The sequence below is a fragment of the Phaseolus vulgaris genome, chromosome 2 (genome assembly GCF_000499845.2).
Source record: "Phaseolus vulgaris cultivar G19833 chromosome 2, P. vulgaris v2.0, whole genome shotgun sequence".
Taxonomy (NCBI): Eukaryota; Viridiplantae; Streptophyta; class Magnoliopsida; order Fabales; family Fabaceae; genus Phaseolus; species Phaseolus vulgaris.
In genome coordinates, this window is record NC_023758.2 from 39,132,673 (window position 1) to 39,204,761 (window position 72,089).

General features: G+C 29.6%; 3 protein-coding genes across 3 annotated transcripts; 1 reads left to right on the plus strand and 2 right to left on the minus strand.

The window, feature by feature from the left end:
* The first annotated feature begins 7,515 nt into the window (after nucleotides 1-7,515).
* On the plus strand, nucleotides 7,516-12,313 carry LOC137811965 (vesicle-associated protein 4-2-like). Its single transcript, XM_068613828.1, has 7 exons — nucleotides 7,516-8,113; nucleotides 9,656-9,726; nucleotides 10,004-10,085; nucleotides 10,187-10,299; nucleotides 11,468-11,545; nucleotides 11,765-11,884; nucleotides 11,980-12,313. The coding sequence occupies exons 1-7, from the start codon at nucleotides 7,843-7,845 to the stop codon at nucleotides 12,040-12,042; spliced, it is 798 nt and encodes a 265-aa protein (XP_068469929.1). The 5' UTR covers nucleotides 7,516-7,842; the 3' UTR covers nucleotides 12,043-12,313.
* An 18,035-nt stretch (nucleotides 12,314-30,348) lies between these two features.
* LOC137811966 (sugar carrier protein C-like) lies at nucleotides 30,349-33,614 on the minus strand. The gene is made up of 4 exons (XM_068613829.1): nucleotides 33,351-33,614; nucleotides 32,912-33,234; nucleotides 31,093-31,722; nucleotides 30,349-30,952 (listed from the first exon to the last, which is right to left on the minus strand). The coding sequence occupies exons 1-4, from the start codon at nucleotides 33,601-33,603 to the stop codon at nucleotides 30,485-30,487; spliced, it is 1,674 nt and encodes a 557-aa protein (XP_068469930.1). The 5' UTR covers nucleotides 33,604-33,614; the 3' UTR covers nucleotides 30,349-30,484.
* A 25,107-nt stretch (nucleotides 33,615-58,721) lies between these two features.
* On the minus strand, nucleotides 58,722-61,416 carry LOC137811967 (vacuolar protein 8-like). The gene is made up of 2 exons (XM_068613830.1): nucleotides 59,277-61,416; nucleotides 58,722-59,140 (listed from the first exon to the last, which is right to left on the minus strand). The coding sequence occupies exon 1, from the start codon at nucleotides 60,980-60,982 to the stop codon at nucleotides 59,279-59,281; it is 1,704 nt and encodes a 567-aa protein (XP_068469931.1). The 5' UTR covers nucleotides 60,983-61,416; the 3' UTR covers nucleotides 58,722-59,140; nucleotides 59,277-59,278.
* Between the last annotated feature and the right edge of the window lie 10,673 nt (nucleotides 61,417-72,089).

Consider the following 72,089-nt stretch of genomic DNA (forward strand, 5'->3'; position numbering starts at 1 on the left):
TATTAAATTGGGTTCCATAGTCAGTTGTAAAATATGAGTTTTTCTCTCTTTTACACATTATTTATTAAATATTACAATTATACAAAAAAAGTAAAAGAAAATTATGTTGTATAAAATAAAGTGGGTTAAAACATGTTTTTCTTGTCCAATTTGGTCATTGAATAGTAGTGATGATATTAATGATTTTTTGAAGAGAATAATGTGTGGTGTCGATCACCGCCATTGATAAGAGATGTGAGTGTGTTTGAGGCGTAGTCAAAGTTGGGTTGTGTTTGTGTTTGACTGTGAAAGTTAAATAACACGTTTTAATTTATTTTTCTCAATTTCAGTCTGAACTGGAACAGAAGGATGTCCGGTCAGAAAAGGAAGTGCATCCAACAAGCCTGGCCTTTTTAAATTTTTCAACCATAAAGCAATCATTTAAGAACTCATCATTTTGTTTCCTTATGCCATTCTTAATATTTTATAACAAAAAATTATTTTCATAAACTCTGTACAAAATGTAAAAATATATTTTAAAAATCAATCACGCGCGTAACTCATTGCACATCTTCCTACCCTGTTTATTTTCATATCTGAATATATTTGAACCAACATTCAAAGCACGTTTTATTCTTTTTAGGGTACACCTGGCCAGTGGTAGGCTATTGTATGGCATGAATCTCAATAGAATCAATCAAGTTTAATCCTGAATTTGTTTTTATTTATATTTTGGTTGAAATAATTTTAAATAATTTTTATGTCTAAAATTTGAATATAAGTTTTTAAACTTTAAATAAACATATTTATTATATTTATCAATAATTGAATTTTTGTCTGATATTTAATTAAATTTTATTTCTTCATACACTAAAAAAATTATTAAATATAAATTATTTTTAAGATAAAAATAATTAATTATTATATTAATTAAATTAGATTATATGTTAAAAGACTAAAAAAAGTGTTATGTAGTGACTATTTTTTATATAATATTATTTATAAACATTGTTATTTACGTGTATGATGATTTTATATACTATCACAAATTTGATCACCATAAAATATAATATAGTAATAATTTAAGTATTATTTTTACTTTATTATTTAACTCTTTTAAATATATGTTTATATCGGTTAGTATTTAAAATTGTTTATATATTTTATATCTATAATTTAATTAATATAAAATATATTTTATCTTCTGTAAAATATATTAGTGATCAAGATGATAGAAAACCTATATAAATTATATTTTTTTAGTATTGAGGGTTTTATTTTCTCTCAAAGCATACTATCCATTTCAATCATTAATACAATAATAAAAAAGGGAAATGCCTAACATCAGATTAAACTTTTGACCAATTCTCAAAGATGTGAAAAAATGTGAACATAAAAAATTACTCTACATTCATATTTGTCTTCCCTATATACTTAACTCTAACCCTAGTCTTTGGTCTGCTTTCCTTTTTTATGTTGTGTCAATTCATGTCCAAAATACAATACAATGTAAACTTATAGTTTAAACAACTTTATTTACTTAAAATAATTGTGACACTTTGAAAAAAAATATATCTTTTAACCTACTGTTAACCTATAACATAAAACTTTTTCTTCCAATTTCAATGTGAACTTCACAGATATTCTTCCACACTAGGAATTATATATTATAGAATTACCTAAACCTTTTTAAAATATAATATACGTAACTTTGTAAGAGATGAATATTTTTAGTATTGTTAATGGATATGAATTAGCAATGTTCGAATTTAGGGGGACACCTAATTTTGTTTGCGTGGTGCAGTGAAATAGCTGAAAACTGAGACGTGTTGTCAAACAATAAGGGGCGCTCACTTCTCCAGTCCCAACAGTGAGACAAGACAACGTCACACATTATCGTCTGATTTTGGAAACTGCCACGTGACCAAATCTAACTTCTTAATGCATACGGAACAGGGAAAATCAAATTCAAAAGTGTTGTGTGTTCTCAGAGTCTCGTGATGCTTATCAAAATCTTAATAATTCTACTAAATACTAAATTATTGTTTTATAATTAATTGGTCACGTCTATTTTTGTGATTTGTCTTGTGACTATTGCGCTGAAGCTGGCGTCTATGACCTCAATTTATTTGAAAAACCAATCACTTTAAAGAAGAAATGTCTGTTTCGTTATGTTTTTAAAATTAAAACATCACTGTAATGGTCAAGTGCCTTCCTTTTAGATATTGATGTTCTTATTTCTATCATACTTTTATTTCATACTGGAATTCCAAAAGATGACTATAATGTAATTGTTTTTTATATAAAAAAAAATATAGATCACTCAAAGTGATCTAATTCTTATATAAAAAATAAAAAGTAAATAAGATAGTGTTTTACATTCGAGGCTATTTCAAGCTATTCTAACAAAACCTATCAACACTTTATATTTGTTTAGATTAGAAAGTGAAATTGAGAGAGTGAATTATTACGAAGTGGACTTTAAGCCTAACTCAACCTCATAAAACCGGCTCATGAAATTGAGGTTTGCACCCACTTATATACAATGAAAAGTTCTAATCTCTAGTCGATGTGGGATCTCCAACATGAATTTCAGATGATTTGAAGGGAAAATGTAAAAAAAAAGTTATGGTGTTTAAATTAAGGTAAATACATTGGAAAGTGTATGAAAAATTTATGAAAGTTTGTGAGTGATGTGGTGGTGTAATTGAAATTGTATTTTTTTAATTGATAAAAATGTAACTTTACACATTTTCCTTATATTTAAAAATTGTTAAAAAAAATAATTTGATTATTATTTGTGAATTATATCTGTTTTAAATTAAAATATTATTTTCGGTAATTGACACATTATTTCCAATATGTTGGAGTTAACTTAGGAAAAATATAAATTATGTAAAATAAATTGAACTATATTTATGATTTTCATAAACTTTATTTAGAACAAAGTTGTAGTTGTGGATTATTTATATTTGAATTATAGTTGTATGCAATTAAAAGATTACTTTTAGTACTGTGTTGGAGCAGATTATTTCTGATATTGTGTTGGAGTTATAATTTGATAAAGGAAAAAATATTTATGAAATAAATATTAATGCAGTAAATTTTAATTTATTAAAGCAAAATTCATGGATAAAGTCTATGCATAACAAATATTAAACATACAGTATAATTGTATATATAGAGGAAACATGAAATAAATAATAATAATAATAATAATGTTATGGAAAATCATATGAATGATACATTGAAATATGTATCATTCAAAAGAGTCATGAAAATCCTTAATTTGTTTTTCCATCTCCTTAATACGGTCACGAACCCTATCGAAACGTGTATCGATGTTGTTGAAACGTCTGCTAATGTTGAGGTTCATAGTCTAAATGGGATTCCTGCAACGCTTGGAATCCACTCAAATATTGCAATGACATTGTAGGGTTATCCTGCATTGGGACCTGAGGCACAGTGCCATCAACATGTTCCTCTGGAATGGCTAGGTCTACATCATCTCTGTCATCCTCCTGGTCATCCCTTCCATGTTGCCACACACCATGTACCAGATGGACATTTTACTTTTTCGTTGATTTTTTTCCAAAAAAGTAGCACCATCCTAGATTCATTCATGATTTCCAGGGATAAATTGATTTCACGTGTTGTCATAAACCGTGAGATCAACGTAGCATATGGAAGAGACATGTTGTTGTTCCGACATTTGACCATGTGTTGCAACATGTAATATGGTCAGTTAATAAAAATATTATTTTTTTATTGCTCGTAGCATGAAAATATTTGTGTTGCAACTGAGAATAGTTATTGTGTCGAGGACACAAAAATGTGAACAAACATCTAGTGAAGTAGTTGGTCATTCACTGACAAAACACCAACATTCCTGAGATTATGAGCCTTCATCCCTAGCCTTAACATGCCTATTAATGTCATAGTTTAGGTGTTCATGAGGGGTTGCACTATTCAATTGAAGTCCCTTATAATTCAATTTAACCAACGAAAACCAATATGGAGGTTGTGTAATAATCCTCTTGTGGTTGACCTCTAAATAGAGGATATCATCAAATATAATCCTAAGATTTGCATAAAGAACTTTGATCATAACGTCAATGCATGAATATCTCAGCATTAAAAATTGTTTCAGTCCTGGACGTTCCCTAGCCTTAACATGCCTATTAATGTCATAGTTTAGGTGTTCATGAGGGGTTGCACTATTCAATTGAAGTCCCTTATAATTCAATTTAACCAACGAAAACCAATATGGAGGTTGTGTAATAATCCTCTTGTGGTTGACCTCTAAATAGAGGATATCATCAAATATAATCCTGAGATTTGCATAAAGAACTTTGATCATAACATCAATGCATGAATACCTCAGCATTAAAAATTGTTTCAGTCCTGAACGTTCCAAATGATTTTGGAACTCAAACCTTACTTCTTCAAAGAACCCAAAATGCATGACCTTAGGGGGGGCACAATTAATCTGTGAGCAAAGCCCGTCCCAAACTCCAGCATTTGGTCTTGGTTAGAAAAATGCCAAGAATGATTAAGAACATCCTCTATACTGGGATTAGGTGCATTGGGAACTAAATCATTAGTAGGGGTTTTTTCCTTACCCTATTAACTATTCCGTTGTCTCTTTGTAGATGAAGACGACATATCCACAAAACTTAGATAATATTCATAATTACACTCAGTGAACATTTGCATAAAATTTTATTATAACAACCAAAACAAGCATATCACATAAAATAGATAAAACATATTTAAATAAAAATGTGCATAGAATTCGTGTCATAAATAAGATTACATGATCCAAAAAGAACAATACACATGCATAATTTTATATTTTGACAACCCAAAGCTGAAAATAATAGCTCTTCAACTAGTCCAGCCCTAAAACTTATGTATATTCTTGTTTAGTTATTGAAGCCAACTAAAAATGTATCATATAATGTTGTTGCTAATTCCATACTTAAGATGATACTTGGACAACTATATTGAATGAATTTTTTATTTCACATAATTCTTGCTAAATTATTATCATCCTGAAAATTTATTTATTTTATTTTTTATTTAAAAGAAAAATAAAGATTTAGGAAACATAATTGTTCTATAAGTTGATGGAAACTGTTTGGACTTACAAGTTTGGGAAGAATTTTGTATAAAAGAAAAAATTAAGGTAAAGTGAATAATATATTTAGAACTCTCCAAATTTATTTTTGATAAGAACAAATTACCTTATAAAGTATATTTGACGTTGTAATATTTTGTTGAGAAAAACTTACTTAAAACGTTTTTTTAAACTTTTTTTTAACATACAGTAATCACTCGTGTTAACTGAATCGATTATGTGAAGTTGTAAACTGAATTGATTGTGTAAACTTTTCATTCATTACTTTGTATTAAATAAAACGCAAAAGGGCAAATTCGAAAATTCAGGTTTTAGTTGGGTGTAGGTTCAAATTTTTGGGTGCGAAGTAAAAGCATTTCTTTAAAAGGAATAAGTCAAGGTCCAATAATCAATTGGAAAATAAAGTCAGATTTCAATTAGGTTGGACCCAATCTAATAATGGAAACAGCAGAACGTTTGCTATTTATATATCCCCGTATTACTAAGTACAGTTCCTTTCCTTTTTATTTTTTACTATAAAAAATACCCTTTGCTATAAAAATATACAATATCCTATTTTTGCACCCATCTTTTTAATTTTCTAAAAACTGTTTTTGCATTTCTCTTCTCATCCTTGAACCATATTTTTGAACTCTCATCTCTATTATTCTTTAAACTCCTTGTAGTTATATCTCTATTTTTTTTTCTAATCAAAATGATAAAGTTTCATCATAATCAAACAAACATTAATGTGAATTTAAACTCGTGTTCTTTTATGGAACATTTGAAACCAGTAATTTTTTTTTCAATTCTTCAAACATTTTTCTTAAACCTTTTAAAACAGTGTAGGAGATTACTATGTACGTTAATGTATATTTCTTAAGTCTTCCAAGTTTCGTATTAAGTAAGAGAGACAAATCTCAATTTATATATTAATACCCAGCCTTAGTTTTGAAGATAGCTACAATGCAGTGAATTTGTACATGTAAAGGTTTGGGCTAATTCTTTAAATTAGTTTGTTTGCTTGGAATTTTTTTATCCATAAAAAAATGTATTTTAAAATTTAAAATCACTTTATTTATAAATGCTTATATTTTGCAGAGTTCACAAAATTTTTAGAATTTTGATATTTGATTATCCAACTTTATTTTTAATGATCTTATATTATGTTATTTTTAATTTATCCAAAAAAATTAGTCATTTTATAATATAAATAACTTGTAAATTAAGCAACTCTCGTACATATACACCCTCAATTATTTTGTATCTTATTATTTTCTTAAGTACTTTTTTTGCTTACAAAAAGGATTGCCACTTTTTTCTTTTTTCACTTTTTGTGTACTCTTTTAATTTCCTTTCCCACTAAGTGAACGCTTATTCCTTTTTGTTTTATCAACTGAATTGGATAAAACTCTGTTATAAGCAACATGATTAAGTTTCATGTTGCAACAAGAAAATAATAAACCTTTGCACATATTTTTTTATTACGTATTTTACTTTCTTATTTTTCAAAGAATCTAATTAAATTGGTTAAGCAATATATGAGTAATTGTCCTAGCATCCCTGCTTATTTTTTTTATAAATAAAATAAAATTTACTTAAATTTTTTGCTATCAATCTAATTCTTCCTGAGACTTTTTTTCCCTTCATGTTGTAGTATTGGATTAAAAAGGGCATTTGTATATATTTGGCATTTAAATTTTCAACATTTAGTAATTTTGTTCAATATAATATATTATCTAATTGCCAAAAAGCTGCTAACGTTTTTCTATGATAATATTAAAGCTTACAACTAAATATTATTAATATTTTACATAAATAAATAAGTAGTATTATTATTAATGTTGGATTATATAAATTATAAAACATATTAATAGCATTTTTTAATTTTAGAAGGTTGAATGATTGAATATGTAACTAAATTTTTATAAAGATGCAAATGTCACGTTTAGAAAACTTTAGAAGCTAAAGTAAAATTAAGCCCAATTATTACTTAAAATATAATATAACTCTAAGTCGTGTAATTAAGTAATAATAATAATAATAATATATGTAATGTTTATGAAGAGTAATAGCAAAATGAATAAAGTTTTAACTCTTATTCGATAAATCAGACCAATAATGTTAATATATAAGATAAATAAATCTGATATAGTATAAATCTTGTAAATTTCTTTTTTAGGAACGGATTTGTCAAGGAGACTTTTAAAAATTGAATTTGAATTCTAAGTATGGTAAGACTTTTAAATACACAGAAAAATAAAATAATATTAATATTAATATATATAATAAATTTGAATTAATGAATAATATTTTTAATAAGGTGGAAAATGGTAGAGAAGTCAACCCATAACGTGTAATAGACACTACTAGTTGCGTTGCTTCAAAATGGAGCCCACCATGTTTTCTGCGCTCTTGGGTTCACGTTTTTTCACTCTTCCACTCATTACACTACCCAAACCAACCAAACAAAACAAACAAACAAACGGTTAAAGGAAAAAGAAAACCCAAAACGCGTGGACGTCAAACGCTTTTCGTGACCATAATTCATAATTCTCCTCACATCCGCGTCTGCAACACTTTTCACATTTTCAAAACCAGACCCAGAAAATAAGAGAAGACGGAGTAAACGACGGCGTTTAGAACCTTTACCTCTGTCATCTCTCAACTCAAAGTCAATCCTCTTGCTTCTCCAGTTCATCTCTTGCGCGATTACCGTTTCTGGAACCGGAGAGGACGAGAGCATGGCCGTAGCTGATCCCAAGCCTCACTCCGAACCTAAGGTCTGGAATTTCTTCAAGCTTCCCTTTCGCCATTCCACCTCTGCCACAACTACGACGTCGTCTTCTGCTAACCTTCACCTCCACCACCACCATCACCACCACAATCATAACAATCTTCCACTCGAGGGCTCCACTTCCAACACCTCCAGTTCCGTTTCCTCCGTTGCCAGATCGCTTCTCCCAACACGACGCCGTCTCAAGCTCGATCCATCCAATAAGCTTTACTTCCCTTGTATAAATTCGTCTTCCCCTTCAATTTTTTTATATCGTCATTCTTCGTTATGTGTCTCTGCTTGCATGCAATAATTGCTTTCATCGTGATCTAATTTGGATATTTTGTTTTAATTTCTATTTACCGTTTCTAATTGCGGTTTCTTAAAGGTGTTTTAAGGCTTTAATTGGACTCTGCCATAAATGGAAGTCTTTGGTTCGGGTGAAAATCGTTGCCCGTACTTCCAACTTCGCGTGAAAGATTACGTTTATTTATTCGTTGCTTGTAGTTTTTAATGATGTGCTTTCCTTTCTTGGCATTTATTTGTGGCTTGTGAGGTAACAGTGCTAGTAATCACAGTCCATTTCTTTCCGAAATTGAAAGCGAGCTGGAGATGTAATTTGGGTAGGCCTTGTTTGGATAAATTTTTATGTGGACACGTAAGAAGACGATGAAATTAAAAATGTAAATGAATCGAGTTTCTTTCTTGAGAAATCAAATTGTGTACTTCGATTTTGGGATTTGAAAGTAGTTAACTGATATAGCTTTTTATAAAAGTTTATGTACATAAATTGGTTTTAGCTCAGAGGCAAAGTTGGAAGTTCAATTCGTTTTACTTATTTTTTTGCCCTCTTATAAGCACTGATTTTTCAAACATGACTATAGTAACAAAGGTAATTATTCAACATTGATAGTTGTTGCTGTTGATGGTTTTTGAGTATGCTTACCATCTCTGTTTAAGTGCATAGTGGTAGTCTAGGGATGGAAACTGTAAATGTATAGTTTATTGCTTAGGAGGAAAGTCCAAGAAAAGATTGACATTAGTTCCAGGGCTAGTTTTGTTGATTTCAGTGTTGAAGATACTTATGATAGAAACGAAAGTACTGTTTTTTCCTAATTTCGATTTTTGTTCCTTTATAGTTGTTAAGTCATTTTCTTTCAAATTGCTTTGACCACGATAGGATAGACAGATAAGTGTTCATCTTGAATTCATAAGTCTTTCAAACTAAATGGTTTTGGAATGAATGCTAGAGATGGATTATTTTCTGAAGATTAATTACTTCTTAGTTTTGTGCTGCTATGCTTTTTGTATTTTCTCTGTATTAAGTATTTCATTTTGAATGGTAGCAACAATATCTTAATTTTGCATGCTGTGAGTTACGAAGTGTTTTTACCATGCTACCAAACAGTTTCCTCTCTTGAAAAGTTTCTTTTGCATGTAGATATCAAATATAACAACGTTAAATTTGCTAGGCTTTGATACCAATCAGAAATTACATGTAGTGGAGAGTGTCACTGGTGTGACAATCATAAAGTTTGAATGTAATTGGTCAAATTATGGAGATACAGGAGAAAATAAGATGTAAATTCTCTTTGCCTCTCTTGGCTTCTCACGTGACTGCGCTTTTGGGTGCAGAAATACACACACAGACTTGTCTTTGCTTTCGTGGCTTTTAATTTTATTTTTTATAACCTTTTTATTGTAATATTCAATATGATTGGTCGATTTACTTATTCTTATGTTACATAACTTGTTTCTTATTTCCTTACTATCTTGTGCAGATGAACCGGGCAAACAGGTTAGGAGTGCCATCAGGATTAAAAACACCAGTAAATCTCATGTAGCTTTTAAGGTATGGGGAAGCATGTTCAGCTTTTTTTTTTAATTTTTTTATTTCTGTTTTTATAATTTTTATTTTCTTCGTTTGCAATTTCTGACTTTTAGTTATTTGAGGTAGTTCCATAATGTCTTGAACTTAAACTATCTATTATTGCTGTTACTACGTTACAGTTTTGCCGGAGAATAAGTCTTTAACTTATTGATTTCACCTATTAATCTATTAGTAATAGAACTAGACTATCTATTCTAACAAAAGTTCTTTGTTTTCCATTTAAAATATGCATGTTTAGTTTCAAACAACTGCTCCCAAAAGCTGTTTCATGCGTCCTCCCGGAGCTATTCTTGCACCTGGTGAGAGTATCATAGCAACAGGTAAATAATATTTTATTTCTGTCTATGTCCCTTCTTATAACAAAAGATCATTGTAAATACAAGGTCTGGTTATCCCACTAATTTGTGTTTTTGTTATTTAGTGTTCAAGTTTGTAGAGCAACCAGAAAATAATGAAAAGCCTGAAAAAACAGGACTGAAATTTAAAATCATGAGCTTGAAGGTGAAAGGATCAATTGATTACGTCCCTGAACTGGTTAGTTAATTTTGTTTTGACTGAAAACTTACTATTGCCATGAATAAGATAAAATGTTGTTGCTATTGATTTTAGTTTCATTACTTTACTACTGTTGTCTTTCCTGCCTACTTGTTTCAGTTGGTCACTCTTCCACCAATCTTGCAACTGTATTTTAGATTACCTATCACACTGATTATATGCATAGTATTTATTTTACGGCAATAAATTGTTTGTTCCTTAGGTTTAGTTATATATAAGTGGAAAAGGACAAGGTTGTCAAACTCTCAAGTTTACTCTTCAACTCTTACAAGCATACGATCCTAGGTAGATGAAATGAGTTAGCTCACTATGAAACTATTTTTTGAGTAAACTCAGGTAAATTCTTTAAACTCACATAATCTTTGGAGTCAAGAAGGAATTAACTTTCAAATCAATGTAATTTTCCCCCTTTAATGACCCTATCGGCATAACATTTTATTTGGACTCAAAGTATTTGAAGAAATTTGAAATGTTTTCACTTTAAGAACTTCTTTTTTATGAATTTATATGTGATTACGCCATTTAGGTAAGTTTAATTTTATTTAAGACTAATATACTATCATACTTTATTATTGTGGTTTGCTACTGTTCTTTATTATGAAGTTGAAATGTTGGTTGCTGTTGTGCTAAGGTATTATGTTATGCATATATGCCATTAATAGATTTTTAATATTGTTTTTTATATTAGGTAAACTTTTACGAGTTTACCCATCAAATCTACAAGTCTGAGTATAAGGGATTTGGGAACCTTGAAAAAGGATGTATTTTCTTGGTTTTGTTAATTATTCTATGCATATAAATTTTGTCCTTTTAACCATTAAAACTTTATAGCCTTTAGTATATTCATGTGCATGGTATCATAAGCTCTGGCGGTTTTTGTATTATGATTAATAATAAGAAGGCTCACTTCCCATTCATCCCTCTTTCTCTCTCTCTCTCTCTCTCTCTCTCTCTCTCTCTCTCATACACACACGTCATAAAATTCTGCACAATCAAAATTTTAGTTCTTCTGTTGTATGTATGTGCTCATTTCATTTCAGTCACTCTAGCGTCTCCAAATCTCTGCTTGATCTGAAGATATCTTCTACACTGCGAACACACTTACCTGTTTCTAAAATAATATTATTTTTTCTCTCCCTGGAATCAGTTTGATGAGCAGAAGGACCAAGTAGCAGTGGAGCAGATTTTGCGAGTTGTTTTTCTAGATCCAGAGCGTCCTTCTCCTGTGAGTACTGAATTTATTTTCTTCACTTTTCATTTTTTGTATAATTGAGCCAATGTTAGTAATCATCTCCCTTTTTTTTCTTCACTTTTTTTTATATATCCATTGTTTTACTGTGGATGAGACATTGAGTATCAACTATTGATGCTGTATTTATCAGATGTCTCATGTAATATATTAACTAATTGCATGCTAACAAGGGTCTATCTTTCTCTCGTTAAGGCTTTGGAAAAACTGAACCGACAACTAGCGGATGCTGATGCTGCCCTTGAGGCACGTAAAAAGCCTGTGGAAGATGCAGGTCCAAAAATTATCGGGGAAGGGCTCGTCATAGACGAATGGGTATGTTTACTTAGCTTTTGATTAGAAGTTTTCCTTTGGTTTTGTTACTTTTGACAAATGCTTCATCTGTTAATAACATATGATTATGTTTTCAGAAAGAGAGGAGAGAAAGATACCTCGCAAAGCAGCAGGGTGAAGTGGTTGTAGATTCTGTATAGGGCGTTGGTCTGGAATACCTATAGGAAATGATATTGCCGCCAAGGGAAATGTTATATTAAGAGAAACAATTACTAAAATTACAGCTTCGCTTTCTTAGAAAATTTTCAGATGAATGGCAAGTGTACTTTGGTGAAACCTATGCGTGCGTGTGTGATCTGATCATTATGTAGATAAATGTCATTTTGTTTTTAGGCTCTTTTTTTTCGTGGGAATAATTTTGATGGATTGATGTGAAATAGTTTTGTTCAATTTAAAATGTGATCAATGGTATGCTCTTCGTCTGTGTGGCTGAGATTCTCGAAACGAAGATAGTAAGATATCGATTCGGTTAAAAAAATTTCTTTCATGATACATATTTGTAGGGGAATCGTGGAATCGTGACATGTATCGAATTCAAATTGTGATTTGCTTATTTAGTAGTTCTGTTACACATGATTTATGGTGACACGTACATTTCACAGTGTCATCATGCATGGGAATGAAAAATGTCTAAAAACAAATAATAAAAAAACAGTCACACGTCTTTAATAGAATTATTTGCCTAGGGCAAGAAAGATGAAAATAATGAAGAGGTGGAGAAGAAGCACAATAGGTTGAGTAAAAGAAATGTAGTGAAAGCACAAGCACAGTGGAGAAGAGAAAAGAAGCTCCTAGTAGAAGAAAATAAAATTAGTAAAGAAAAAGAACAAAAGAAACTTACCGAAGTTGGAGAAGATAGGTTTGCAGAAAGTTATACTATTAGGTTTTCAAATGAATACTAGCTTTCACACTTTTTAGATATTTTTTATTGTATTTTCTTACTTTTAATAGATGTAGTACGATATGCTTAAATATTATTTTAATATTTATCTCAATTTTTTTATATATATAGTACCGTATGTTTTAATATTTAAATATTTATATTACTTTATAAATACTTCTAAGTTTTATTTTCTTACTTTTGAAATAAGTATATGTTTTAATACTTACTATTTTAATATTTATCTCACTAAGTAGATACTTCCAATTTTTTAATTTTTTTTTAAATTAGTAGATGTAGTACCACTCTATATGCATTACTATTATTTTAATATTTATTAACTTTATAGATACTTTTAGCTTGTGTTTTTTTTCACTTTGAAATAAGTAGATGGAGTATCATGTATGTTTAGAAATAAGTACGACTACATTAATATTACTTTTGGTGACAATAATTTTTTCTAACTTCTCATGTTTTTATATTTTTTTGTTATATTTCATTTTTCTATGTAACATTAATTATTGTTAGTGATTCTTTTGTTTGTTTTTTTTAAAAAAAAATGCATTTTAAATTATATTCTTATGTTTTTTAATACTTTTTTATATAAAATTATTTAAGTTTCTATTTATTTTATTTTTTATATAGAAAGTACTTGTTTTATTTTATTTTATATAAGATTGTTTAAGTATATGTTTATATAAAAAATTTAACTTTTTATAGATAATTGTTCTTGTATTTGATATTATATTTTTGTTTTTTTGTAAAAAAGATCAGTTGTTGTCTAGAATTGTTGGTAAAACAATGACTTAGAAAGAGGAAAAAAAAACTAGATATTACACTAAATCATTTTGAGAGTGTTTCTCTTCATATACTTTTAGTTAAGTGTAAGTATTGTTCACATGTTGGGGTGATATTATAAGAATGCAACTTCATTTTGTTAGAATAAAAAAAATTGTCATCACATATATATTTGTTACAAACAATATCAAATACATGTTTTTGAAATTACTAGAAGACAAAGAAAAAAATCTATGAAGCAAATCGTCAAGATTTTTTTTTTGAAGAAGTTGATATCTAATAGTAATAAAAAAGAGACATTGAAGTCATTTTCTAAGGAGGGAAAATAAAGAGTTATAAAGCAAAAAAAAAAAAACATGAATAAAATGTTTAAAGAAAGAGATTTGGTGATTCTAAACATTTGCAAATGCATATATGACAATGTTTTGCCATTTACTTTGGTAAGAAGTTTCTTATTTGTTCAAATGTTAAAATTTGTGTTGAATATGGCAAGAGTTTAAAACCTCCTACTTATCATGAAGTTAGGATGTCTTAATTGGATAGTTGACAATACACAAAGTAGTTTGGAGAAATATAATGTTAAATGAGAGAAATGAAGTTGTACTTTAATGTGTGATGGTTGGAAAGATGAAAAAGGAGGTCTCTTATCAAATTTTTTGTGAATAGTCTATTACAAAGTGAATTTTAAGCCTAACTAAACCCCATAAAACCAGCTCATAAGGTTGAGGTTTGCACCCACAATATACAATGAAATGTCCTAATCTCTAGTTGATGTGAGATCTCCAACACACCCCCTCACGCCAAGAGTGACAGCTCGTGCGTGGGATAACATATTATGGGTAGTCCGATAATGGCCCGATAGCGGGTGACACAATAAGCCCAACAAACACTCGCTAGATAGACTTTAAATGACTCTCATACCATATTACAAAGTGGACTTTAAGCCTAACTCAACCCCAAGAGCCGGTTTTATGGGGTTGAGTTAAGCTTAAAGTCCACTTTGTAATATAGTGTAAGTGGAACAATTTTCTTAAAATATATTGATACTAGTGATGTGATAAAGGATGTCAAACAAATGTTTGAACTAATAAATTTTGCACTAGTAGAAATTGGAGAGGACAATGTTGTACAAGTTATGATTGATGGTGCCTCTAAGTTTATGGTAGCGGAAGAAATGTTAGAGGAGAAGAACAAAATTATTTTCATCTCCTTGTGCAACTCATTGCCTTGATTTAATTTTTTGCAGACATTGGTTAGCTCCCGATATTTTATAATACCATTGCAAATGCCAAAAAAGTCACAACTTTCATTTATAGGCACATATGAGTCCTAAAGTTGTATAAAAAAGTATGCTAAAGGAAAATAATTAGCTTGACCATTCGTCACAAGATGTTTAACTGCTTTTCTTACTCTACAATGCATAACACAATAACAAAAATGTTATACCAGCTATGTTTGTTTCAGGATAATGGATAAGTAGTAATCATGCTAGTAAAAATAAAGGTAAACAAGTGGTGAACTTTTTTTTATGTATTGATAGATTTTGGAAATTCATCCAATATTGTTATGACATATATCTACGAAGTTATGGATAAAGTTAAAGAAAAAATAGTTACAAAATTCAAAAATCAAGACTTTCAATACAAAAAGGGCATGGACAATAAGAAGAAATCAAGACTCTCAATAGAAAAAGGAGAAATCACTTAGAAAAACCATTACAAGAAAATAATTAAATAAAAATGAATTTTAGAAAAAAAATAATTAATTACTATATTGATTAAATTAGATACTATTCTATAAAAGATTATTGATATCTAAAGTAGTTATTATTATTAAAAAAATTATAAATTAATTTTTAAATTGATATTTAATTAACTAAAAAAATTTAATTACCAACAAATTGATGGGTAAAACGTTGGTAGCTAAAAATATTAGATAAGACATGTGCTCATAGAAATATCTAAAATTTGTTTAGGCATGACGCCAAAATTATATTTTAATTTTAATTTTCACACAAAAAACATGGGTGATTATATATGTAAAAGAAGGGTAGCAAATAGTATAAGAAGCACTGGGCTCAACTGGCTCAAACTTTTTAAATAAAATAAGAACTGGTGGGTATGTAAATAGAAATGAGGGAGAAATAGTAAAAGTGTTGAGTCGGTCGAATGAGCCCAGACTTTTCAAAAAATATATGGTGTATATATAAAGCGGCAGGTAAATAGTGGAAACGCAGGGCATAAGGAATGGGCCCATATTTTTTTAAAAGACTGGGGCTGAGAATATAAAGAACGAGTGGCGAATAGCAAAACTGCTCAGCCAAACTGGGGCTGTTTCTTCCTGCATCCCATCACTTTTGAAGACTATTTTACCTCTTTTAAAAACCTTTCAAATTGTTCTTTTAGAAATATGTCCAGAACATATTTTCCGGAACACATTTTATTAATTATGGATTTACCAATCCAGAAATAAATAAAAAATGTATTCCAGAAAGGATATTTTGGAATGATTTTTTGTTTTATGGATTTCCTATTTCGGAAACACTCTTTGCTTGTGAAACCGTATTTCAGAAATACTTTTTGCTTATGGAACCCTTATTCCGGTATAACATAAAACTGTAAAAGGGTAATTTCGGTATTTTGAAGAATGTAGGGTTGCAAGAAGAAAAATGTAGTGGGTGCGGGAAGAAAAATGTGGGATTGCAGGAAGAAACACCCCAAAACTGGTGATGGGAATAACATAAGAAGAAAGGGCCTAGAAACCAGGGCCCAAAATTTGGAATCAACATCTCAAAAAAAATAGTGGGCCCCATTTTGCTCTCTCTTCCTCTTTAATTTACGTGGACCTACTTCCACTTTTCAAAATTGGCACCAAATGTTGCCCATTATATGTACGTGAATTGCAAAGCACTTTATAGACAAAGAAAAAAAACCGTGGACCCATTCAACAGAGAAAGTGACCTAACATAAACCGCAACATTGATAAATTTGCAAATCTTTTGGGCTTTGGGTTGGTCTCAGCAACCAAAATGGACAACAAAAGGAGGATTCGAAAGTGGACTGTTTCTTCCTGCACCTCCATATCTTCTTCTGGCACCTCCATACACAACATGAAAATACATTTTTATCCTTCTTGTGCCACCCCCATAGAATAACTTTCGGATTATCTAATCCGAAAATGCATTTGAAAAAAGACTTCCGAATTACATAATCCGGAAGTTAAAAAAGACTTCCGGATTATGTAATCCGGAAAGTAATCATGCATCTGAGAAAAGACTTCCGGATTATATAATCTGGAAGCTAATTACAAATTTGAAAAATGACTTCCAGATTATGTAATCCGGAATATTACAGAGGAGCATTTTTGGAAATATGAAAATCTATGGAGGTGAGAGAAGAAGCTATGGAGGTGCAGGAAGAAGCAGCCTCGAAAGTGAGCATGTGCCTGTATTCCCATTCTTCCAAAAGAACACGTCTGAAGCAAGAAATACATGTGCAGTAATTTGGGCCAGAAAGTATATATGTTTAGGCTGATTCTTACAGATAAATGCACTCACATAAAATGTTTGTTTTATACTTAATAATTTAAAAGATTTATTTTTTGGATATTTATATTAGTAAGTCAAATCATAAAGTTTTAGATATGTAAGTCCATAATTAATATGTCATTTTTAAAAGTTTATCTGAACGAGTCATTTTCAAATATAAGATTTATAAACAAATAAGTTCTAAATTTTGATCCTCAACACCATTTACAACACATCATTCTTGACATAGAAATCCAGAACTTCAGATATGAGCATCCAAAAACTTAAATGAAACACGAATTGATTTTCTGGATATCTAAATCCAAATTATATAACAACAACTTCTAAATTTTTGCATCTTTAAGCAAAACATATAAAGTCAGGAACAATGTAAGATTTTAAACTTTTTATTAGATGCACGTCTTAAATTATATATGATGCAGGAAGAAATTGGCATATGTTTATTTCAAACAACTCATAACTTCCATTAATCCAAAACATGTGTAGTGAAATAAATTGCACTCACGTACACTGGTGGCAGAGAGTGAAGGTGATTGCAGGTGGGCCTCAAAACATAAAAAGGAATGTACCTGATCTACAAAATGGCGTTCACCCAAAGCATTGCACACAGATTTGACTCCTGCACCTCTTGGAACAACAACCCTTCATTGCTACAAGCTCTCCCTCTCTCTTCTCTTTTTCCGTTTTTTCTTCTTTAGTGCCTCTCCATGCCTCACGGCATAATTTTTTGTTTAGTTTTGTTGTGTAGAATGAGTGAAACTTGAGAGAGGAAGTTCTTCGTTAATGTGTGCGATTTGCTTTGGTGAGAATGAGAGAAAAAGGAGTGTGTGCCCAAAAATGAGTTGGAGCCGATGAAGAGATTGCGTGGATCAGTGTGTTTTCATGAGAGTGAGAGTGAGGTCTTGGTGAGTGTAGAGTGGGAGGTTAAGAGAAAAATGGAGGGTACGATCAAATATTTTATTTTTTAAAAATAAAAATAAAATGAATAAAGAAATAAAAATGGGTTAGTCCCAAAATGTATTCTCTCTTTTTATTATTTTTGGTTTTTAAAACTTTATTAATTTTTATTTTAATTTTCAAACTTTATTTACTAAGACGAAATTGAGTATTGACAATTCGTGATGTTGAAACATAGTCATTTGTTGAAACACTTGTGTATCAAAATATGTCAACCGATGCAGAGACTCTGTTATATCATGGTTCAACTAGTTTCACCCGATTATCGACAATGTTAAGGTTAATGAATTTTATGACATGAATGTATGGACCAATAAAAATTTCTCAAAATTGCTTCACTTGTTAAAGAAAATGTTTTTAGAAGGAAATACACTACCTAATCAAAATTATGAGACAAAGAAGATACTTTGTCCGATGAGTATGGAATATGAAAAGATACATTCATGTTCTAATGATTGTATTTTATATAGAAAAGAGTTTGAAGAGTTAAGAAGATGTCTAAAGTGTGGATTGTCACATTATAAGGTTTAAAAATGGTCAGCAATAGAATAATAATGTGGTCACAAAGGATGTCACCCTGGAAAGGCAGTTTGGTATCTTTCAATAATTCAAAGGGTTAAGCGTTGTTTGTGAATCCAAATGACGCTAAAAACCTTAGATGACATGCAAATGAGAGGAAATGTGATGAACTACTTTGTCATCTAGTTGGTTTTTTACAATGTAAGAACATTGATAAAAATATCTTGAATTTGGAAAGGAAATAGGGAATTTAAGACTTGGATTAGCTATTGATAGAATGGATTTTTTTTGGAAATTTAAATAGCAATCATAGTTCATGGCCTATTTTATTGGTAATTTAGAACTTACCTTCAGGTCTGCGTATGAAGAGAAACTACATAATGTTATCTATGATGATTTCTAGTCCAAAACAACAAGGAAATGACATGCATGTTTATCTTAATTCATTGGCTGAAGATTTGAAATTATTGTGGGATCAATGGGTTGAAGTGTTTGATGGATTTGCCAATAAACCTTTTTAGATGCATGCAATGTTATTTTGTACTAATAATGATTTTCTTGTATATGGAAACTTGTCAGGATATAATGTGAAAGGTGATAAGACATGTCCAATTTATGGAGAAAACACATCATATGAGCAATTTAAACATAAAAGGAAGACCATGTATCTTCAACAATGTAGATTTCTAAATCAATGTCACCGATATTGCATATTGAAAAAAGCCTTGCATGGACACAAAAAACATGACATTTGTCTCATTCCATTAATTGGTGTTCAAATTTATGAAAAGGTAAAATGTTAACGTGGTTTTTGTAAAATGAAGAAAAGCAAACCATGACTAAAATATTGAATGAGGTCAAATTTTTTTTTATCTTATATATTTGTGTAAGTTAGATGTGAGACATTGTATAGATGTAATACATGTAGAAAAAAGATTTTGTGTGACAACTTAACTGGAGCACTTATCAAGTATAAGGGATACATTTAAGAGCAACATATTACTTTTGTTCCAAATACATGTCAAAAAAAAATTTATAGGAGAGAAAAATTGCAATACAACAAGAATGAACTCAAGTCCCATAACATATAGAACCTTTAACCACTACATCAGGAAAAACATTTTTTTTATCATATTACGATTATTATTATTCTTATAATAATTACTACTTTTATTATTATAATTATTAATAAAAAATATATTAATAATAATATTAATTATAATACTGATAACATTAATAATACTAATAAAAAAATTTATAATATTAATAACAATAAAAATAATGATAATATTAATAGTAATATCATTAATAATATTACTATTATTATTATTAATATTAGTAATATTATTAATCATATTAATAATAATAGTAATATTATTAATAATAATAGTAATATTAACAATATTAATAGTATTTAAAATAATATTAATATTAATATAAAAATGTTATTAATGATATTAATAATTAAGAATATTTATAATAATTAACAACATGAATAAAATAAACAATAATATTAATAATACTAATGTTGAATTTATAGGAAATTATTTATGGATTTATCCATTCATAATATTCGTATGTAAAAATTTGTAGCTAATATCCGTATGTAAAAATTCTTAGGTAATAGTTTATCGTTTCAATCTGTCAAATTTATGTATGAATCTTTCCCACCAAACTACTTATCTATAAATAATAATTTGTAGGTAAGTCTGAATTTATTTACGGATCCAAATCGATAAGTAATGATCTGTAAGTAATATCAAATTTACAACTACTTGGAGACCTTGAGACTTTCACACGAGCCACCTCCTACATTACAAGATGACCTACCTCCTCTTACCAAAGTTAGTAGTAAAGGAAATTGTGTAATTGCTTCAAATCCATCATGAGATGATGTTGACGCATCAAGATAATGTGAATTGTATATTGATCATGATTCTTCCTCCGATTGGTGACCCTTGAGAAGTGTTACAAAGGGACCGCCATGTAACATATCTCAAAAATTTATAAATAATATTTTCCTAATAAAATGTGTCAAATAATATTATTTTTTAATTATTTAAATATTTTCTTATTTTTAAAAATATTATAACACTTACTATTGAAAAGGTTAAAAAACATAATTAATTAATTAAAATATAAAAATAATAATATTTAATTAAATACATACATGCACACACATATGCATAAACCTTTATCTTATATTTTTCTTTTGTCATGATTTGGTACAAAATAATTACCTCTCAATATATATATATATATATATATATATATATATATATATATATATATATATGTCACGGTGATGTTGCTTTTGTGCCGACATCAAAGGTTTTTGTTGTAGTACAAATACAACAGATCTTCATTGTCTGGCCTAATCATCTCGTTAGACTTACATTAGAGCCTTCATTGTATCTCTACGATAATATCCTTACATGGGAAATATGTGATATACTAACTAATATAAATGTTTGTTTGTGTAACATGAACATAACACAAACCTACCTCTATAGCAAAAGAAATCATTGTCTACTAATAATCTTGTGGTAACATTGGTAGAGGTTGTTATGATCATAAGTACAAATCCTATAGAGGTGGCACTGGATGGAAATTTTTTGGCAAGGATAGTGATATACCATTGTATATACACATGTCCAATTTTTTGGAGTTTGCGTCGGAAATTAAGAGCTCAACATACACTGATAATTTGTATTACTAGTTATGGACTTATGTTAACTTAATTTCAAATCTTGCAGTTTTTCAATGACACACAACCGTTATACTTAGAAGCAATGGAACATGTAAAAACAACGTTGGCCAAATATTTTGGTAACATATAACACTTTCGGATAGATGACACACTAGTATAAACTTTTTGTACAATTTAATTTTTATAGAACATTTTTTATTGTTTTGAAGCTTTAGTTAAATTTAGGGTTTAGGGTTTGTAATTGTTAGATTAATATATTTGTTAACAACAATAAAATTTTAATTGATTGTGTCAATATATTTGTTTGAGATAGAATATACTATTTTTAGGTTCAAATTGAATGAAAAATAAGAAAAATACAAAGAAACTACTTTTAGTGATAGTTCATGCAGAATAGTTTTTGTTTAAGAATTTTTAACGACAATTTATCTTTGTCTGTGGAACTTTTAATGGCAGATCATATATAATATAACCATCTTTATTTTCTAAAAAAATTATTCTTTTAACAACAACGACTTTCAATTAAATCGTCATTGTTACGTTTAGATGATAATTTTATAAGAAAACCATATTTAAAATATTATTTTACAATGATGGTTTCGATCGTCATGGATATGATCTATCATTTTTAGAATTTCTTAAAATTAAATAAACTTAACCCCATATTTTAGGACAAAAGAAGTACAATATAACAATTACATCTAATGAAAAATTTAATTTACTCGATATTGATTTCAATATTTTTGAATTTTTAAAAATTCTATCCAATTCTATCTAAATTGGAGTGACGATTGATTAAGCATTTGATTATTTTGAACAGTATGCATAAAATGTTTAGACACGAGGTGGTTTTCAACAAAATGACGTAAAGAAGCATTTCTAAAGGCAAATATGTGGTGGGTAACATGTAGTCCCCATGCAACTAAAGTGGTGGGAGGGCCCTTAAAAAAGAGGGCATATGATACCCACATAACAAATGGGAAAAGAGAGATAATGTCTATTGAATAAGGAAGAAACGAATTCCATTGCATTACTAAATTCCATCTTATCCAAAAACATATCCTTACAAAAATGAAAAAGAAGAAGAAAAGGCCTAAAATAAATGGGAAAGTGTTTGAGTCCCATGCTTTTCTCCTTCCCTTATGAGCAAAACCGTGAGTGAATTGACTGATACCTCTTCTTTTTGTGTTCCAAGATTTTGTTCCTTCTCATGAGTTCCGAATAATGAGATCAGATATGTTGCATCATATTGCTTCATTTCTTGTCACGCTGTCCACCGAAAGCTCTTACAATCTCATCATTATTTTTATATAAAAGATTGAAAGAAGAAAGAAAAAATGGTGCTCAAAAAGCATGTGAAAACTTTATTCCTCTTGCTCCCACTCAAGTTGACGATTTCAGATCTTCATGATTAGGTTTTACTGTAGAATGTGCTATGAAAGAAATAAGAGAGTTGTTGGTTTGGTGTAAAACAAATAAAGAGATATAAGAAAGAGAAAAATCTTGGTTACACTATTAATAGTAAAAAAAAATATTTGACATTGTTTATAATAATATAATAACATTTTCAAAATAAAAATAAATAAAATATTAATTTATTAAGATGTAGAATGTATGTTATTACTATTGAAAGTATAAGAAAATATTTCTACTTTTATAGCAGAATGTGAAAAAAAGAGAAAATGTCTAAGGTTTTTAACCGTTTGTAGAAAGATATAATCTTGTAATGATGAAAATAGTTTGTTGTTTTATTTTAGTAGTAATAATAAATAATTAAAAATAATATTAATGATAAAAATATTATTAACAGTAATAAAAAGTCAACTTTATGCTCATATCATTAAACTAGGTAAAAGGAAGTGGAGACAGAATTTTCAACAGGGTAATCACTTAGAAACCAACCCTATTTTGTTTTGGTCTTAGATGGTGTTATTGGTGTAGAGAAAATTTGGGAAAAGGTGATGCTTTTCTTTTAATTTCTATGGCTACAAGGTACAACATTTTTTAAGTGGCATAGAAAGATTATTGATTATTGAATCAGCATTCAATAACTTTGATTGAATCCGTACATTAATTAATTGTGCTCAAACTTTAATCATATGCGAATAAATATCTAAATTAGTCTATGAAATTAAGTGTTTATTATTGATAATTTTTTATTAAATTTTTTATGCAAAATGAATCCTTAAAAATATTAATCTATTTACATATAATTATTATGTATCAAATATAAAAAAAAAAAAGTTTGTTACTTCAGAAATTTATCATCCAACAATCTCATAAAGACAGATTAAGTATTTATTAAAAAAACAATTTGTCATTTTGTCTTTCAAATTATATGGGTAGACTTTTCCCTTATTTGTGCAAAGAAAGTCTGGCTTTAAAAAAAGACAAAAAAAATTGAATACAATGTCAATCAAATCATAAGAATTTTGTGTCATTAAATTGTTGCTAAACCATATCCATCAAAACTAATTAATTAATTAGTGTGATTAAAATTAAAGCAGGTGTCGGAGATTTGTAAAAATATAAAAGGGAATTATTTTTGTAAAATAAACTTTGATATATTTTTTCATAAGTTGCCAAACAAAATTATGCTATAAAAATTATGGAGACTCAAGGTGAGACTTGGAGATATGTTTTTCTTAAATAGTGTTAACATTAAATTTTTCTTCACGAAATCTTAATATAAATTAAGTTAATATGTACGTCTCTTAAATATTATGAAGTTCTTAATTAATAGCTAAAAATACTTTACAAAAATCCTTATGATTTAAAAAATTATCAAAAATCACTACTCACTCATCTTGATATAGAATGATAAATGAGTTGTGTTGAAGTCCGGAATTGGTTGTTTAATTAACAAAATTTATTTATATTTTTTTATTTTATAAGATAAAGTTTTATTAAATGTCTAGATTTAAGATCTTTATTTTTTTTTTATAAAAGTTCTCATGTTAGGCATCACAATGCAACTTGTCATCTCAGCAAGGCTGACACCTCAAGTAACAACAATCATCTGCCATCACATGAAAAAAAAGTATTATTAAAAAAAAGAAAAAGAAAGAAAATACAAAAATATGGGGAGACTAGACCAAAACCCACATGTTAACAAAAACGATACATAGGTAGACTATACCTATTCATAAAGAATTCTAAAAACATACTAGATGGAAGTCTATTATACCAATGAAATGATTCTCTATGAATGAACCCTAAATTAGCCAACTTATCAGCACATGCATTCCCCTCCCGAAAAATATGAGTAACCCTAAACCTGATTGTCCCACAGTAATTAAGACAAGAATTCCATCGATTACGAAGTATCCATGGAACATTAGTCCTAGCAGTAAACGCAGCACAAACCAAGACCGAATCACATTCAAGCCAAACATTTGTAAGTCCCATCTTTTGAGCTTCCTCCATAGCATGTATAACTCCATAAAACTCAGCAACCAAAGCAGTCTGAACTTCAAGAAACCCTGAAAAAGCACCAATAAATTCTCCCATACTCCCACGAAAAATACCTCCACAAGAAGCAAGACCAGGATACCCCCTAGCAGCCCCATCCGTGTTAATTTTAACCTGGTGAAGGAAATTCCCATCTAACAGGAAGAGGACGAAGAACTTTCCCACTACGAGTCTTAATACCAAAAAACTTAATCACGTTGAAATCCAACATATCATTCTTCATTGAAGCTTTAGACGAATTTCCCACTAGACAAGTTAAATCTTTAATTACCGAAATAGCCTTAGAAACTTCAATCTTTTCCTGAAATCTAGCATAATTCCTCATACGCCATATCATCCATATAGAAAAGGTTGTCACAGCAAGCTTAATCAATTTAACCAAAGGACTACCATCACTCTTAATAAAAGAAAGAAGATCATCCTTATTAGAGAAATGAGAAGTAAGAAAAATCTGTCGAACCCAACTCCAAATATGTAATGCAGTAGAACATTCAAAAAATAGATGTTGAATAGATTCTTCATGCTTTTCACAAAGCGTACACATAGAACATATATGCAAACCCTTATTCTGAATATGCTTATCCGTAGGAAGTCGCCCATGAAAAGTTTTCCAGAGTACTAGAGTTTTGGAAGGCGGAATAGATGAAGACCAAATGAACTTACCCCAATCACAAGGAACTCCTGGTTCCAAGAAAAAAGTCCTAGCCGATTTAAGAGTGAAACGACCAGACTCATCTAGAGTCCAATTAGGAATATTTTGTTCCTCTCTAACCATGATATGATTAAAAAACTACGGCATATGCTGTAAAGATAAGGGAATATTCCAATCATAACCTGACCAAAATTGAGAGACTGTATCTGGAATGCTAGCCCTATCAGATAACCCTGCAATATTTGCTAAAGAAGTAGTAGAACACCATTTATCATTCCAGAAATTAATAAAAGAACCTGTACCAACAGTCCAAGAAGTATAATCAAGTATGATAGAATAAAATTGCTTAATTCCAAGCCAAAGAGAGGAGGATCTATAAACCATTCTAAACTCGTATTTTGATTTAAGAACTCTGGCTTTCAAGAGTAAAGACCAAAGTTTGTTGCTATAAGCAAAGTTCCAAGTAAGCTTAAGAAGATATGCATTATTTTCATGATGAAGATTAATAATATTCAAGCCTCCATCCGCAAGAGGTGAACAAATTTTCGCCCAATTAACGGTAGCGATACCTTTTTTCATAATATCACCAGTCCAAATAAAATTCCGACACCACTGCTCAACTTGCTTAATAAGTGAAACAGGCCATTTATACATATTAAAACTATAAGCTAGAAATCCAGTAATCACTGTATTGACCAGCTGGATCCGACCCATCATGCTAAGAGATTGACCTTTCCAAGATGCTAGCTTCAATTTGACTTTATCAGCCAAAGGTTGAAGAAACCGACACTTTGGAGCACCAACAAAGATAGGCACTCCTAAATAATTGAAAGGCAAACAACCATGACTACAAGAAAGAATATTTTGAATTTTGGTGACAAATCTTGGAGAATTATCCATGGTGAAGAAACTACTTTTAGAGTTATTAATATATTGACCAGAAAAATCACCATATGTTTTAAGAAAAGTACTCAAATTTCGAAGAGACTTAATATCCCCCCTACAAAAAATAAAAATGTCATCAGCATACAAAATATGAGAGGGAGTGAGATAACCTTTCGGACTAGCCATATTTAAAATCTTCTTATCATTCACAAGCTTAGAGATACCTCTACTAAGAACTTCCTCTGCAAGACAGAAAAGTAAAGGAGACAATGGATCACCTTGTCTTACACCTCGACTGCAGGGAAAAAAACCCACCAAACTACCACTTATTCTGATAGAAAGCATAGCTGAACGAAGAATTGTACTAATCCAACTGACAAACGAGGGGTGAAAACCAAAGCGTTTCAAAACTAATAATAAGAACTTCCAACTCAGAGTGTCAAAAGCCTTATGAATATCAACTTTGTAAGCCACATTACCTCCTCTAACCTTTTTAGAAAGCATGTTAATAGCTTCAGAAGCAATACCAATGCAATCCTGTATCTGTCTACCCTGCACAAACCCATATTGATTAGGAGAAATGATTCTAGCAGCCACAATAGCAAGCCTATCCGCCAGTATCTTGGAAATAATTTTAAATTTGAAATTAGCAACAGCAATTGGCCTGTAATCTTTAATGGAATCAGCACCCTGAATCTTAGGAATAAGAGATACCACATTACTGTTCATTCCAGGGAGAACCCAATTTTGTTTAAAGAACTGTTGAACAACATTACAAACATCTGTCCCAATAATTTCCCAGCAAGAATGATAGAAAACACCACCAAAACCATCAGGACCAGGAGCACTATTACCGTTAAGATTAAAAACAACATTCTTGATTTCAGAAAAATCAGGACATTTAATCAACATCATATTCTCCTCAGAGGAAACCATCGCAGGAATATAAGTACCAATAAAATCTTCCATATTATCAGTATCCAGAACATTAGAAATAGACTCAGCATAAAGATTTTTATAAAAGTCCAAAATATGATCCTTAATCTTTATTATTATTATTATTATTATTATTATATATTACTTTTTTAGTCTTCTTAACAAGTAAAATATAGATTTTGTTATTATTGTTAATTTATTATATAAATTCAACCATTTTTCTAATACTAACAAAAGCTTTTATATTCAAATCAAATTTATACGAAGTTGTTTTAGTACACTTTGGATAATTTAAATGAAATTTTCAATTTAGATTAGTTATATAAAATGAAAGTTTAACTTCTTTTAGTTACTATTTTTTCTATTTTTGGTGGATTAGTTTATTAGCTCACTGACCCTTAGAATAATGATTTTTTAGTTTACCATAACAAGCCAAACCTAAAATAAAGTAGACTAATCCCAATTTTGTCCTTATTATATAACTTCACTCTTTTAATAGGTACTAATTTGTCTTCTTATTTACAGTTAATATAGCATTACATTTGAAAATGAAGACATTAAATTATTAATGATCGATATAATTACTATTTATAAGGGTATGGGTATAATTATTGTTTATTTTTACATGTTAAAGTATATGTACAAACAAAATTGATGTGAGCTTTAGTCAATATATTAATTTACCCTTTAAACTTATTTGGGTTTCGAGTAACAAACCCTAATTGAAATTTAGAAAATAACTTTCTAGTGTTTAAACCTTTAAAATTTCAAACACCATAGCTTTGTTTATTATATAAATAAAATTATATTATATAATAAGAATAAAATTTAGTATATATGCAAATTATATTAATAAATATAAATTAGTAATATATACTAAGAATAACATTCAAATACATAGTAAATAAATAATATTTAATTATTAATTAAGTTTTAAGTCTTTCACATAATTGAATATATTTAAATTGAGTTTTTATTAGAAAAAATCACTCTATTTGTATCCGAAAGTTTTATATTTTTTAAGTGAGTCCTTAATCGTTTGATTTTATGATTAGGTTGGTGTGTGATTGTTACCTTAGATAACCATTGCTTAAATGTTTTCTTATGAAAAAAAAACATAATAATAAATTTTAAATCTTTCATAAATTTTGGTATTTTTAATTGAGTCAATTTTACAAATTTATATTTTATTAATTATCTATAATTATTATATTTTTTAATTGAGTACCTGTCATTTCATTTTATCATTAAGTAAAGTGAGTGATGATTTGATTTTACAGAAATACAGCACCATAAACTTGGACAACAATAAATATATATATATATATATATATATATAACCTTAATTATCTTTATAAAAATGACATCACTTTTTTTTAAATAAATTAAATCAATCACGTGGAGACACCAAACTTTGTCATGAAGATAATTAAAGTTACATAACTTCTTTTTTCTAAATTTGTGGACTACAAAATCAAGTGGTCAAGTTATCTAGGACTCAATTGATTTTTTTTTTAAATACTCAATTAAATAATATAAATATTTTGAACACTCAATTAAATAATATAAATATTCTGAGCACTCAATAAATTTATTTATTTATTAAGAACTTAATTTAAAATATACAAATTTATTAGATATTTAAAATTTAATTATGTTATTTTTTATTTTTCATAAGATATGTAAACAAATATTATACAAATTAACGACCATGTTAGTGTATTTGACCGTAAAATCAAATAGTATAGATTCAATTGAAAATTTAACTTTTTTTACACTCAATAAAATAACTTTTTAATAAAAAAGTAATTAAAAATAATTAAATTTATGTAAGTTTGAAGCTTAATTATCTCTAAATAATAAAATATTACAAAAGTAAACAAAATAGTAAATTACAGTTTCAACACTATATTTTACAAAATTGTGATGCTTTGACTTTTTTTGTATATTTTAATTCTCAATGTAATAACTTTAATATATATTTTTAAAATTATATATGTATCATCTATTATATTTATATATTTTTCTAATTTTATAATGCGTTAGTATATTTTCTAAATTTTATATATCAGTGAATTCTAATAAAAGTTAGAGCAATAACTACATACAAGAGAGATTAGAAGAATTAAAAATAATAAAAGTATTTTGAAAAAAAAAAAAAATGTGTCTTCTATGTCTCTGAATTATAAAACAATTATGACAATTTATTGTACCAACTAAATTATTACTTTTCTATGTCTCAGAATTAATCAATTGAGTCTAATAAAATAAATTCAAGGAGTACTATAATATTTATAAATTAAATTTAATGAATTCTAAAATAGTTTGATTTAAAAGAAAAGAAGTGATTCTTTTTGTCCAAAATATTTATGTAAGATGACAATGCACTAAAAAACGTGAGTGTATTAGCATAAGATACCTTTATATTATTTTTATTAAATATTTGATTTTATCACAATTAAAACAAATGATTTTGTAATGAAGGGCTATTTATCTTCTCTTTTTTTTAGAATTATACTTTATCCTCTAAAATGCATTTGCATCACTTTAGCAAAGTCCACTCCTTTAGTTTTGTATAATTAAAATTTATAATAAAGAAATGTTTTTAATATATAAAATATCTTAAGATAAGAATTTATAATGAGTATTTCTTAAGAGGTTTTGGAGATATTAAGAAAAAGACATTGTTTTTGGATGCAAACAAGGCAACGTAAATCTGTAGTGCGTGTAGTATAAACATTTGAAAAAGACAGATATGTAAAAGCTGCATATGTGTCGGAGATAATTATTTTATACTATCTTTCATGATCCTTTCTGATCCTTGCACTCTCTATAGACACAAAAAAATTGCTTTGAACGGTCAATGATGATGAATCAATGAACTTCCCCATTGCTCATTTATTCCTAAGCTATTGGACCATTAACCCTTTTTGTCACTGGCATATGCATAGTTTGTAACACAGAGGAATCCAGTTGGACAAAGATGCATGAGAGAGAAACGAAGTTGATGTTTTCAAAGCGCATGGCAATTTGTGCAATTGGATTGGTATAGAAAAGTAACCCTAAAGTTTATTCATATGAAACAGGGAACTTGTGAGAAAAATAGCCCTTTAATATTTAGAAACAATTCCAAACATTAACATTCACACTGACACTACACCAATAGTATGACTTTCCAACAAAAAAAAAATAGCCATTGAAAAAAATAAACAGACCATGACAATGAACTACATTTTTATAGCCCCTTTGCCCATCTCAACACCATTGCCATGATCTTCGTGTTCAACGAATCTGGACCAGAATGGGTGTGCTCTCCAAACCTGACCCATTTCTTCAATTGGAATGCCTTTGGTTTCAGGCAAAAAGAAGAAAATGAAGAATGTCATCACCACCACAAAGAAGGCAAAGAAGATGAACAAGCCAAACTTCATGTGGCAAAGCATTGTCAAGAAGACTTGTGCAATCACAAAAGTGAAGAACATGTTCACCGACACGTTTATACTTTGAGCTGCTGAACGAATCTCCAATGGAAAGATCTCACTGGGCACCAACCAACCTAGGGGACCCCATGACCAGGCAAATGCTGCTACATAAATACAAATGAAGAGAACCACAACAACTGCATACCACTTTGGCAATTCACCAGGGTTCCCGTCAATTCCAAACTTGGCTCCAATAGCAGCTGCAACTACGGCCTACACACACCAACATATACAAAATTAACATTTTTTTAAGCAAAAAGCTACCTTACTTTAATACAAACACTAAAGTCAACAATTTTCATTAGATAACCCATGCAATTAATTAGTACATTGAAGATTAAGTAAAAGGGTACCTGGCAAATGATCATTTGAACACCACCTTCAAGGAAAAGGGCTCTCCTACCCCACTTATCAACACCATAAATTGAGACACAAGTTGCAACAACGTTAACAACACCCGTGATCACGGCTGACATTAGAGCGGCATCGCTCTTAAACCCAATGGAGTTGAACAGCACAGGCGCGTAAAACATGATGACATTGATTCCAGTAAGTTGCTGAAAAAATGGAATCAACACTGCCATAGTGAGGTGGGGTCTGTACTTTCTTTGCAACAAGTTCCTCCATGGGTGCTCCACTTGGCTTGAAGATTCACTAGCTTCAACTAAATCATTGAACTCTTCATCCACATCACTCACGCCGCGGATTCTCTGAAGCTGAGCCCTGGCTTTCTCTCGATCACCCCTTTCAATCATGGAATTGGGAGTGTCGGGAAGGACTAATGACCCAATTGTGATTATAAGGGCAGGGACCATAGCACCACCCAAACTCAACCTCCATCCCCAACCACCTTTGATTTTGGCAAAGAAGTAGTTCAACACATTGGCCACAAGGATTCCAATAGTGATTGACAATTGGAAGCCAATGTTCAATGCTCCTCTGTACTTGTATGGAGCCATCTCAGAGAGGTAGAGCGGCACAGACTAGTAAAATAAAATAAACTTTTATCAGTAAAATCTAAAATAAAATAACAAAGTGTGGGACCACGGTTCTTCTAACTAGTAACGTTTATTCGTTGGAAAAGTAACTTGGAAAACAAAACCTGGCAAGGCAACGGAAAACTGGAGTGAGATTTTTATTTCGTAAATTCAATATTTTTTAAATTCAACGCCGTGGAAAATAATGTAAAGGAACGTGGGAACAAGAAGAGAGGATGACACAGGTGAAGAAAAAGGGGGGCAATAATTAAGCCACTATTAGTAAAATAGTGGAACTAATCTCCATTTGTGTCATTCTAATCCAGCTATCACTATCAACAACACATGCTAAGGATACAACGAGTGAAGATTCTTTGTTTATCAACCAAAACAAGTCCAATCTGGTAAGTTTCAAAAGGGATTAGTAAAAACAAAAGGCAGAGTCACAAATAGCCGAAATAATTCGTAGTTTCATACGTAGAGTAGAAAAATAGCCCCAAAACAGAGTAAAGTAGGGAAATGAATAGTTGCGGAATTAGCCGACGACTTTTCGAGTCAATAAAAAACTACAATCACATCCAATTAATGCCTGAAAATTGAGAAACCTTACATTAACTACGTGTCAGCAACTTTCTTTCTACAAAAGTTCACTCTTTCAGTCAGAGTAAATAAGACGTATACATACATGCCTACATACGGAGTTCCATTTTTTATAATAATTGCCCCTTTCTCCAGTGGTAACTCAACATGAAGAAATGCATCAAAATAAATACTATCAGATCTGGGAAAAGTGTTTCAGTTCAGAATCAGGTAAAACAGTGCACAACGGACAAATTAAACGACAAGACGTCGTATTACTCAATTATTCAGGAAAGAAATGAACAAAACGACGGCAACGAAGGAACAGTATCTGGGACATGATCAGAATGGTTCCGTGTCTTAAAATTTGAAAAAAAAAAGCAGAGATATTGACTTGTTCTTTAACCAGAGAGAGAATATCGGACACATACCCATCCCCGTGTTAAAAAAACTCAGCCAAACCAAAACTAAAGAAAAATAAAATAATTTTCATAAAACAAAAGAGGAAAAAAAAGACTTTTGTTGGGTGAATAATGGAAGTTTTTAATCAGAAGGGTTGGAATTGACAGTGACTCGTTTACTTATAAAGGGAAGAAGAGCGAGAGATTGAGAATACCTGATTGGCGAAACCGATACCGAACCCGAGCAAGATCCGACCCACGATGAGCATCCACACACCTTGAGCGAAACCGTTTATGAGAGCACCGACAAGGAAAAGCAGGCCTCCGAAAAGCATGGAGAGTTTCCGGCCGAACCGCCGCGTGACGGTGGAGGCAACCAGCGACGACAGCAGCGCCGCCAGGTACAGCGACGAGGTGAACATGGTGAGTGTCTGGCTGTCGTATTGACAGTACTCGTTCTTCGTGTTGTCCGAGTTCTTCTTCCGGTACACCGACGGGAAAAACTTGAGCAGAAACGGATCCATGGACGTGACCCCACCTGATCACAGTCCCACACATTAAAACAAACAACGTTACACACTGACACGCAGGCATAGATTATAAGCCACAACAAACGGGTAACACAATAAGTGCAGACATGTGAATTATTCGTACCTGAAATTCCGATATCGTAACCGAAGATTAAACCACCCATGGCTGCAACTATGCATGTTACTGTGACGAAAGGAGTGAGGCTCCCAGGGTACGCCTTGCCCCCTCCGACGCTTATTCCTCCCACCGCAGGCATTTTTTCGTATCTCTTTCTGAACAAGACAGAAAGAAAAAGAAGAGAAGATGAAGAAAGAGAGGCAGTAGAAACAATATGAAGCTTTTGATTTGAGACTGGGAAGTGTTTATATAGCAACATTTCCTTACTTTTAATCATCGGATGAGCTGTCAATGATGATGATATAATTAACATATCTTTATCTATAAAATAAATATTTTATTAAAATTTTATTCTACAAAATGTAAGTTTTAAGAATCTGTTAAGGTAACTGGCCATGGGAATTAATAATACTTATTGTTTCACTTATACCTTCTATTTTTTTTTTGCACTAATTACAGATATTTCCTACCATTTTTATAATTCATTGTTGAATATATTTGACAGTGATGGTATTCATGTTATTAAACGGAACTAAATTAGTTATAACCTAATTATGTTTCAGTGAATCAAAAATTTATATTCCATTTTCTTATATTTCATAACAGGAGTATTCTCTAAAAATAATTAAATCATGGAATGCAAAAGGCAAGATATTAATATTTGCTTTGCTATCAAATTTGTTTTTACATAAATTATTAATTATTAACAGACATTTTTAAATAAAACACGCAAAGTAAATGTATTATAATACAAAATATATAGTTATGAGAAACTTTCTATCTTTTCGACTTAAGAGCCTGCCCTAGTCTTACCAAAAAAAAATAAAAATAGAGCCTTATTCTATTTAAATCTTCCACATAAATTATATTGTGTTGATTTCAAAATGATAAGATTATAATTCAGTATTATCCATATTCCTGGTTTAGTATAGATAATAAATAAAAAGATGGAACATATCTTTTTCGTTTGTTACGCATGAATGGGAGCATATTTAATATTTCTTGGAGGTAGAGATATAAAAACCTCGCGAAATGTAAACTATTCTCATGAATCAAATAGATGTTTTTTTGATTTTGGAAATGAATTTAATTCAAATACATTGAATAGATATATTTTTTAAAATTTTAATCCAACCAGGAATGTTATATATAACAAGGTTTTATTTTTTACTTTTTGAATAATTTTCTTTTAAAATTTACTATATCTAAGACGATTTTCACTATAAAACAATTAAAGATTTCTAAATGGATTTGCGTAAATGTTATGGAAGTTTTGAATATTTTACGATATTTATACATAAAGATGATTTTGAAATTTTAATTTAAAAACTTTATGTATGAAGAAGTAGCTTGTTGAGAAGAGCATTTTTGAATTATGTTGGATTGACTAACAAATATTGAAAAGGAAAGACAGCATTGGATGAGCCACAAGAGTTGAAACCGAAGGAGCGAACGGATTAAGATGGCAAAATAATAAAAACCCTTTTATTGTGAAAATATTAAATTCCTTTTAAAAAAATCTCTTTCCCCAAATTGCGATCCCAAATGAAGTTTTGAATTTTGTAAGTTACAGAGTTAGTGGATTTCACACGGAAGATAATACTCAGAATTTTGGAAGGGCCTGAGTTGATGAATGCGTGTAATAAATGAATTGTTTTTATTAGAGGGATGTGGGATTAATTTCATTTTATCTGTGTTTAAATTTGTACATATATAGAGTAAATTTACTAAAATATATATATACATTTTTTTCATTTTTATCTCACGAAATAAATACATATATAAATTATTGAAATATTAATTATAAAAGAATGTTGCACATAATAAAAAAATAAAAATAAAACTTTCCTAAAAATATATTGGTTTATGGATAATGTTGGATTAATGGAAGGGCAGTTGGTGTTGGTGGGAACAGTGAGCGTTTATAGTAAAAGTGAGGATTAGGATGCGTGACTTCGTTGCCTTTACAGCAATGTTAGATGAATGAATCTTCTTCCCACACTGCAAACATGAGAAGAATGTGGGAATATTAATACATATATTATGTAACTTCTTGTTAAAATAAAAAATATTAAAATTTTCAGAAAGATTTTTAATTCAATTATATAAACGATTAGATCTAAAGAGAGAGAGAAGATATACTGGAATGAGATAATTTAGGTCCAAATAATAAAAAATTAAAATTTGGGATAAATTACGAAAGGAATTAAAATATGACATAAATTAGGTTTAAAGTGAAAAAAAAATAGAATATGAATAAATGAAGTCCAAGAAGATAAATAAATTGAACTGTAAGATAAATTAGAAGAAAAAAAAACAGAATACAAACCCAAATAACTACACTGCTAATTGATATAAGCAAACTTAACAATGGTACGTGCGTTTACGTGAAATGAATGTAATGCTTTTTATGGTTTTTATTTTCCAATATCGTATGAAATTTTCCTTTTATGGTTTTCATTCCATAATAGTTTTCAAACTACATTTTCAAGTTCAAAATTGATTACAAAATTAAACCTTTTCACTAATGTGAAACCATATGATTTCTTTCATTCCTTTTGTAAGACCAACAAACGAAATCAAAATTATTAAGAGATTAGGTAATTTAGTTAGCTAACGTTAAACTTATAATATAATATATGTATTTTCTCAAAATTATTCCTAATATCAATTAAACAGATTATCCATTTTCTTCTTCTTCTTCTTCTTATTATTAAAATTTAATCAATTGTTTTAATATCCCTCGTCATCAATGTATTTTTTATTTTTTTTTGCAAGCAAGTGAATAGTAAAAATAAGATTTAACAGATATAATTGATATCGTGGAGTGCAGATAGCATTTTGGCTGCTTTAGCATAAGTAAAAAAGAAACAAGAATCTGTATTGGGAAAAGAAATTGTCTTCGGAAGCATCTAAAAAATAAGATGTGTACAAAACAAAAGTAGATTCAAAAGAAAAAGAAACCAATCCCAACAAAGGGAAAGAGAGAAATGAAATGGATAATTTCCTTTGCCTACACATACTTGTTTTTTTGCTACATAATTATTCTTTTGCATTCTCTTATTTTCTTCTTTCTAATTGTATCCCTTTTCAAGACAACCTTCTCTTTAAGCTTTCTTCACTTTGTAGCTTCCCTTCTATTTCCTATCACATTCTCTCTCTTTTTCATCCTTTCTTGCTTGCTTCTTCTTGCTCAACTCACATCACAGTATACAAAATGGAAAGTTTTTTCAGTTCTAGAGTGAGCTTAATTAGAATAATGTTTCCTCGTAATACCCAATTCTTACCGCGTGATTAGTAAAAGGTAAGTGAAAATATGTGTGAATGCATTTTCAAAATAGCCTCTAAATAACATTATCCATTCAAACACGGAAGGCTCAAAGATAGTATGTAAGCGTTTGTAGCCATTTTTTAGGCTTTAAGTCTCCTTTGGAGTGCATGGGTCCACTTCCATAGTCCCAAAGTCACCCCTTTCACACGTGTTATTCAATATTTTAATATTCATTGAAAATCATATATATACCATATTTTTTAAAAAATAAAATTTAAATCATTGTTTTATTATATTGTAAATAAAATTAATTAGCCTTTGGTGGTTAAGAAAAAATTAATCACTGTAATTAATTGGATGGTAGAGAGAGACAGAACCGCGTCTTCTGATAAGGTCAATGCAATTAAAGTGAAGCATTGAGATATTTGTGAGTGCGATAAGCTCGAAAACGGTCAACGGCCCATAAGATCCTACGAGGCCACACAGAGTAAAATAAAATAAAAATGTGACAACGAAAATATGAGGAAATAATTTGAATAAGTGTATCAATGCAAAATGTCAAAGTTCAGCATTCATATGGTTCAAACAATTACTCGTAATGAAATAATAATACAGATACTGTGGACGCGGATAGGTCATAGAACATGGACCTATAGCTGGAAATTCATTTAGAATGATCTTAAATTAAATTGGATATATAGATGAAAATATTATAAATATGTAATCATTTGGTTTCTAAATTAATAAAAAAAAATCATTTCTTTTATATTTTATTTTAAAATTTATATAATTATGTATACTCGTTATTCAACAAAAATGAAAATAAAACAAACAAAATATTTATTAAACATAAACATTTTGTCATAAAAAATGGATATAATCACGTCCCCTTTCTTACCATCCTAATACTATCAATCATTTTCTTTTAATGAATTTATCAATTGTATTATTTTATAATTTTTTTCTTTTTAAATATAAAAATCATCAGTGTATGTGCATACAAGTTTTCTTAGGTACACAACTGAGAGTTGAATTTTATTTAACAAACTTAGTTATTGAATATTTATCAATTGTTATAGAATTTGTTGATTTAGAATTAAAAATTTCGGCTCAGAAGAAGCACGGTCTTTTTATGATTAAGTAATAATAATGATTCTTTTGTCTTAATGTATGAATAAGGTTTGCATGATATGGATTTTGCCACTTGCTACTATGTGTTTTTATTTTATTTTATTTACGATACATTATACTTTATTTTTAAAGTAAATTCACACTGACGACACAGTAGATTGTGACATACTCACAAACTGACACGTTACACAAGGACGCACACATTTTATTCATAATAATATTGAATGTTTTCATATTATTTTTTCATATTAAATAGGTTCAATTCTTATTAAATATTTCTTTTTAAAAAATATTAATTTATTATTAAAAATAGTTTTAAATTTAACTCAATCTTATAAAATCTATTTATATATATATAAATATATGATGTCATTATTTTTAATCATATAAATTCTCTCAAAATTATTAATAAAATATAATATTATTTATTTATGAAAATATCTATTCAATATATATATATATGGATATGTTACCTAATTCTTTTACATTTCATAGCATATGAAACAAAATTCTATGATTAAAAATTATATCTATTTCTTCTATATGTCTAGACATATAGAAGGATACTTTGATATTTTCATTTTTCCCTTCTTAATTTATTTTATTTAATTCTCTACATATGTTGTTATTTATGTTTTGAAAAATATACGATATGAGTTGATAATTGACATCTGTATATGATTTTTTAGAGTATTTTAGATGTAATTGTTAGACATTTTCTATATTTTTTTAATTTTAGTTAAGTTTGAACTAATTTGTTCTTTAAATTTAAATTTATTTATCTATATATTATATTTGATATTTTCCGTTTCATTTTGGTTATGAAAATATTGGTTGAAGGATTAAATTTAGGAGAAACTTAGAAGTTTGCATCAGTATACAAAGAAAAAAAATGAAATTTATTATTATCTAAAATTGAACGGCTTAAAACTATTTTTAGAAAACAAAAAATATATTATATATTCTGAGTGCTTAAGTGATCTATTGCTAAAAAGAATAAGAGAAAACTTAAAAAGAAAATAATTAAATTTATATGAGCGTTTAAGGTTTTTTTTTTTTAATTTTCTTACGTCTTTATTCGTTGTTATGTTCCTTCTTATTCAATTATTGATTATTGTGCATTTCATATGTTTAATGGGAAAGTTATTGGATTAATTATATTATTTTATAATTTCAATTACAATTAGAAAGTTGTTTTAAATTACGAACATGAGAGTGAGTAATTGTTTTAATAGAATAGTATTAGATGAATATTAGTTATTGTCAAAACATTTTTTTAAAAATTAAATATCATACTTAACTTAATTTCATTTACTAAATATTGCATCACAGGTGTGTAACTGAATTTTATTTACTGAATATTGCACATAAGTATGTAACTGAATTTCATTTATTGAATATTGTAACATAAGTGTGTAACTGAATTTCATTTACTGAATATTGCATCATAAGTGTGTAACTTGACATAACTTCATTTTAACATATTGAAGTCATCATTTCATCTTGTATATCACGAAATTTGCATGTCAAATTTACAAGAAAAGTCAGGGATAAATTAACATTTCCATAAAATCCGGCAATTTTTAAAGTGTATGTAGTCAATTGACTCAAACATATTTGAAAAGTCACAAGTTTCTTTCATTGCTAGTAGTCATTTGGTGTATTCATTGGTAGGTCTCCTTTGGTACTTATCTCCAAACATTAGATGTCTTATACAAATTGTTGTAAACATCCCACTCTAATACTTTCACAAATTCAAATATATTCATCAATACCATCCGCAAATGAGTCATAAGCTAATATATGCAAATGTTGAGTGTCATTTTAGTTACTCTCTTAACAACTTTCAAATTATTTTTTTATCATTTAAATCTTTCATGAAAATCCTATATGTGAATGACATAACACTCTTCGCTCAATCATTTTTCCTTTAATTGATTGATTGTTTCTAACGTGCATTAGCTTTTGAATTGCATGGTCAAGTTTTCTCCATCGAGATTTTAATTGACTCGTTATTTTCTTTGTGAATACACCATGCTTGTCATCCTTGTCCTCTCCCAATATTGGATTAATGGTTGGTCAACTCGATAATTGAGTCCTTTGATGATCAAATAAGTAGTATGTCCTCTAATGTTGAGAATACTACACAAGATTTCTTTTGAGATAGATTTTCATTACTTCCATTAAGTTAGATACTAACAAGTTTGATTGGTGATTCAACTTTCTTGAGTAAGTTCGTAATGTTGTAACTCATACTTTTTAGGCAAAAGCACATAATTTACAAGAATGAGAAGAATATTTTTATTGCAAAAACACGTCATTTGTGAGGCAGAAGCACGACTTTGAAAAAAAATGTGAAGAAGTTGTGTTATGCATGCACAATTTTTGTGCGAAGAAAGATTGTGAAGAAGTCAACTAATGCACGACTTCAGTTGTATAATTTATATTGAAGTCCTACATGTAGAGCACGACTTCAACTTTGCTAAAAATAATTGAAAAAAAGCTTTTGTTTTTTTTAAGAAAAAAATCAAATGGTCATAACATTTAATAGAGAGCATAGATTGATACACATTAAAAACGAAAGTTGTTTGAAATGATATAAGGAATCCAATGACCAATATATGAAAAGGAATGAGTATATCAAAATTTCAAAAAATAAACTAATTACTAATAATTTTTTATGTTTTTAGTATTTTTGAAACATTTTTGTATATTTTTAGACTTTTAGTTTATGTTATATTTTTAGGGTTTATGTTTACATTTTATGTTTTATTGTTTAAGATTTAGTTTATGTAAATTTTTTACCTTTGAGTTTAGGGTTAGGATTTAGCTGTGATGTTTTCGATTAGAATTAATATTTATAATATACATTTTAGGGTTTTAAATTATTTTTTCAATTAAAAAATAATTAAATCTTTTTTAAAATTATAATTTTTTTCAAATTAATAATTCAATTAATTATTTTAATTTCTTGAAAAACAAAAAATAAACAAAAAAAATTCAAAAAAAATTAACAAGCTTGAAATCTTCTATGAATATGAGACTTCTTCACAATTTCCCTCCATATAAATCGCGTTACATACACGATTTACCTATTTTCATAATAAATAAAAAAAATCTACCCATTTTCGTAATTTTTTTTATCAACAACTCTAACTATAAAAATACTTAAATGACTTTTTTTCCAGTAAATATGCAGATTTTTTACAGGATTTTTAATAATAGATTTTTTTTGGTTCTCTAGGGAAGCCATGGAGTGTTCATTTAACCCATGGTTCTCAATTTTGTTCTCATCTTCCAAAAGTTTTATATTTTTATTCTGTTTGTTGTTGTATATATAATTGCTATCTTTTGAATAATAAGTTATAAATTAAGTGACCTTTTAAGTGATTAAGTATAACCCTTAAACTATTTGTTTTCAATTATTTTATTTTAAAAGAAAAAAATAACAATATGATGCAAATAATATTATTTTTCTTCATTTAAAATTTGCATTTGTTTTCATTCCGCATTCCCTATTTGTCGTAGACTAAATTCTAGAAAAAATCTATATTTATCACCATTCATACTCCGAGTTTTATATTTGAATAAGGAAAAATATGAAAAAAAAAACATTTGCATAACTATGATCACTTAAAAAATAATAATAATAACTGGAGGGTGATGGTCCTCGACCTGATCATGTAATAAGTAAATAAGTTTCCGAACTATAATACAAGACAAGATGTTACATCAACGTACGCTATGAGATTCGAATTAATTAGTTTTAATGACTCAATCAAGACATAATCAGAAAGAATAAGATAAATTTTGTCAATATATATCAGAGAAGATACCAACAAGAAGGATCATCTCTTACATACACTTATAGGTGCACTCACTCTTGGATACATTAAGTGTTCCAAGACTTAAAATCGTCTAGTCCTTTTATTTGAAACAATAAAAAAAATAAAAAAAATTGGATAAAAAATAAAAGAAAAATTATTGAGAAAAAAATATCAGAAATAAAACAAAAAAAAAACACGTGTTAATTTGACTTTTTTTTTATCAAGAACAAAAGTAAAAATAAGTGTTATTAACAACCTGAGGCAAAATTCAGAAATTTTTAAGATACTAAAAAACAATTTAACCCTTATAATTATAATAAGTTATATTAAAATTTAGAATTATATATATATATATATATATATATATATATATATATATATAACCCGAACTATCTACCACAGAGTATTGTTCTAATGTGCAAATAGATTTGGTGAGTTAGCATAACATTAACATTATGTTCAACGCGAGGTAGTCATCTTCATAATGTTTACGTACACGACAAAAGGAGCAACAAGGAGAATACGAAATGTTACTTTTCTTTTTATATTAGACTTCATTGATAGCGTCGTATATATATCATTATACTTCTTCTTCCTTTCAGCAAGCGGTGTTTTCACGTTGTTGTTGTTGCGGACAAATAATATTTAATTTTTTAGGCAGAACGATTACAACTACAGCATCTCAAACATACCTAAGAAATCCTACCGTTACTCACTAATTTATTTAAAAGTCATGTGCCGATATATCAAAGTATTCCAACTTCATTATGCATGTAGCTTGTCTTTTCACAAGTCGTTCAACTTTTTATTGGTTTCCCTAGTCACATCATTTCTTAAAAAGGAAAGAATATATATATATATATATATATATATATATATATATATATATATATATATATATATATATACACTCTTTTCATTGAATCACATCATATAAAATAAACTTTTTAAGTGGATTATTTAATTAAAAAACATAAGTTATTTAAGAATTATGATATTTTAACACCTAATAAATATTTACACTCATCTTAAATCACTATTTTCCTTTACATTTCAAAAACAAAAAAATTGTTTTTTCTTAATATCATATTATCTCTAAAAGTGTATTGTTAAGTGTTTGATGGAGTTATCAAAAAATCATTTCACATCATTTACTATAAAGATATCATTAAATAAAAATCAATTTTATAGATAAAAATAATTAATTATTATATTAATTAAATTATATATTATTATTATATTAATTAAATGATATATTATTTTAGAGATTAAAAAAATTATTAATATCTAAAGTAACTTATATTATTAATAAAATTTATAAATTAATTTCTATTAAATTTAATAATGAATTCAAGGTCGTGAAAGAGGCAGCATAGTCGCACAGAAGCGACAATGGGTTGGTAGAGATCGGTGACAACTGCTAGATTAACGAAGACATGTCTTCACAAAATTGGCAGAGAGTAAGCCATACTTGAAAAAGATGAAGTAAATTACATGCGAGAAAGAATATTAAAAAAGAAACAACGAATTTTAACGACGATTGAACTATAGCTAACATTTTTTCTTCACTTTTAATGATAATTAAATTAGAACCATTATTGTTTCTACTACTTACAACAATGGTTCATCATAATCGTTGTTGTTTTCTAATTTCTCAATTATTTTATGACAATTTTTCTCATACTATCATCATTTAATTTTCGATAAGAGTCCTTATTAACGTAAACTTTTTTTACATAAATGTTATTTTCAGAACAATAATGCATGTAATATCATAATTTAAATATGAAAGTCTATATGAAAAAGTTATATGTCATTCTAAAGTGTTATATATGGCTACCATAAGGTGAATCCAAGTGGGTTTCTTTGCATTTGCACTTGCACTTCTCTTCCCACTCAACATGTTATATCCAGAATAAGCACTAAAATAATAAGATTTAATGTTAAAACACACACATAACATTATGTAATGTAATGTATGAGTAATAAATTTGTGAATGTAATATAATCATAATCATAATGGTTTGATAAATCTCTAATTTATACTAGGTAACATCATGCAAAATTTTAGATTTGTCTGACAAGTGTAAGTATGAGAACTAAAACCTCAAAATACCTGAAAAATACTTAAATAATACTTAAAAAAAAAAATTATAGTAAACGGTGGATTTTTGGAATTTTGGTGGACTCCAATCCCCTTTGGAATTGGTCACATGATTCGTTACCTCGTTTTGAACAACTTTCATTTTTTACACGTCTCCATCCGATTTCTCTATCAAAAGTTATGGTCGTTTGAAGTTTCTTCATGCTAATTTTTACCAACTCCAAATCTATCACTCTTCTCTTTAATGTGAGGACTCCTCCATCAATTGTCCACTAAATGAAGTTCTCACAAACCCTAAAATACTAAATAACCTTCTATAGTGGTTTAGGATTTAGATGTTGTCGGCGTGCGGAGGTGCTGCCAGCGTGAAGGGTTGGCGACGAATGCACTTGTTTGCACGCACACGAAGGAGAGATTCGACGACCACCAATGATGTCGAACATCACAAAAGGGAGGAGAGAAGAAGACGCTGGCGGCATGGGGGTTGGGGAGCTTGAATGGTTGGTCGTGGGTACAGCGACGCGATCGCGAGCCCACTGTTGAGTCTGAAAGCGCTGGTGCGACAAAGCTGGTGGTGAAGAGGGGAAGAAGAAAGGAGAGAGAGGCGAGGCAAAGAAGAATGAAGGAGTGAAGAAGAACGAAGGCACAAACGAAGAAGTGGGAGCACAGGATTTAAAAATCAACAAATTAACGACGATTTAGATTGGAATCGTCGTTAAAAACCCCATAGACACGCTTATAACGACGATTCAGGATGAAACCGTATTAATAAAAAATATCAAATATAAACGGGGATTTTCACTCTTAGTCTAAGAGAGCAACCAGTACCCACATTTTTTAGACAGCTATAAGAGGTTATTGGATATTCAATCAACAATAATATAAGTTGACGAACGACTATTCCTTTTCTATTAGTTGAAAGGTCTGAAAGAGAACGTTGTTTTAGGGGGGATGATGCTAGTTGGTATCGGATTCAGAAGAATAATATATCGTTCAAAGCAAAGGCACCCCACAAACACTCTTATAACGACGGTTCGGATTGGAATCATTGTTGAAAAGGCTAAATAATTACAAGTTTGTCACCACTCTTTTTTTAATGATGGTTTTAAAAAAACTGTCTTTATATTGGATTGTCGTATTGATATTTTGTACTAGTGATATGAGTTTTGATTTTGTCCCCATATTTACTTGTATTACTTTTTCTTTTTCTTTAATAATACTTCTTTTACGTGGTGACAAATTATTATTTGTTACTTAAAGTGTCAGTATAGCTAAGATGTCAAATTTCGTAATGATATCTAATATTAAAACTTTTATAAAAAAAAATGGTACTACATAGTCATAAATCTCTACATATATGCCACAACTGCATTGTTACAATTAATTACATAAGATTAACTAAAATATACAGTCAACCCAACAATGTATGTGACAAATGCTTTTGTATATATAGTAAAACATTATTCCAGTTCCAAGTCCTTAGGAGGGAATTCAGGGACCATGCATTATCCGAGAATTAAGGTGATGTACCATTTTGAAATTAACAGCTCATATTTACGTTACAACAGTAGAACATGGGCATTGACACCACAATAACTATATAGCCATTTTTCTCAAATTATTATATTGCATTCAATTTGTTCAACATACTATTGAGAATCATGTCATATATCGTACAAGGTTAAGTGTAGGGTCCATACTGACAAGAATAAAATTGCATTGGACCACCCTCTGATTCTTTTAGACCAGATGAATCAATTGCTTTCTGAATTTTCTTTGCACTTCCAAAATTAGACCAAGACTACTCTTCTGCCATCCTTATACTTGTCATAACTTTTAAAGCGACAATCCACCACATTTGACTGCATAATTTACTCAAAAAAATATTCAAATCTCAAGTCAATTAGAGATAACATTAGATACAGTACAGAAGAATCATTTTTATTATAGTTTTGTAATATTATATTACGTTAAATCTATGATAATTTTTTAAAGTCTTTCTTATATGAACTGAGATTATCTGGTTTTTATAAGGTTTTGAATGAAATAAACTTCCTTTCTAAGATAATTCTACTTTAATATAGATAAAAAGGCCAACATTTTCAATTCTTCAATACCCAATCAAAGCTGTTTTCTACTAATTAAGTTTACATGCCTTTCTTCTGTGTTCATACTTGGGTCACCCAATTTGCACAGCTTCTGTTGACTTCAAAACTTGCAAGTGGAGATGGCCCATCATAATATGGAAAATAGATATAGACAAAGGAGTACATGGTTTTGTGACCAATTACGTATGATTTCCACTACAATTTATAAATATATCATTTATATGGTTTCCTATCTTTTTAATTAGGACTTGATTCTCGCAACTAGTACAATAATTAAGGATACTTATATAAAAAAAATCACTGGCTATTTTTAAACTTTTTGACAGCTAACTTCCAATAGACATTTAAAAAAATATGTATTAACTTATAAGCTGTATAAAATTATGAACACAGCTCTAGAAAATGATGATAAAATAAATATGCAACTAGTTAGACCTACGATGAAATATAAAGAGAAAAGTAGACACAATTTTTTAAAAGATATTTTTAATCACTACATTTAAATTAAAATCAACTAATACAACTAATACATCAAATTCAAGATAACTCATTTAAACCATGATTGAATTAATACACCAATTCGAATTCCAGAAGCAGTATGACGACATTATTTTCACATCCAGATCATGTAATTATTGAAAAACCAAAACTAGTTTACCTTATCGGTTTATATTACTACAAACCAAACCAAATGTTTCAACTCCACAAAGATCAAAAGATCATAGAAAACACTGATACAATCCTATATAGAAACCCCACATGCAAGATTTAACAAATATTATATATTTTAATTTAAGGTGAATTTGTTAATTATATATGACAATTGGGTACATATGTTTGTTTGTTGTGTAAACATTGTAGTAAATGAAAAACGATCACACCATTTTTTTTTCTAAAACTAATTTATGCATGCAGATTAAAAAAAAACAGTTGTGTGAAATTGATTGAAATAAATAGATTTTATTGAAGTCCAATTATTTTTAATATTCTAATGTATTCTTTTAATAAAAAGGCTATATATATTAATTTCTTATTATTCACAAAATAAATTAATATTGTGTGTGTGTGAGAAAATAATAATAATAATAATTAACAGTATGCATATAGATATCTGTACATGATAAGCCAGCATAAAAAGTTTTAAAGTGCTTCAAAATTAATACTGTTTTTCAATCCATTTTGTCAACGTGACAATGAAAATTAAAAGCAGCACTATTTTTGTGTTTTAACGAAAGAAAAAAAAACGAAGAAAAAAAAGCAATTTAATTATGAAAGATGAATGCTTATTAATAAGTTTTTTTTATTAAAGATTTTATATATAGAAGTCCTTAACAAATGATTTATTTGTATACATATATTTTTTTAATATTTAATACATAAATACATCGATTCACTACAATCAGACAATAAAAATCAATTTTAGAAACTAAAAATAATTAAATTAGAGACTATTTTAAATAATCTAAATAATTGATAGTTAAAACTTTGGTAACTAATTAGATATTAATTTATAAATCATTTAAACTAATTTAGAAACTAAAAGTTTTTTTAGTTTATAAAATAGTATCTAATTTAGTCATTATAGCAACTAATTATTTTTTATTTCTAAAATTGGTTTCTATTTCATGATTTTCTTGTAGTGGTTTAAAAAATTATTTGTTTGTATATATATATTTTTTTTATAGTTAATATATAAATGCATGTTTTTTTTTCTAATAATGAAGTTAATTTATTTGAGAGTAAAAATTATTTAAATAATATGAAGGGACTTCATTACAATATATGATATAATATATGATATATGTTTAATGAATGAATTAAATGGGTATATATGTAAAGGTATGGATGATATGAACTGTGAAAATATATTTATATAGTTTTAATATATGTATATGTATCTTTAAAACATTAGTTTTCCATTTTAAATGTATTTATGTTTTGTTTTCAAAATGTGATAATAATGTGTTATATAATAGCAATTGATATTTTTCGAAGAAAATCTGAGCAGACATAGGTCTAGAACAATATGTATATATTTATAATTTTTTATAAAAAATTCATTTTGAAGAGACTTTAACAATTATATATAATCTTGTAATGATAGTAGTAGCATAAGGATGTGATTTTTCATATTTAATACCTATTACAAAGTGGACTTTAAGTATAACTCAACCTCATAATAAAACTAGTTTAATGAGGTGAGGTTTGCATCCACTTATATATTATAAAAGAGTCTAATCTCTAGTCGATGTGGGATCTCCAACACACCCAACAAATACTCGTTAGGATAGACTCGAAATGACTCTGATACCATATTACGAAGTGAACTTTAAGCCTAACTCAATCTCATAAAACTGGCTCGATGAGGTAATGTTTGCACTCACTTATATATTATGAAAGACTTTAATCTCTAGTCGATGTGAGATCTCCAACCATACGAAAGAATTTATATATGAATAAGATAAATTTTTGAATAACTTGTTGATACAAAAGTTTCAATTAGTGCATTAACTTTTTAAGAAGTAATACAAATATTTAGTAAAAAATGAATGTCCATTGGGCCCAGGAACAGTGGAGTTTTGAAAATGGAAATAAAAGCATGCTTCCCAAAATGGTTGGAGGAAAGACGAGACGAAGTTTCCTTTGTCCCCACTCACACACTTTGCTATTTCATGCAAAATCACAAAAGAAGGAACCACAGAATAAAGCTTAACTAACACGTCATCACGCTCTTGCACACACCCTCTCCCATTTATTTATTTATCTGTTTTTCTCATTATTTTTAACAATACTTATATTTTTAGCTATTAATCCTTACTATAATCAACACATTTTTCCACAAGAGTAAAACTTAATACTATGTTTTATGATATACTTGTCAATGTTTCATTGATGAAACACAATGTGTAACAGCAAAATAAGATATGTAATTTGTATACCTAAAAACCGTTCTATGCCACATACATCATACATGACAATTTAGAATTGAGAAAAAAAAAAGTTGTAAGAGAAAAGATAAATTCTAAAGATTGAAATTCTTTCTCAACTACCACACATTTATAAAAGTCACTTCAATTAGATACTATCAATTATTTACCAAATATAGCTCACTTAGAGGATATTGAATTAATTATTTACAAAAGTAGTATAGTTCATTTAGAGGCTAGAATTTAATGTCTCAGAAGCTAAATTCTAGCCTTCGTATTTTTTCTTCGCGTGGAAAAAATTAGTCAAGATTTAGATACGAAAATCTAAATTCTAAGTTAGTTTTTTTTTCTGTCCTTCTCAAGCTCTGCTACAATGTTCACATTAGGTACAAAACTTTTGCAATTTATTTACATTAGATGATAGTAGAGACTGAAAAGGTTGAAAAAGAAAGAAAATATGAAAAAGGTAATAGAAAATAAAATTGTTTGAATTAAAAAAATGAAGTAGCTTCTTTTCTTCTTGAAAAGGCAAGAGGTAAAGTTAAAACATACAGAACACTTGTTTCTCTAAAAGAACCCTCTAATATTGATAGTTAAAATAAAAGTTTACCTTGAGTAATATTTTGTTGAAAAATCAATTCAAATTTCTAAATATTAAGGAAACTCGGTGAAAAAGTCAAGAAATATATTGTAAGAGAAACGAACGAGGATAAATAAAAAAAATGGGATAATTATAACTCACTAAGTCTCCGTGTGAAAATAGTGTATATACTTTATATTTAAAGGGAATGTATGAACAGAGTTAATATCCTCTAAGATAGAGTCATCACTCTAAAATAAAGAAAGAAAAAGGTGTTTTTCTAATGCCATAATATTTTTTTTTCTGACTCTATCCCTATTTAGCATCACGTTTAGGAATTAGCTTTTGTAGGTTTAAGACAAATGATAGAAATTAAACTTATTTAGCATCTTTTTACTAATTAGTTTGTATAGATTAAAGAAAGAAAAAAGACAAACTAAACTTAAGCATAATGTAAGGAAGACAGAAGAATCTAAACGAATGTTTTTATAATTTTTATTCTTCTAATTAAGTAGCATAATATGTTTACTTAAGGTGTACAATATACTTATTTAAGTGATTTATATCTTTTACTAGAATTTGAATATTTATTTAACTATATATTTATAATTTAATTTAATATCATATTTTATCACGCTAATAATATATATTTTTTTAATTATTGACAATATGGTAATTGTATTGGACAAGGGTTCGTCATCTCGGTCCAAGTATTTAGGAGAGGTCAGCTTGGTCTTTGGGTCTGATCCTGCCGGCAACTCGAACGTGGAGGAATCGCTTCGTAGCACTCTCTGCCCTGTCCACGCGACTGCGTCTCCTGCAGAATCACCCTCAGAACCTTCTCTTGGATCTCCAAATGTGACCTGCAAAATACACAGACGGCGCCTCTAGCGGCCGTTTGCACTCCGACGATCAAGTTAGTTCAACAGAACCACCAGAAACTGGAAACTTAGTAAAAATGTGTATCTGAGAAAAACTTGCACTCTGTTTTTCTTCTCCTCCTCCCTCACTCTCCCTCTGGTTCCTCCTTTTATCTCTCTTTCCCTGTTTCTGGGCATAACAGTTATGCTTTTCTGGCATGTGTCAGAACCCTGTCGTGCTTTTCAGAGACAGCGTACCTTCAGAATCAGCAATGGGGAGCGTGAGAGTCTGCGCATGCCTGTGCTTGGCTGCGCCTGTCTGTACCTTTAGCGGTACGGAGTGCTCTTTTATCTGGACCGCGCCCCTCTCAGATGGTGACATGTGGAGGCCTGCAACTCACATCTAACCACACACGCGTCACTTACTGGAAGGGCTCTAGCGCCTCTCTTTGTCTGCCTAAGTTACGCCCTTGCGGAGTAACTTAGGATGCTTCTCTTATCTGGGTAAATTGCATACTCTTAGCAGAGCGTCGGGTGTGGCTGGTCTAGGCGCACTCACCAAACGTCACTCTCTGCGTAGGCGACTTACCCTTCGGGATGACACGCACGTAATGGGTTGAGGGAATCACCAATCACCGACTGGCTTACTAGTTCCCTCAGGCCACTCTCGTGCATGATTCCTTGAGGGGTGCTCATGCGAGGTCCATGCGTAACGCTCTCGCTGGGAACCTTAGTTCCAGTTTAACTGCGTGTAACACGAGACCCCGATGACAATACACCCGATGACTGATCAGTGTTTATTCGCTACTCGCGCTCTGCCCTCAGGCGCGAGTCTGGGAACTGGTCTGCTGGTGGTCACTTGGCTACTGACCACCGATCACCATTCTGGGTGATCTATCCCCCGACCCCTCTGCCGTCTGATCTGTCGTTCGTAACTTGGCTACTGACCACCGATCACCTCTCTTGGCGATCGTCCCCCTACCTCTCTGCCACCTGGTCCATGTGTCACCCTGCGAGTGGTCCACGTGGTTCTCTGATGCTGATGTCATCGACTACCGATGACCGATCGGATCAGGGTCCAAGGGGTGAGACATGAGTTTAGTCCAGATGTTGGTTAACCTCGAAAAGGTAATTAAGATAAAAGATAACGAGATATTTTATCTATTGTGATATTATTCTGGAGATGAATAAAAGAGGAGCATCCAAGAATAATGGTGCACATGATATTTTCCTACTGTTAGCACTTGAAGATAAGTGGTGCCCGTTAGTAGGTAGTTTTCTATTATTATTTTATGCACTTTCAGTAGATATTATATTACCGTGAGTGAGTGAAAGTTGTTAGAGGAATAATGATAAAAAGGGCTTGAGACCCCAGTAAAGGGAGGTTGATCGTTGGAGTGTGATCAACAGGTAAAGTCTCTCTGTCTCAACGGAGCGTTGTTCCAGTGCGCTAAGAGAAAACAGACTAAAAAAAGGAGTTTGGTCATCCAGTCAACCCGAGCTCAACCAACGAGAACAGTAATATTATTTAAAAAATTATCATCTTATCTTATGGTGTAGAACATATGAATTCAATAATATCTCACATTATTTCATACATATTTTCTTAAAAATATTTTTATCTAATCATATTTATATATGGACACACTTATAAATTACAAAACACTTCAATTTCACCATAGAAAAATTATTTCAGTAAAATATTTTCGCTTAAACACAAATAAACTCAAAGAATAAAATTTGTTTCCACATTAATTTTGTTTAAGTGGCTAAGTTATTGCTTAAATGAAAACCAACATCACGTGGATGAACATTTTGTCACTTAAAAGCAAAATTCATCGAAGAACATAAATTTATCTTTCTTTTAGTAAAAAATTGTAGAAAAAAAAACACGAAGAATCAATAATATAATTTTTTTAATAATTCAATCATCATATTTTACATGTTTTATAAACTCTTTACAACCTAGAAATACAATTAATGCTACAACTCATCATGAAATAAAAATATATCATATCAACTCAACTATTCTATCAAGAACACACAATCTACCCTTAAAAATGTAATTTTAAAATCAATCTACCCATCTCATCGCTAATATAAATCAATTAAGTTATCACTTATCTAACTAGTTTCAAACCACACTAAAACATAAAAGTGCAACTAATACAAATGTATATTTGATTAAGGACAATTTCTAAATATTATTTTTTTCCTTCAAACCAAAAAGATATCTTAAAGATAGAAAAATATGTAAAAGTATTCTTAAGAACTCTCATTACCTAAAACATATCTAAAACATCAAAATCAAAGCTTAATCTTAATATCATATTCTCATCTCATAAAACTTGTGAGATCTTTAAACATGTATAACAAAATTTAAAAAGTACGAAAAATAAGAATTATAAAAAAAAATTTACTCTTAAATTATGATTAGTTATAATTAATCTTTACTCTATCACCCCTTTGCTAGTGAAAAGAATGAAAGTTGATTAAACAAATAGAGAAAATAAAAAGAGAAAAATTTGAATAAATGATAAGTTATATAAATAAGTAATTAAATAATTGAAATTATAATTTTTATATATTTCTTATAAATTAGAATTTTAATTTTTTTATATATTGTAAGAGAAATGATGGAACCTCTCACAGTTATGCATTTTTTTTTATAATTTTAAATGTTAAATATATTTTTTGTCCATATACTGTAACACAAAAATTGTTTTGTTCTTGGTTCAGATTTTAGACCATTCACATACATGTAATATGGAAATGATTGAAATGAGTTCTTTTGTATGAGAAAGTTTTTTTTAAAGATTGTTAATTTTATTCAATATTTGTTGTTGTTTTTATTGCAGACTTATGTTTCTTATAACTACTTCCAATGTGTTCATGAAGTAGAACCTCAAATTGAATCAATTTCATATATAGAATTACCTATTTCAATCATTTTCATACACAAACACCTAAATGGTTTAAAATTTGTATCAGACATAAAAATCAATTTCGTATTATAATACATGGACGAACAAAATATTTAACCCGAGGTTTAATCAATGTGAAATAAGAAAGATCATTAATGGTCTGTTTGTATCCAGGCGCAAAAAGACAGAGAAAAAGAGAAATGAGGGAAAATTGGAAAAACGAGGATAAAAACACGAAAAACAAGGAGATGTTTCTGTTTAAAACTTTCTTCTCTCTCATGAAGGGATTTGCAAAGAAAGAGAATTATACATTACTTTTTTTATGAAAGTTAATAAAATATATACTGATTATATATATAAATTAAATTTTAATATATATATTTAACATTTATAATTTATTTATTAATTATTAGTATTAATTTTCATATTATAATAAAACAAATAATAAATAAAATATTAATTTTAATTATTAATACATATTTTTATTAATATTTAATTTTAATTTTTTAATTTTAATTTATTTTAATTCTAATCTATATTTATAAATTCTTTTATATTAATTTATTAAATTTGTATACATTTTAAAAAAATTTAAAAACCTTTCACAATGTCACATTACTTTCAAACTCGAATAAACTTTTCTCATAAATCTACTCCAACATATCTCAATCCAAACAATCTCACTTTCCTCTCAAATCTCTCCAAATCCACTCCCTAAAATCTCTTCTCCAATCCAAACACACCCTAAAAAAATTTTTATTGGTGGATTCATACTTGTATTTTAAATTTTCATTATAAAACATAACAAAAGAAAAAGTACTAAAGGGTTGAAGTAAAGAGAAAGATGACATTAATTATCAAATCCTAACTCAATGACATGGATACATTTAAATTTCTAAATACTTTTTCATAAAGAAATAAGGTGAAATAAATCAAAAAAAATATGATAATAAATGTCAATTGACTTTGAGGACAAACAATAAAATAACTCTTAAAAGAAAATAATTAGTTTCTGAATAATAATAAGTAAATAAACTATCAATTCACTTTAAAGATCTTCCTACTCTTTTGTTAACGTTATAATTATTCTGAATATATTCTCGTATATCTATTTTAATTTCCCCCTCTTAGACTGATCAAAGATAGTTTTTGTTACTATAGTATTATTACAAGCATAAGTGGAGGACTTTGAGCTGAATAAACTTATGTTTGAGAAAAATAAATAATTTTGTATTTATATAAATTAGTTTTAAGGAAATAAATGAAAGTTTACTGATATTTATATTTTAAAATATTTTTACCCTATTTTACATAAAAAAACATTGCTTTCTTTATTTATTATAAAATATTACGTAAAGATGAAAATTAAATATTTATATAAAATTTGAATTAGTTCTTTTGATAATAAAAATGTGAACTTTTAAATTAGTTATTTTGATGTTAATACTTTAAATATGAATTTTGTGAAACTTTGTAGAAAGTTATAAATAGTACAAAAATATATTTTACAAATCTATATATCCGTTTTTATTTATACATGGGTTAATTAACTTTAGTTCTATTTATACATATGTTTTCTTTTTTTTCGCTAACTCTTTTTGGTTTAATTTTAGTTCCTCTTAATTGTTTTGCCTTCAGTGTGGTTTTGTTTTGAAATTTTTTCGCATGTATTTCATATTTTTTTACCTTAAGAGTGTGTTATTATAAAACATTTAGTATTTTAATAAAATAATATTGTTTTCAATTCTCTTAAAATTATAATTATTATTTAAAAACAAAAAATGCTAAAAGGTCTACAAATCGGTTGGTCCAACCTCTATCCATTGGGCCTATAAGCTAAATGGACCGACCCAACAAAATAACCTCTTCTTTCATTTCTAGTTATAATCTTTTTACTATTTTAGGTTATTCAAACTAGTATATATGGGAATACTTATTTTTATCACTTTTAGATACAACTTTTTTATGGTAAATTTTCATAATATTTTACATCTCTTTAAAAATGAATAAGTAAATAATATACGAAAAATCATTGACAGTAATTAAATCTCTTTTTTAAGTTATTTATTCTTATTAATCAATTAACTGTAGTATAATGTTTAAATGTGTTTTTATAAATATATGAATTTTTTTTTCCACTCCTTTGAAATACTTTTGTTTTGTTTTTAATCTATGTAAATATGTTAATTTTTGTTGTTGTTTAATCTATATAAATATTTTATCTTATGAATTATCAATTTTATTTTTCATGCATGAAAATGTAATTTGTTTTACGAGAAAAAGAATCCGAAATAGTAAAACAAAAGATTTCATAGCTCAGTTGGTTAGAGCATCGCTTTAGTAAGCGGGAGGTCTTGAGTTCGACTCTCAATGAAAGCATTTTTCAAATTATATTTTAAATTTTAAATATAAATATATCTCAACATATGAAAAAAAAAAAAATTAATACACAAATATAAATTTTAAACTCACTTAGTCATAATCTCACATTATATTTTTCGCTTACTATTATCATCTTTGTCCAACTTTTTTAAACATATATTATGTCTAAATTAAGAAAAATACAGTGTAATCTGCTTTGCATGTGCAGTTTACTCTTCCTTCAACCAGATCCACTAAATTCTGCAATCATTTATTGCTAACTTATATATGCATTGTGGAGAATCTTGACTACAATAACTACACTGGCAATAAAAAATGTGAGGTCAGACATTGACATTAATAAACAAATAAAGAAGATAATGTAATAAACTTCACTGCTACTGCTACTATATGACAGTTCAGAAATCATTTCATTTCAGTCTTATTTTTAGGAAAGTAAGGCCTGAAAAACAATTTCTTTAGTTACTCTATACCTTTTTCTTCTATTTTTAATTGTAGAAAAGTTTTAATTATTCATGAGTTGAAAACATTTTAGATTATATAATTAAAAAATCTATACTAAATTTGGGGTTCAAAAATATAGTTTAGAGTATACAAATTTAAAATATATTATGAATTATATAATTTAAAATGTGTTTCTAAATTTAAAATATATTTTTAATTATACAATATTTTGAATTATATAATCTGAAATATAGTTTTAAATCATATAATCTAGAAATGTGTTTCAAATTATATAATCTAAAAATCTGAAATATATTCTAGATTTGAAAATTATTTTGTATTAGATAAAACTGAATAATTTTCTGAATTTTAAATCTAAATATATATTTTAGATTGAACCAGAATGCAGAATGCTTATAGATTACAAAATATACAAATCTAAGACATGGATACTTTTGACATTTCCAACACTTCATGAAGGTATAGAAAGAAACCATGAGGTGTAAAAAACAATTACCTAAAATAAAATGTAAGAATTAGTTAGAGGTTTTTTTAATCTTTATTGAACAGTAATTAGAGTCCAAATTAACCGAAGACGAATGTTTTTTTTTCTTCAAAAGAAGAATAAAAAGGCAAATAAAAATAATCTGGAAAACAGAAAGCCCGAATGATACAAGACATGAGCTGAATAGAAACTTAAGCCCATTTCCAAACAGATGTTTCTGACATGTAGCCCACAAATGAATTAATATACAAATTAGGATTTTAGCGTGTATCTTATAAGGAATGAATATTATTTTATATAATTAAAAATTATAAACAAAAATGGTTTTAATATAAAAATTATGTTATATATTTAAAATTCATAACAAATTATATTTTGGTTTTCTCATAAATAATTCAATTCTAATATAAAATTATTTTATATTTTAAAATTATTGAAACTTAGTTGAGATATAAAAATAAACAATGGCAGCATAAAAAGGTTAGATAGTTAAATATTAAATATACAATAAAAATAAATAAAAGAATGGTTAAGATTCTTTTGTTAATTATGATGATAGTTTGTAGAATAAACATCTAAATGAGATAAAAAAAATATAGAATATGGGAAATGTTTAAGAGAGTGCTGATAGTGAATTTTTAAGCTTTTTAGTTGTGTAATTTAATAATTTTGCAGAAGACTGGTTCTGTGATTGAAAGTTGCACGGATTCACTTATTTTCTTGTCTAAATCAAACAGTATTTTGTTAAACAAAGAACATGGTCTGAAACTACATAATTTTTATAATTTTTAAAGATCGCAACAAATGAAATTCAATGCATACTTACACTGGAGAATATATATTTTTAAAGATTAAAAAATATCCAATTAAGAAAAATATATTTCAATCTGTAATCTTTTCACTTTTCATTTGCGATTTTGAAACCCTTTTTTTGCGATTTAAGTTCTTCAATGTAGAAAACTCGTAATTTTGGTCTAATTTTGATTTTATATGCATTTTTATTTCTTTCATTTTGATCTAATTAAACACTAAAGCTAACATATTTATTGAAAGTATCATCAAACAACAATTTAATTAAGTAGAATAAAAAAGATGTCATAAATTGAGGCTTTGATACACAAACACACACGCACACATGTAGGATTTTTTAAAATAAGATATTAAAATTATTAGAAAAATTACAAAACTAAAATCATGGATGAAATATTAAAGCGAGACAAAATTACAATTTAAGCTTATGAAAAACAATAAAGAAAAAAATAGAAAGAGAATAATGCAAGTAATCCACATTAAAGAAATGTAATATATAGGACACCGAAAGGAATAGTCACTCACAAGAGGTATATAAAATACTAATCTCAAAATAATTTTGATAATGTCTAGATTAAACTTCTCTATCATTACCTAATTAATTTTAAGGATAAAAAAATTAAAATAAAACAATAAAATTAATGTTGTTTATAAACTAAAATGAACTTTTGCATGAAATAAAAAGTTTAATAAAATTATTAGAAAATAACTTCCAATAACAATAAAGAAAGAAATGTAACCTTTGGGTTTGGGAGGATGGGCCACTTTTCCTAAGATGTTGTTTAATCTTCTGATTTGTTGCCATGAGAACACTTTATAATTTTTTGTTACTCTTATAGGAAAAGTCAAAAGAAAAAATATATCTTTCTACTTTTGGTGTAACCGTTAGATAACTTTTTATTTATTTATAAGGAAAGTCACACTGAGATTTTCACTGAAAAATAATGTTGAATGTTAAAGAAGAACCTCTCCACTGCATGCAGTTAACAGTTTAACAAAAAAGACAATTTGCAACTATCGTAATCCAACACTTAAACTCAAAATGAGTATTCCCCGTAATCGAATTTAGAACTAAGATATTGTTAATGCCATTAGTTTAAATAATTTAGTGAGGTTTGAATGTTGAACAAGGCTTCCATTAACACTTTCCAAGATCAGCCTAATTCATTTGCATAGGTTGGCACACAGAGCATGAGAAAGAGAGCCAACACTTTCCAACCACCACCACAACCAAATCAAGAGGATAAATTTCCGTTCATTCACGGAACCCAATTGCTTAAATCTCTTACCCAGTTTTAGGAACTTGCACTTTCACTGTCACTATTTTATAGCTTGAAAGTACTAAAAACAGAAGACTAAACAAAGGGTGGATGATGGGGGATCATTTTGTTCCCTTATCTATTACAGTTATTGGGCAACATGATATCAAAATTGGCAATTGCCACCACGTGCAAATTCTTCATCAACAACAAGGAAATAGCCATAGCCAAAAGACAGTGCATACTAGAAGACAAAGCAATACAGATGGAAACTTCATCTATCGCTATCTTTTTTATATATAATGCCGGACAGAGAAAAGAAAGGCTTACACTACTCACATGCTTGCCAAAGATTGACGTCTTCGCCATGTGGTAACCACACAATTCACAAATGCACACACTAATGTTTTTGGAACATTGCCAAACAAAAACTAAGGTAGGCTATGTGAATGAGAAATTAAGAATAACAGTATGTAACTAGTAATTAATTACATTCTTCCTTTTCTTCGATATAATATATATAATATAATATACTTCTTTGGTACAATCTACCATAGACAATGGCCTAACAGCAGTGGCAGAGTATCCTCAAGAAAATCTACAACAACGCTTTTATGGTATCACTTATCACTACACCTGGTTACAATCTCAGCATAAAGCTGTGCTACTCTTGTTGAAGGTAAGGCCAATGAAATAAGACAGAAAACATATCAATAAGGTGAACACAAATTAGCAAAACTTGTAAGGCACTTATGTAAATATACAGTTAAAAAAAGGGTGAAGGAAAAAAAATGAATTACATTCATGAGTGCCAGATTCCACTCAACATACTGCGGAACCGGTTAGTGGATAGCTTCTTCACAAGTCTCTTTGCGTCAGAAGAAACTTCAGCGTCCGCAAGTTTTTCTATGTTTTTGGCATATCCGGAACTAACAATCTTTTTCCTCCCACTAGTGCAACTTGTTAAGGACATTAATATAGATATTAAGAACTTTTTATTACCAGAATTCCCCTCCTCTGGATCAAGCAACTGCAGAAGAAGGGCAATATTATGGTCATCCTGCACGAATCTCTTTCTATTTCTAGGCACCATAACCATGCCAGAGAGTGCCTCAGCTGCCATTTCTCGAACCTCAAAGGACTTTGCATTCAGAAACTTAACAAACTCTGGCATAAACCCTGCGTCCCCCATTGCTTTCTTAGCCTCCTCAGATGTTCCACACAACCTAAACGCCACTTTCAATGCCAACTCCTGAATCGAAACCTCCCCATTTCGAATATAGTATGTCAGCTGATCTACAAAGCCGTAACTCATCAAAATACCCACAGAACTAGGTGAACTAAAACACAAATCCTCAACGGCCCTCATTGCTACCTCCCTGGTTTTACAAGAATAAGACCACTTCGGATCCAAAATACGCAACAAAGCACGAATCCCTCCCTCTCTGATCACCATCTGCCTAACCAACTCATCCCCAGAGGCGATAGTCAAAATAAATCCAATCGAATTCACCTGAATCGCTTCCTCCTTGGACCTCACAAGCTTAATGAAAGTTAACACAGCACCCTCATCAATCATAAACCTCTTAATTTCCTCAACACCAACGAGATTCCTCAACACCCCACAAGTAGGTGCGACCAAATCACCTCCACAATCAGCAACACCACAAATCTTCAACAACACGCTGACACCCCCATGAGCCGAAACACACCAAGCATTGTCCGAATTCTCAGTCAACTTCACCAAACACCTTGCAGCCGCAACCTTCCCCAAATCACTCCCACAATCCAGAACCTTAATCAAAGGAGCAATCACCCCCGCCCCAACCAAAACCCCTTTGTAAGAATCAAACCCAGCAACCACAGAAACCACCTTAGTGCTCTCCTCCTGGATTTCCACCTCGATAGAACCCAAAAACCCCACCAACAAATGAACCACTTCAGCCACGTCAACAATCACCTTCACATATTTCTCATCCTCCAACACAACTTCTAGAAGGTTCCGCAACGCCTGTCGTTTCATCCCCAAATCTCCAACCTTCATCCTCGTCGTCAAGTCCCTCACGTAGAACCTCATGTCCTCTTTCGAAGCCCCAAGACTCGGCTTTGACACAACGAGCGCAAACCCATTTGTTAAAATCCCCCTTTTGTATATCTCAGACAGCTTCCTCGCGTGCGCATCGAGCTTCGCGAACGCCACGTCCAAATCGCTCTGCATCAGAAGCTTCCCGCTGTAGGAAACATCCACGCAGCGCCGACACAGATCGTGGCACTCCGTCGCAGTGGCCGCCACCGCCGTCACCAGCCTCGAAAGCGACGGGCTCTCGCCGGAGTCGCAGTTTTCGGCGGCGACTAAACCGCCATGAAGCTCCTCCAGCTTGTTGCGAATAAGTTGCCATTTTCCGGCGAAGACACGAATCGAATGCGAGAGAGAGAGCACGGCAAGAATGAGCTCTACCACTCGCCGCAGACCCGAAGCTCCGGCGAATTCTTCTCCATCAACCATTTTTGTTAATCCTCAGTGGCTATTGAGAAACCCCATTTCCCGGAGGAATATTCCGGCGAAATACGTTACAAGTTCGTACTATAACTAAGTAATCAACGATCTTATGATATCAAAGCAAAGAGAAAGAAAAAAAAAAGAAAGAAAGAGAGAGGAAATTTCACTGTAACACTGTTTCTGCAGATCTATGCTTATCCTTACATTGCAGTTGATACAGAACTGGTCCAATTGGACTGTAGTATGTGAATTGACGGAAATACCCTTCGAGAGTGAGTTTGGTTTATGTAGTGTTAATGTGCAATTGTGACATTGGAGTTGGCACAGTGTTTGGAAGTTAGAAGTGTGTTGAAGGGAGACAAGAGAGGCCCAGAGATGTTGTGTCTAGGAATGGCTATTTAGACGGAATCATGTAGGTGGTAGTTCATGTCTCTAAACATAGTTTTTGTCCGTATGTATATTCAAAAAAATTATAATACTTCAACATAGGACAAACAAAAGGTAAGGTAGAAGCAAGGCATGAATTACAGAACTTGGTAATATTTTAATTAACTTTAGTTATTAGTTATTATGGTTAACTGTTACTTTGTGTTTGCAGATCCAAAACCCATACTTTGCTGCAGCAACTCATCATCTTCTTTTCCTTTTACTTTCTTTAATTAAAAGCTTTATACAATTAATGCACTCTAAATTATGGTATTATGGCATTGAAACTGAAACTTCTGGAGTTTGTATTCAAAGGAACCTAAATCTTTTGTGTCATGATCTCGATTTTAAACTTGTCCCAGGGGTAGAGGTGGAGGGATCATGACATTGGTTCTGAAGTCTTAAGAAATTGGACTAATTAAATAAAGACTTGAATAATAAGTAGGAAATTACAAATTAGCAATAATGAACCAAAGTCTTAATGGTGTATTCATGCTCATAAGCTTGGTTAACAATTATTATAAAGTAGCTCATATCTTTTTCAAATTGGTGGACCCAGTATAATAAACATGATGCAATTTCAACTTTGGGTACACTGCTAAATTAAACACAACGTCAACAATATAAATTAATCAACCAACTTTTCAGTTTGGCTTACAAGTCCAATTAATAAGATTTTGGAGGCGGTCCCTAGCATTATCGTGCAATTGATTACACACAGAATAGTCAGTTTTTAACAATTTCAAAAACTACTTAAAATAACATAATAATTTAGTAAAATGTACAAGACATTGAATTTTAATTCACATGATTCATAGCTAAATTCTTCCCCTTCCCACCTTATATTCCTCTGATTTATTACCCCTTAACATGTATATATGACTTTTTCTTAGCTTCTGTTCATTTTTACTGAAAACCGCAAGATTTCTTAGAATTTGGACCATGTATCAACTAAAAAACATGGATAATAAGTATACAAGGACAGGGTTTAGTATTTTCTGTCTAACTTCACAGTTTGTATGATAATTGAACACGTATTGAAAATTCTTTGACTGCGTTTTCCCCAGAAGATTGATGAATGAGTATAAAGGATTTGAGGCCCCCCAAGAAAATAAGCAATGAGAGAAGTATAGGAATGTTGTTTAAGGTGTAGCTGATAGTAAGTAAATAAGAGGAAAAGCAAAGTCAGAGGTGTGAATTAGTACAGAGAGAGTGCAGATGGACCACAGCTTAATGAGGACAGAGCTTTAATTACGTGAAGAAAATAAAAGTGGTAGCTTTCAATGCCCTTGGAATGGAAATGACACGGCCACACATGACACACCCCACCATGTGAAACTCTTTGTTGGATGCCTTGAGCAAGCAGTGACCTTTTGAATAGGAAGTGGGGAGTGAATCACATAACTAATTGAGAGAAAGTTGCTTTCTTTTCCAACACTTTTTGTGGCTTGTGAACTCATACAGAGAAGAGAAGAGTCCAACAAAAGCCAATAAGGGGAACCACTACCATACATGCAATTCCACCTTGCAATCAAATCCTACCCACACGATCACCTCCAAATCAAAGGCTGCATATACTCAAAAGTCTGCACAGTTTCGAGACACAAAAGAGGGTTCACGAGAAACCATGAATAATAGGCCCAAATGGTAATAGCCATAACATAACTCAGGCTCAAAGCAAAAGAATAAAGCTGTCCCTTGTCATCACAATCCCAACTATAAGCATTAAAATATTGACTATCAGTACCAAGAATATGAACTTTCCCAGAATTTATGGGGGGGTGTTGGGGAAAACAACAAGGGTAAAGAGGATCAAGGTGAATTTTTAAATCGTTACACAAGACAAATAAGATACTAGTACTAAGGTAAAACAAGATTGAATGACCCATCAGTCAATTGGTGTCTAATATTTTAGAAACACTGTTAGATTAAAGGTCAAAATACCATTATTCTGCTGGTCACGGATTTTATATCATGTAACCTTGGTTGTTTTACAAAGCCATACGTAATTATTTTAGAACCAACGTGCTGGTTGAGCCAAAACTTGGAAACTGTGTTCATTAACTTATATTGCTTCCTATAATCTGCAATCAGCACATGCCTCAATTCAGGGGTCAGCATCCCGCATCTTGCATGTATGTCACTCCATTAATGGAAGCATGTGGCATCTTTTGCTCCAATGTTGTTGTTCTGTTAAGTTACTTTTAATCAAACTAAATGGATCTAGATTGTAATTCAATTTTAGCTTCCCACGTCCACTTTGAGTTGTAATCATGATCACTTTCATAAGTTTTCTCTTAAATTTACTGTGGAGTGAAAAGGGGTTAGGGCCAACCTTCTCCATTTGAGTCAAAAAGCACAGTACCATTTTATTTTCTTCGGTCTTTATAGCCATGTTAGGTGTAAAACGCCATTCATATGCAAAATCCATACCATGGTGGTGCCTTTGAGTAGGGAAGAAGCGAAATCTAGACAGTAGAAAAGTCTGAAAATGTCTTAGCTTTCAAGAGAAAAGTAGACATAAAAAAAATAATGTCTTCGTGTTCATCAACTCTACTGAGGGACAATATGAGTCCTAAGTCCTAACCAACATAACAAATGGGGAAACAGCAATGCTACAGAACATTGCTTGTTGTGGCTACTATAAATTCTTTACAATACGAACAAAATGTCAATAATCATTCCACGTATACATGGATCATACAAAAATACGTTAATTATTATCATTTTGAATCTGTTTTAGGGTTCAAGCAACCGAATTTGGTTTGAAGAAAACGCCAATGATTTGTAAGAAAATAAAAATGACATTTCTTAAGGATGTTGCTCAGAGCTTTATATCTTTTGTCATATCATAGCGTAAGTATGTTGTCTCTTGGGCATTACAGTTTCTGTACCCCATCTTCGGCATTGAATATTTTAGGGATAGGAGAACAATTATGAAAGAATGAAGCATACAACTTTGTTGACAGCAACATTCTTTAAATCCAATAACGGAAATTTTTTCAAAACTCAGAAACATTAAACAGACAACAACAACCTCATCATTTGCTACTTTAGTTTTGCTTACATAAAGTCTACAGCTGTAAGTAACAAGCTTTCATACATAGTAGACACTGACACATAATCTAAGCAAAACAACACGCTTTTTAACATTTCAACTAGAAAACCAAAATATGCGAACTATGTGCAGTAATCCCCAGATGAATCAACATACATTTTCATATTTTACTCCACAAAGTTTGTTCTTCTTCTAATTCCATTGTACAAAGCATTACAGAGACCAAATTTGACTCAACTAGTTTAAGAATTTTGCTCAACACTTCTGAAGTGTACATGGCTAGCAATAGATTATTGTTTTTAGGTAAAATCGAGATTATTTGTTTGTCATGTATGATGCACCAATTTAAAATACTTAACACTTCTATATTCCATCACTTTCACACGGACCATTCATAAATAACATATTTTTAACATTTCAATTATAAAAGGAAACGTCAATTCTCCACTTTAACATCCCCCACCACCACACATCATCAAAATGATAATGCAGTTTCATATTTTAATAAAATCTTGGTCTATCTTACCGGAGAACGACACCAGTTTTTATTTTTTATTTTTTTATAAACACACTTAATCTTATAAATATTTGTTATGTTTTTAATTAATTAATATTTTTAATTAGATAAATTATAATTATTATTATGTATAAATATTAAATTATTTCATTATAATTAATAAATTAAAACTTAATATGTAAGTGTTAATAATTTAAATTATAATACTTTTATATTATCCTTCAAATAATATAATAATAAAAAATAACATTTTTAAATTATTTATTATTTTAATTTTGAATTTAAAAAATCGTTGACTAACTCGTTAATTTGTTGGGTCAAACAAATCGATCAAAACAAATTGATTGATTAAAAATAGCAATCTAACCCGTGAAACGGTTTTCTCATATATTTTTTTTCGCGTTAAATATATAGACAACTAGTGACTAAACTAATTTAAGAATTTTGACTCCATACTCCTTCAGAGTTTCGGTTCAATAGTGGATCCTGATAAACTTTTAGCATGTTAATAACCATAAACTATTAGTTGATCTGAGATTATCATAGTGTTAGTTATTTTTTATGAGGTATAAATAAATGTTATTAATTCTTTTGATACATGTCAGATAAAAATAAGTGATGATAAAAATTGTTCAGAATCATATACGTCTAATGGTTGAAAAGTGTATACTAATTTATGATGAATAACATGTATAGGTGGTATTTGAATAATTTATCATGACTGTCATTTTAGCTAAAAGAACAAATACAAAGGACCCTTTTTTCTATTAATTTTGCTTGTTGATTTTCTTGCCCTATTTTGGCATATGCGTGAAGCAAGCATGATGTCCAACCACTAAAAGCTGAGAAATAGTGAGTGAGTCGATTGGAAGAACAGCAAGTGGAGTAATGTGATTGAGACCCCTATATAATATATTCCTTTTACTATCTTCACCAATTTTTATTTACGACTTATACTGCAAGAAAACGATGTGTTTTAGATCATGCATAACCCTAAGGTATACTTCATTATTAGCTACAAATTTTCAACACAATACCTTACCACAACTTTCTACACCATGTTATGCTTCACAGAACTGGAAAATTATTTGCACAAAATTCATCTTCTTATAATGATATTACGGGAAAAAAAATGGTCTCTGAAAAGAAAATCTGTTGTGCCTCCAATTTAGTTTAATAAACTAAAAAAAATCTTGAAACCAGTTTTAATCTTTCTCATTCGCTTTCCATGTGCATGTCATAATTAAAATGTAGATTAAATAGTATTTTAGTAATAAAATATTGAATTATATTTTAATGATAAAATAGAATAATATATTTGAAATAAAGGTGAATATAAGAGATGAAAACTACTTTTATTTTTATATATATAGACAGACACATACAAAACGGTGCATGATGAAATACAAATGCATGTGTATAGAAAACTAAAAAATAGACCTCTTACCAAACATCACTTTCAAGTTATTATAGCCTTATATTGGAGTTGAGAATGGGACTTGTGAAGTGATAAATATGAGGCCAGACCACAGAATCAACTCAATCAAGACCTGTATACATTAAGCATCACAAATAATGATTCTATAAAAAGTGCTTCAATCAAAATAGTGATTTGTATGTATTTGATATGCAAATATATGAATTTTAGGTAAGAGCAAGAAACTAAAACTTTAACTGTAATCAACGACATTCTGTTGCTGCTGAACTTGGGAAGAGTTTTTTCTCTGAGTATTCAAAATGAAAGACCATCGCATTGACAAAAGGTTATACCATGTTAGTTTCCCATTGTCAAACCTACTTTTAGTCGAGAAAAAAAATAATGTCACATCTTGCATACATAGGACTCACAAACGGTCAAATATAATGTTTTCAAAGCCAACCATGAAAGTTCCTTTTACAAAGACAATTTTTCTTTTATTTTCACAACTTGTAAATTTTAAAGCCTTTCTAGAGCAATTCACAAGTTTTCAGAGATTGCCTATCTTTGGGTGTTAAAATTTTATTACAAAGAAAACAAAATTAATTGGCAATACAAATTCGTTGGTATAATTTCTAAAATTTGTTGGTAATTTTTGATGGAGTATTGTCCATAGGTAATGTTACCAATATGATTTACCCATAGGCAAGTAGAGGTGTAAAAAAACTATAGTTTAAACTGAATATAACTAAATGGAACTGAACTAATTAACCAAACTGTTTTCGAAAATAAATTGAATTGGTTTTTGTAAAACATATTTTGATTCATTTTCTTTATAAGAAAATTGTAGGTAAGAAAATGGTAAGAAGAAAAAATATCTTAAGTGTATATTTACATCACTTCTTGTATAGGAAATATATACTGGTGTAGGAAGACTTTTCTCCCCAAATTACAATCTAATTAGGTAGAAATCCACTAATAATGATGATATTCTTTTATTATTAAATTAATTACATATAAATTAATATACAATGAAATGTCATCATCTCTAGTGGATGTGAAATCTTTAACACATCATGCTACTAACTCGTGCGTGGAGATATATGTTATGCATACCATTAAACCTAACAAATTATTTATATTTTTCTCACTCAAACAACTTTGTTTGCCGTTTCTTCTGTTTATATTTAACATTTTTTTATTAATTTATAATATTTTACTCATGAATTAGTTTGAAACAACTTAGCAAAATCTAATAATGTAATAATTTAATCTTAGCCGGAATATTTGATACGTTTTTAAGAATTTTGTTTTTCTGTGTTTCAATTGTGGGTCATGGAACAAGCCAGTCGGGGCTCGTAAGTCCACGTGCCAACCCACCACTGATTTGACGGAGTGGATTCACATTTTTAGCCCACTAACCTATGAATCCTCTTTCAAATTAATAATTAAAATAGAAAATAGTTTAAAAGATTAATTTGTTTGTATTATATTATTTGATAGATAAAAATATGCGATAGTATTGAAACTTTAGGATATTAACAATTAAAAATTATTTTTCAATTATTAATAATAACAAAATAATTTAACATGTAAAGTTAATAATTTATTTAATTTATTTAATTAAACATTAGTTAATTAATTAAAGACTTGAAAAGTAATTACATGATTTAAGTCTGTTTATATATATATATATATATATATATATAAAATAAAAAAATAAATAAAAACTGAAATTTAAAAAAAAATTGGCATGTTTGAGTTAGGTCAAGTTAGGATTTTCAATTTATCTAACCATGTGATTAGGCAAAAACTAGTCGAACTAGTCTTTTTGTCAATCCTTAACTAGAATAGGAGAATGTTTAAGTCTAAATAGAGGAATGATGGATGTAATGTTTCGAACATGAGGTGTTACCATTATAAGAAGGAAGGAAGGTCGTACAAAAAAGTGTTTAAGTTTTGGTTGGTCTGGTGACACAACTTTGATAAAAGATAGTTATGAATCATCATCATAAGTTCTTGTTGTGTTTAGTGAAAATTGATGATGTTGAGGGACAATGGATTCAAGGTATTCATTCTCCAAGACTCCTAATCGTTTATGGTTTATGAAGTTTACAAAACTTGAAGAAAGGTTTTTTCTCTTTTAAGATAAGAAGTCTTGTAAAATTATTGACATTTGGAACCTTAAAATTCAGGTTGCATGATGGAACTTATAAGTCATTGGACAAAGTTAGATATCTAATAACACAGTAAACACATTGAAGTAGATCAAAATCAAAGTGAACCAAAACCACAACAATAAACACAAACCAAAATCACAATAAAACCTCCTAAACTAACTTTTCACTCACCGCGAAAATAACCAACAATGCACTCAACTCAACTTCTACAACCACCACCACTTTGAAAACCTGCGACACACCATTGAAAGCACGAGGAAAGAAAATCAAAGACAATGAGATGATAGGGACAGTGAAATGAGAGCAAAATTTCCTTATGAATTGCAATGGCACTAACTGAAAATTGAGGGAAATGTGAAAGTGAAATGCGAGATTGATAGGGAAAGAGTAAAAAATGAGAGATTGAAATGAGATAGGGAAAATAGGGAAAGAGGAAAAAATGAGAGAGAGAAAAATTTTGGTAAAGTTAGCGAGGGCTCAGTTGTACCACACACAACTAGTGACGACAAAGTGAGGGCTCAGTCGTACCTGCCACCTAACCTTAGAGACGGTAAAGCCCACTCCCAACGTTGGCTACTTCATTGTCATCGACGGCCAAGCCCTTGCTGCCTTTCTCAAGCTTCGTACCCACGCGTGCACACAATGTGTGCAACCACAGTTAGGACATTCTAGCCTCCAAACTACTCTAGAGTTCGTCCAGCAGTAGTGAAAACCTTTGCACTTTGGTTGTGCGTGTGTCGGCTCCTTCGATTTTTCCTTTTTACCTTCTTTGCATCTAGTTGTGTCTGATTTGCGTCTCCATGACCTACGCTTCGGTGCATGTCCTTTTTGCATTCCTCTGTGGAGGCTATAGTGCAGCCTAATACTGTCTATCACCTAAGGGATGCTTAAATTTGGTTTCTAAATTGTTGTTTCCTTGTAGTGAAAATAATGAACGTGATAGAAATCGTCCAGCCTCACACAACCATATAATAAGGAGGATGAAAGACTTAGAGGTTGTTTATTGATTTAATTGCAAATATGGGTCAAATTGGACTTTTGTTTATTTTTGTAGGCCCAATCAAAAGGACAACTCTAGGTTGAATGAATGTACAAACATATCAAAGAAGACCTCCAACTCATCAAAACATAAACAACTACTAGAAGAGGCCCAAGCACAAGCCCAAGTGCAAGCCCAACAACTAGAAGATCAGAGCCCACAACTAGGTCTATGGTAAAGGAGATACAAGAGGATTGGAGATGCTGCTACTGATGGCAAAGAAACATTTCTCTACATGTTTGAAGGAGCCAAGATCCTAGTTTAAATATTGTAGTAGAATTTATTTTCTTGTCAAAAGTAGAATATGAATTTTACTTGTAATATTTTTCTAAATTGTAATTAGGATGGGATTAGGCATTAGGGTTTCTAAAAAACTCCTAATTAACCTAGGCCGGTCCATTAGATCTAAAAATGAGCACATGTTACACACCATGTCACACCTTCCTTGTGAGCTCATTTTAGGCGTCAAATTCAAACCCATTCCATTTGATTTTTCCCACCATTTCTACTTGTTCAAATCCAACCCTCTCATGCTATATAAAGAGGTGATTGGTTCATGTATTTTCAAGATTAATGAATAAGTGAATTGCTGTCAAATTATTGTGCTAATTTCACTCTTGTCTCTACCTCTTTAGGATAGACACTTAGTCTTCAAATTTCCACTAAATCAAGTGATTAGGTCTCACCTATCACTCTCCATACCTTACCTTCACCTTCAAGGAATCCACAAGCTCTACGTGAACTCCTTGTCCGCTGTAATCCATGAAGGTTCCACACTTCTCCACCAAGAAAACCAATCGGAATGAAGGCACAACTCCATCAGAACGAGTGTGTATTCAAAGATGAGAAAGGGTTGATGAAAGTAATGAAGAGATGAATGGTTGTGATGAAAGGGTATGAGGGATAATTTCATGAATGTTGTCTACTACACATAAGGTTACAATGTAAGCATTAAAAAAATACTTGGTTGAGTTACAAAATAAAGATTTTTTAGATAATGACGAAAAAGTTGCTTGTCTATATAAGGAGTAGGATGAAACTGGGAGTTATGAAACTGAACCAAAATGCATCTATTCATAATCTTCATGGTGAAATATGGTTCAGTTGGAATAATATCAAAACTGCATCATATTGCAAGAGAAGGTTGATGACGTGCTCACTACAACCCACTACATAAAATGGCTAAGCAACTTCAAATAGGATGGGTTAAGGCCAATGTTAAATAGGATGTCTCAAGCAAATGTTATCAATGGCTTGTATATGTCAGTTTTATTTTCTTTTGCTGGTGTGGACTGATTGTATCATATATTAGAGTAAAAACTCAAATTTGTTCAGTAGTTAAAGTCAAACACAAAATGGAACTTATCCTAATGAAGTCATTCATCGAATCAGGACCAAGCAAATTATTCACCATATTGTAAATAGGACAGAAAAATTAGCTATTATTCTAGTGAGTTGCATGTCTTGTGATTTTCCGCAACCATTCTTTGTTGAACTTAAGAACACAAGAATTGTGCAAGAAAATAGTCAGCAAAAAACAACTTTAACTTCGTAGGTGGTCAGAAATCTTCTACACGAGTGTTCTTTGTCTGTTTATGGTTATATTTTGACAATAGGCATAACACTTAGCTATATCAAACTTGACCTGTAAATTATTTTCATTTCATGGAGGTTGTGTCCCCAAACTAGCTGAAATGCTAGTTAGAAGATAAAACTTGGTAGTTGGAAACTGTTAAATTAACATATTATATCATAAATCTTTGATAAAGTTTTAATAAATATAAAATAAAAGATTTAAATATGTTAATTTGAACTTATATTTTTTTCATAAACTAATCCCTTTATATATATATATATATATTGCTTTTAATTATTACACATTCTTTATTTTATATTATACTATTCAACTTTATTTTTAAAAATCAATCTAATTTAAAATATAATAAAACTTATACTTTAAAATAGAAATCATACTTTGTTTGTATTAATCAATATAATAATTAAAAAGTGTATATGAAAAACTATCTATCAATATCCTTATGTTTATATTGTAAATAATCTAATGATTAAAATAAATAATGTAATATAAAAAATTAATTTATTATCTATTGCTATGTAATAAAAAGTAATACTAAAAAGTTATCTTACATAAAAAATAATAAAAATTTATCTAATAAGTGAAAGAAAAGAAGATAACAACAAAAATAATAACAACAACAATAATAATACTAATAATAATAACCTTCCTTGTATTAATAAAGGATCTAAAGATAAAAAGGAAACAAATATAAAAAACCAAAAACTAGCATCTTAAAGTAGCATCTAAAAGAACTACAACCTTAAGAAAAAAATCTTCTATACTAAACATTGTTAATAAGATCACACAATTTTTTCACCTAGAAAAGAAAAACTAAAAGTTACCTGTGAAAAGTCTTACCCGACACCTTTAATTATCAAAATCCAAATAAATTGATTT

What these genes read in the sequence shown, in the direction of transcription:
- LOC137811967 (XM_068613830.1), bottom strand. Translation starts at nt 60,982, where the DNA reads ATGGTTGATGGAGAAGAATTCGCCGGAGCTTCGGGTCTGCGGCGAGTG.
- LOC137811965 (XM_068613828.1), top strand. Translation starts at nt 7,843, where the DNA reads ATGGCCGTAGCTGATCCCAAGCCTCACTCCGAACCTAAGGTCTGGAAT. An exon ending in AATCTCATGTAGCTTTTAAG is followed by an intron (nt 9,727 to 10,003) that starts GTATGGGGAAGC and finishes ATGCATGTTTAG; the next exon opens with TTTCAAACAACTGCTCCCAA. An exon ending in TTGATTACGTCCCTGAACTG is followed by an intron (nt 10,300 to 11,467) that starts GTTAGTTAATTT and finishes CCCTGGAATCAG; the next exon opens with TTTGATGAGCAGAAGGACCA.
- LOC137811966 (XM_068613829.1), bottom strand. Translation starts at nt 33,603, where the DNA reads ATGTTGCTATATAAACACTTCCCAGTCTCAAATCAAAAGCTTCATATT. An exon ending in GTATCGGTTTCGCCAATCAG is followed by an intron (nt 31,723 to 32,911) that starts GTATTCTCAATC and finishes TTATTTTACTAG; the next exon opens with TCTGTGCCGCTCTACCTCTC. An exon ending in TTCAAATGATCATTTGCCAG is followed by an intron (nt 30,953 to 31,092) that starts GTACCCTTTTAC and finishes TGGTGTGTGTAG; the next exon opens with GCCGTAGTTGCAGCTGCTAT.